The following is a 72,089-nucleotide window of genomic DNA, read 5'->3' as shown; positions in this document are numbered from 1 at the left end:
AAAAGAAAAAAAAGAAAAAAGAAAAAAGAATCATTGAGTTGATAATAAAAGAGAATCATTGTTGTGACCCTGGAACAGGAAGAAAAATGAACCCTACCATTAGGAAATTTTCAAAAAAAAAAACAAGAAGAAAAAGAAGAAAGAAGCAAGTTCAAACCTTGCCAACAGGTAGAACACATATTTGGTTCTGGTTAAAGGGGATCGCTAGAAGGGATCTCAGTTTAGCCTAACCACACAGATTTTGGTTCTAGATTGCTAGATGGGATCTCAGGTCACCCATGAAAATAAACCGTGTGAGTGTGTGGGTCGGTCGCCCCTGAAAATAGACCATGATGAACATGTATGGGTAGGTCGCCCGTGAAAATAGACCAATATGAGTGTAAGGGCAGGTCGCCCATTAAAATAGACCGTGTGAGCGTGTGGGCCGGTTGCCCCTAAAAATAGACCAAGATGAACATGTGTGGGCAGGTCGCCCGTGAAAATAGACCAATGTGAGTGTGAGGGCAGGTCACCCATGAAAATAGATCGTGGGTCGGTCACCCCTGAAAATAGACCAGGATGAACATGTGTGGGTAGGTCGCCCGTGAAAATAGACCAATGTGAATGTGTGGGCCGGTCGCCCTTGAAAATAGACCATGATGAACATATGAGGGTAGGTCGCTCGTGAAAATAGACCAATATGAGTGTGAGGGCAGGTCGCCAATGAAAATAGACCGTGTGAGTGTGTGGGCCGGTTGCCCCTGAAAATAGACCAGGATGAACATGTGTGGGCAGGTCGCCCGTGAAAATAGACCAATGTGAGTGTGAAGGCAGGTCGCCTATGAAAATAGATCGTGGGCCGGTCGCCCCTGAAAATAGACCAGGATGAACATGTGTGGGTAGGTCACCCGTGAAAATAGACCAATGTGAGTGTGTGGGCCGGTCACCCCTGAAAATAGACCATAATGAACATGTGAGGGTAGGTTGCCCGTGAAAATAGACCAATATGAGTGTGAGGGCAGGTCGCCAATGAAAATAGATTGTGTGAGTGTGTGGGCTGGGATGAACATGTGTGGGCAGGTCGCCTGTGAAAATAAACCAATGTGAATGTGAGGGCATGTCGCCCATGAAAATAGACCATGTGAGTGTGTGGGTCGGTCGCCCCTGAAAATAGACCAGGATGAACATGTGTAGGTAGGTCGCTCGTGAAAATAGACCAGTGTGAGTGAGAGGGCAAGTCGCCCATGAAAATAGACCGTGTGAACATGTGGGTCGGTCACCCCTGAAAATAGACCAGGATGAACATTTGTGGGTAGGTCGCCCGTGAAAATAGACCAATGTGAGTGTGAGGGCAGGTCGCCCATGAAAATAAGCCGTGTGAATGTGTGGGGCGATCGCCCCTGAAAATAGACCATGATGAAAATGTGTGGGTAGGTCACCCGTGAAAATAGACCATTGTGAGTGTGAGGGCAGGTCGCCCGTGAAAATAGACCATGTGAGTGTGTGGGCCGGTCGCCCCTGAAAATAGATTAGGATAAACATGTGTAAAATAGACCACTGAGTGTGTGTGGGTAGGTCGCCCATGAAAGTAGATAAATTTTCTTTAAAAGGGGTAGATCGCCCAAGATAATAAGATCATTTTCTTTTTCTTTTTCTTTTTCTTTTTCTTTACAAGCTTACTATGCAAAACATTGATGATGTTTTTGCTTCGTAAGCATTGTAAAAAGGGGGCATCTGTTGTTACCTATTTTTGGGTTCCCACAAAAAAAATAAGAAAATAACAAAAATATCAAAAAAATATTCAGAAGAAATCCAAAAAATAATAGGAGCGAGAAAAGGATGCTGGAATGTCGAAAAAATACCAAAATTGGTTGAGGAGATTCAAAAATGCAAAAGGTTGAAATTTGACAGTGAGAGCCTTGTTAATAAGAAAAATTCAATTTGAGGAAGAAAAGTTCAAAATCAGATGTTTATGGACTAAATTAAATTTTATCTAAGGTTTAATTGAATTTATGGAGGGTTTGATTGCAAGAACATTGATCTTTTAAGTCAATTTAGGTTTTATTGGAAGAAATTAAAGTTCTGGAGGTCCAATTATAATTTTAAAGAGTTGATTTGGTCAAATTAGAGGCTTAATTGCATAATTATTGAAGTTTGATGGCCAATGAGGGACTTAATTGAAACAATCCAAAACCAAGGACTAAACCGAAATAGGCGATAAAATCAAGGGATCCAATTAAAATTCATCCGGGGGGCTTGATTACAAAATTGTCAAAACAGCCAAGGGCCGAATCGAAAATATTCATTTGAATTGTGAAACGGCGCCGTTTCCTTAGACACTATTCATCACCATCTTCAAAGCAGCCGTTTCAGCAGACAGGAACCGCAAGAAGAAAATGCCGCAGATTGCTTGATTGCTTCAGTTATGGGACCATTACCGAACGTCTTTAATATAAAAGAAAAAACGCACGCAGTTTTGGCTATAAAAGCAGAGAAAAAAAGGAGAAAACGTGGGGGGGCAGAAACACTGGGGAGGGAACGAGACAGAGGAGAAAGAAAACAGAGAAGGTGAAACGTAAAGAGGAGAAAAGCAACGAGACAGAGAGCAGAACAGGGAGGAAGAACCCGAGGGGGGGAAGAGAAAAGAAACGAGAGAGGAGAGGTGACAGTGAGGAAACACAAGAGGGAGAACGACAGAAGGAAAATAGAGAGGAGAGGGAAAAAGGAGAGGAGAAACAGAGAAAAAAAAGAGAGGAATGGGACAGCAAAGGAAAAAAAACAGAGGAAACAACAGGAGGAGAGGAAGCAGTGTTGGTGGAACAGCCCTTCCACACTGTCATCTGCGTCTGCAACGGCGAAGCCGCCACTGTGAACCAACGAGAGCAGCACCACCACCACGAAGCCAGTGCAGAGAGGGGGGCGAGAACGACAGAGGAAAGAAAAAAAAAACAGAAAGAAGCATTGCCAGCCATCTTCTTCGTCACCAAGCACCAGCTTCGCCTCCAGCTGCACCAGGGAACAGGGAAGAAGAAAACGAGAGAGACGGCAAACAGAAACAGAAAAAAGGAAGAACCGGAAGAAAAAAACAAACGAAAAGGAGAAGATGGAGGTCCAAAGCATGTCGTTGCTTTCGTTGCTTCCAGGTAAACTTCTCCAACTTTGCAGATAATGCACAAATACTGTGCACTTGAAGATTAATTACACCGTGACTGTAGCAGGCGTGCGTGAATTGTTCACGCACGCTTGCGGGTAGAAACCAGCTGGGTCCAGCCCAGCCACATGGGCCGGGCTGGGCCCAGCCCGCGAAAAAAATTCCAAAAAAATCTTTTTTAAAATTTATGATTTTCTCGTATATTTTTTTACTGTATTTTGATTAATATCGGTTTGTATTTTTATACTGTAAAGATACAAATCTGGTATTAAAATACCTGGTTTTCGTCATGACATTTAAAAATATAAAAAAATAAAAAAAATATTTTATTTTCATGCATACGGCCTAGTCTTTCAAAAATAAAAATAAAAAATCATATCATATTTTCATACAACAAAGATTCAAAAATTTGTATTAGCATGCATTTTGGCTTTAATAAACAGTTTATTAAAGTCACGAGAACTAGACCAATATTTCAAAAATTTCAAAAAAAATTTATTTTGTTTTCTTTTAATATCTTGGGTTACGACCTTATACGTAAGACGTATTTCGGATATTAAATTTCTTTTGTTGACGTCAGCATTACCCGATAAGATAAGGATCTCTTTACCGTGAAGGACTTTTCTTAAACCATAGACAGACCAACAACTAGGAAACCCGACAAGACCTTAGATTTTATCAGACAATAAAACAATGCAGCTTACCTTAGGTAGGGCTTATTTGGAGTGCTAATACTTTCTCTTTACGCAACGAGTCCCCGTACCCGATCTCTGAGACCAGTTACGGTTCCTAGTGACCAAAATATTAGGCGGCGACTCCCATTTTTGCACTAATAAAAGACAAGAATTCCTTGTCTCTCCACATTTGCCACATAAGATAGATTTTGAGGGTGAATATTTTCGTCGCGACGCCGCAGACGTGGGACAATAATTATCACTACCAAAATTATTCAAACAAGTAATGCATATATACGCATCCATAGGTATTTCAGCTAGAAACCTTTGTCTTGAGGCCTATACTAACGCAGCATGCTAACTAGCTTGCTTCTCATCGCCCCTTTGGGTTCATGATCTCAGAGAACACAGCACCAGACATCATTTTCTCCGACTTGTTGCTTAGAAAACTTTGTCCGTCGCTGCTGCTTGTTGTTGCCATTTCCAAAATGCGGGAATTCACAACTAGTTCACTGCCAGTACTAAACAAATCACTGCTGTCATCGATTGAGGAGCCTTTCAGAGGAGTCTCCATGTTAACTTCTTTCTCAGTTTGAGCCACTTTGACATACTCTTCCGCGCTCTCTTGCAGTTGTAATGCAAACTCAAGGCCCCAAACCACATCGGTCATCGATGGCCTTTCGATTCCATTCTCGAGCAAGCATCTCACTGCAACATCAACAAAGTTTTTCAGACAATCTGGTGAGATCTTTCCATCCAGATATGGATCAATGATTTCATTAATCGTTCCGTTGCTGTGGCTTTGTCTAGCCAACTCTGCTAGACTTGCAGGCACTGCTGATCGGTTTATTGCTGGTCTAGCACACAATACCTCGAACAACACAACCCCAAATGAATAGACATCAGATTTTTCTGTCAATTGCTGGCGTTGACAATATTCGGGATCCAAGTACCCTACCCTACCTTTCACAACGGTGCTCACGTGGCCCTTCGATGTGCTCGTAGGGCCTGTTTTGGACAATCCGAAACCCGAAACTTTGGCCACCCATTTCTCATCCAGCAAGATATTTGTTGTCTTCACATCACGATGAATGACAGTGTGCTTGGCACCTGTGTGAAGGTAATGCAACCCACGGGCGGCACCGATGCAAATCTCTAGGCGTTGAGTCCATGAAAGTGGAGGATTATCAGTTCTGTAGAGATGATCACGAAGCGTCCCCCGAGCCATATAATCATACACCAGGATCATCTCATTATTATCATTACAGTAACCAATTAGAGAAACCAAATGGCGGAATCTAAGCTGGGAGAGCATCTCAATCTCTGTCCTGAACTCGGTTGCACCCTGCTGTGAACTTGGATTCAATCGCTTGATCGCAGCACGATTGACTCCACCATCCAATAATCCTTTGTACACGTTACCAAAGCCACCAACACCAATAATGAATGGATTGTCGAAGTTGTTTGTAGCTGCTATGATCTCAGCTAGCGAGAAATTGTGGCATAGATCAGAAGGTAGAGATTACCTCTGGGTCTCTATTGACTTTGTTGACGAGGAAACAAGAGGGCTTAACTTTGTAGCTCCATCACCGGAAACCCAGTACTTGAGTTTTTGGACTCTTCTCCAGAAAATCAAGAAAAATAGGAAAGAGAAGACAACAAAACCCGAAACAGTAGCACCTATAATGGTGACTATTCCTCTTCGACTATGCTTTGGCTTTGTTGATGTCGCGCTAGGAGGAGTATTACTAATGGGGCTATCCTGATATACACCAGGATTTGGTCCGGAAAGATTGTCTGATTTGCTCAATTTGAAGATTTCTACTCCATTCAACATTACATTAGAGAAACGAGATGACAGTGGACTAGGGTGCAATGCAATCAACAAATTCTGTACCTCCTCGATTCCTCTGGCGTGCATCATCACTTCGTAATCTTTGTTTATGGGAACCCCAATATTTCGATTAGCCCAAGAAATTATATCTGCGGAAAGCTCGGCAGTTTGATTAGCGATATATATTTAAAAGATTAGATCGTTCTGCCATATAATCGATATAAACTGACAGAAATGAAGCCTAACAAAATAGGTGAAAGTGGAGTGGACCGGAAACTCCCAAGTCATATTGTATTTCTCATTTACAGTAGAATCGTTCCCCATGGTCCTAGCAGTTGATAGAGCACGTCAGGTGCAGCATAGCGAGTGTGGTTATTATACTGAAGTTGAATAGTGTCATTATGCAGAAGACTGCTCGGTCTAACATCCGTCAAGTAATCCACGTCCCTTAACCAACTTCGAAACATGCCACTGTCTTTGGAGGGTTCGATGTCATTCGCAGCCACATTTATTCGGTACATAAGCTCTAAAGCAGTTTCTTTTTGAAGAGGAGAATTGAGGTCCTTGTCAACATCATGCAGACCTGGGTCACCAGAAGTCGTGTAATAAAGATTGGTGGGCATGGATACGATTTCAATCCCGTTGATGAAAGCATATGCATCGGCTACATGAGGACTTGGCGTGAACGTTATGCTCAAATTTTTCTGCTCACCTTCAACATTTAAGATGAATTCTCTGGCGTAACCTCGTTCACCAAGAGAGTCAGTGTAATGGATGCCACTGAAGTTGCTAAGAAAGGTATAGCGACCGGTTGTGACAGAAAAAGATGCTTTAGACCTGTTGAAACCAGTGTAGGAAGCAGGATAAAAATGGAGACGAACAAACTTAGGTCCTGTTGTTGTGACAGGAAAGGTGTAGGTGAATTGGGAGCGAGAGACGCGAGCAATATAATAAGGTACAGAGCTAGTGGAGGCTTCATTTGCTGTGGGATTTGTTGAGGAGCTGTCTCGATCTAGAAGGGCCACAATTGAGTTGTTGTCTGCAGTCCATTGCCTACCGTTTACAAAACGCTCGGAGGATGAACCACAATCAAGCGCTATGTTATCAAGAGGAACGTAATGCGGTGGTATATCCCCGGTTACAAGGATGGTGTGATGGAGGAACAGGAAGGAAAGGTGCAGAGGTGTGAATAAAGATAAGTTTGTGAGAGAGAGATATTTGCTGCTGCTGCTACTCATTTTGTTTTTGGCCAGAGGTGGAGAGATGAAGAAATCAAGAGGAGAAGCTAGCTCCTTTTTTAATTATATGCTGAGAGGTGTAAATTTAATTCATGCTGGTGTTGAATGATTCTAATTTTTTTTTAATCACTCATTTATTATTATTGTTTTCTTTATTTTTCTTTGTTCAATATAAATATAAACTCTCTCTTATCAATATATTTAATTACAAGTTAAAAAGTCAAGATGCATGCCATAACCAACACGGCAACATCTCACACATGAAAGCTCTTCTATATATATATATATATATATATATATATATATATATATATATATATATAAGACATATTTTATATTTAGAAATTATATGTATAATAGTTAATTATGTATTTATTAATTGTTAAATAATATTATATCATGTATTTTTTTAAAAAATATATATATGAACTACCTAATTTATATAAATATCCTAAATTATCCTATATGGATTTGGAGTTCATGATGGATTCTGAAATTAACAGGATTCTCTCTAGCTCTAGAAATGCCCTTGCCGATGTCGTAAATCATAATAAGGCAACGTTTGATTGCGGCCACGAAAAGCATTGCTGGACAGTAGCTACGGGGTGGCAGCTCGCGTGACAGTAGCGAAAATCAGCAGAGTGTGTGTGCGGCAGCACACAACAGCTAGCGCAGCAGTATGCTGACGAGAGTTGGGGCTTGGGCGAGGATTGTCCAAGGCTTGACGAAACAGTGCAGGGATGACACAATGAGACAGTGGGGAATTCGGTAGCACTGGTGAAATCAGCAGCGTCGAGGAATTCGACAGCGTCGACAAAATCGACAGCAGGGGCTGACGATAACTTGGACAGCGGACGGTCCAAGGCATGCGAGGCAGTTACGCTGGCAGCATGTGTGCTGGCAGTGGGCATTTGGCTTGTGGGAGAACATGCCAATGCAGTTGCGGCAGTTCTGGGAGCAGTTATCGGCAGTTGCAGTAGTTTCTTATGTGGGGAAGAAGTTGGCAGAACATGGGATAATGGGTGCTCCAGTTGTGCAGGAAGTTAGGGGTAGTTTATTCTTGTAACTTCCATTATCTTGTAAATAGATAGGCTGTAAATGTGAAGCATGCAAAACGAAAATGGGCATAGCACACAAGAAGGACTTTGTGTAATCCTTTAATTGAGTTAATGAAAGAGTTGGGACTTGTTCCTGTAATCTGCTGTGTTTTGTATTCTGTTCATATTCCTTTGTGTTATTCCGCTTGCTTGTGACATTGAAAGAGTGTGGGGATCTCTTGGGTTTGTGGGACAAACTAGTCGTAGGCAAAACACAAGTGAATAGGTGAGGGAAAGGCTGAGTCTAGCGGGACTAGACTGCCGCGCGAGGTCTGTTTTCGGTAGCGAAAAATTGACCTCGTGACAATGTACCATACCAGGACTGCTTAGCCCTAAAGAACGGTGGTCACCGATGCGGGATATACAATCGCGAGTGCCCTCGCTAATCGAGATCTCTCTCTAATATGTGGCTTTTTCTAGTTTGTTTGTTAAATTCCCTTCTTACTACTGTTATTATTATCTGTTGTATCGAGTGGGTATCGAATTGAATCAATAATACTCATGGTTGATTAAATTTTGCGTTAAACTTTAAATGCGTTATTTGTTGTTGAAAACTCACTACACAGATAAAAAGAAATAATTCTCATAGAGAAGAGTTAATCACAGACAAACCTTTGCACGACCATGGCAGGTGGCGTAGCCAAGATTTTTTAAATGATGAGGTAAATTAATAACAAATATTTGATATTATGTATTATTTAGATATGCATTATATAGAAAATTAATTTCAAATATATGTACTAACTCATATCAAACAAAATTAATTTAAGAATATTTTCAAAATGAAAAAATTTACGTTATAATTGTTTTTTTGGAATTTTTATATTTTAAAACCGCTTCATCATAATTTTATTATCAATCTTATCGAAGTTATTTTTCTTACTATATACAATCAAACTGTCATTCATTTATTTTTAGTTTAAAGTGAGTTCAATGCTTGTGTTTTCTAAATCTTCCAATGACTAATGAAGTTCTGACAACAATTCTATGCTGACATATAATAGAGAGTAGCTAAAATCATAGCTTAAAAGGATTGTTTTGATAAATTAATACTATTATTATTAATATTTTAATATAAAAGGAATTAAAAAAAAGATTAAGGGGGCAATTGCCCACTTATGACCTTATCTGGCTCCGCCACTGACCATGGCCACCTTTGAAACTAAGAAATCATATGGCTGCTGAACACCAACCCATATATATTCCATGGAATCTTGGGTGCAAAATTTTTATTTTCAAAACTAATTCTAGGAATTTCACATTTATGGCTGCTGAACTTTAAAAGGTATTTGGGAGTGTAGTAGTGGTTGCTTTTCAAAGTGATTTTCATTTCAAAACACATTAAAATAATGTTTTTTTTTATTTTTAAAAAATTATTTTTGATATCAACACAATCAAAATTATCTGAAAAATAAAAAACATGATAATCTAAAGTGAAAAAAATATAAAAAATTTAATTTTTTTCAAAAGCGCTTCCAAAATACAATGTCACACATAACCTTCCAAAATAATCAAGGAATTTAACGTGACCATTATAAATAATGCTTCTAGAAATTCTATGAAGTTGAACTTTCTCTCTAAACCCCCGTAAATAAAAATAAATAATAAAAAAAACATAGGATTAAAGTAATGAGGTCTCGATGAGTAATGGAGATTTGGTATGAAAGAAATGAATAGATAGTAGGAATGATAATAAATGTGTCATATGAGAGAGAGAATGATCTCCATAAATAAATTTAAAGGTATTGTTGAAGTCAAAATGAGAGTCATGATTTTTAGTTTAAAACTTGTAACGTTGGTGAAACTAGTGATGAGTTTCAATGGATAAAAGAATAAGAAAAACGAGAAGATATATAAACCCTGGTCAAAAAACTTATTTTGACAAATTAATGATAAATATGGTAATATTAAATTTATTGAGTATAAATTAAAGGGAAACATCATGAGAATCTAAGTAAATAAAGTAATGCATGAAATTCAAATTTTAGCGTAAAAGACACTGATTGTCTAGTTTTACGGTATCGATGATATATCTCAATCCGACCGTTGGATCAGGCTAAAAGTTTATAAGGAATCTCTAGAATTATTATTGTATCTTAGGTTAAAATTTCATGTCAATCTGAATTTAGGAAGGCGTTATAAGAGTACTCAAAATTCGGTAAATTGAAGAAGATGACACAAGGGGCATTATTAAGGGCATTTTGATAATTTTATATAAAACAATATTCTCCTCTCCTCCTTTAAAGACAGATCACATTCTCTGCAAAAGGAAAAAAAAAACAGGAGGGAGACCATTTGTTTTGTCCCATTTTCTTTATCTTCTCTCCATTTCTTCAAGCTAAATCAAAAGAGAGTGTTCTTATGAGGATTATATCCAAAAAAACAAATTAAATGACTAAACTTTGAGAGTTATAGAGCTTGAGAGAAACAAAGAGAAGAAGCTGGAAATTGAAAGAGGAGGACATGATTTTTATAGATTTTTTCAAGAATTCATTGAAACAAGTTAAAATAGCAAAGGTAAGGAACATACCCAGAGTAATTTCATTTTTCTCTCTTGTTCTTGTATGAGGAGAAGAAAACCTCCAAGTTTAAAAATCTAGGGTTCATGTAAATATTTTGGGGGAATAATTGTTCTTGTGAATTTTGAGGTTAATTGCATGATAATAGCTTGATTAACTGAAAAATAGAAGGAATAAATTGATTTGAAACTATGGGTTTTGGGATTGCAACATGGCAAGAACTTCGGCAGCCATATCTTTACTTTTCACTGTTGGATTAGATTGAGTTTTGGATATGTTATTATGGTCAATGTCACCTATATTCTGACCGGAGGGATTGTCAATATCAAACTTCATTTGAGAGTTGTCACTGGAGGAACATTTCTGGAAAATCATCCTTCAAGACAGCCTCGTTCGTCAGTCATTATATCATCTTTTCACCGCTGGATTGGTCTGGATCTTGGATATATTGTTCATTAGATGTTATATAAATTATGAACAGTTAATAGTGGAAACAAACATTCTTACTAGAAATTGTACTTCCCGAATAGTAGGTCTCTAATTTTCAGGTCAGTTCGGTATTATTCTGATATAGGGAGATTTAACCATTGGATGTATGTTAATTTTGGATATGTTATTCTAATGATGATGATGTATAATATCGCCGTTAGGATTTATTAAATTCTATATTTACAAAATAATGTTTTAAGTTTGGTTTGAGAAATATTGAATGAGAATCGGATATTTAGCATAAAAAGTATGTTTTGGGATTAAGGATAATGGCAATGGGTTTAATGATAATGGAAGTGTTTGTGTTAGTTTTTAGTCATGTTTTATGTGTTGATAAGTGATGGTATAGTTAAATTCTATAAAGAATAGTGATTGATTAATACTTTGGTTGTGTTGGAATGAGAAATCATGGTAAGAGATGTTGTAAATTGAATTATGATATAAGGAATTATTTTGAGTGTGCGTTGGAAAAAATTAGCATATGTAGTCATTACTGAAATTTAAGTTAAATTACAATGTTTGGTAATAGATTAAATGTCTTGGGACATTAGAAAATTGGTGACGAGAATTCATGTCTTTGGACACCAGAAAAAAAAAACTGATAACGAAAAGTCAAGTTTTTTTTTTGGACATTGAAAATCATTAATGAAGAATGGAGTTAATTGGACATTTAATGTTAGTGTAAATAAATTCTAATGTAAATGAATTTAAATGACAAGCAAGAGAATAAAATACATTCATAGAAATTGTTTATGAAAGTGTTTTATTTTGTGAATTTATGAATAAATCAGGAAGATTCGAATATTGATTCAAGATGTTATAGAAGGAGCACAACAACAACAAGGGAACGTGAGCCGAGCTTCTACAGCAGGTAGGTGTTCTATACCTACATTTTTTATGTAACGTTAATTTTGTTAACTTGTTAAATTTTGGGTCTTTGCATCTATAGGTGAAACCTTAAAGAGAAAGGACAAAGTGAAATAAATGAAAAATTAAAATGAATTTGAGTACTTGATTGATTTAGGAATATGAATTACATTAATGGACTTCGTTGATGATCGTTCCTCAAACTTGATTAGCCGGTCCTGAATGCGGAGACTAATGATGTTAGTAAGGTTTACTAACATTGGCATGATCATTCCTAGAAATGAGGAATATTAAACTTGATTAACTATTCGGGTTAATGATATCGACTAGTGACGTCGATATCGGCAATCACATGAAACTTGATTAACTATTCCTAAAGTGAAAGCTAATGTTGTCAAGAATCTTGACATGAGGAATATTGAACTTGATTAACTATTCGGGTTAATGATATCGACTGGTGACGTCGATATCGACAATCATATGAAACTTGATTAACTATTCCTAAAGTGAAAGCTAATGATATCAAGAATCTTGACATCGACATTTCTGGAAATATTTCAAGGTATTATGGAAAGAAAATGTGATTGGCTATTTTAGGTTGGAAATAGTCAATGACATCAATCGGTGACATTAGTGTTGGTATTTACAACGAACTTGATTAGTCGGTCCTGATATGGACAACTAATGATCATTAGTGTCGGCATTCCCTTCCAAGTTTTGGGGGAGAGGTGCTATAATGGTATTCCCGATAAGGAATGATTAAAAGTGTTAATGAAATGGGGATTGACATCTTGAAAGGATTATTTATTTGACTTTAAAGTGGTGGATATTGATTGGAAATTTGTGGAATAAGATGGGCGGAGGAACTAGTTACCTGATAATGGGCTAGCGGCATAAGTTTTTCTAATGACCGGAATATAGAATTTAAGTTAAACTGACTTGTGTGGTGTTAAAATTGTTGGGATGATTGATTTGTCAAACTATAAATGGAATGTTGGATGAAACCTAATTGTTAAACAAAAGTGGAAAATTATGTTTAAGTTATGGATTATTGAAAAAAAATAAAAAATAATAAATACATTGATGAAGATCTAATTCTTGTGAAGGATAGAAGCAAAGTTCGTATTGCTTGGAACGTAAGAATAGAAGTTCATTGACCATGGTAGGTGTTTCACTCTTTAACTATATAAAGTTATTGTAGTTATTCTTTTGTTTTCTTATATGTGATTTGGGTTGTCTTTCTTATGTGCGTTTGATAATTATTAGAACTAAACTGTGTTATGGATGTAAGAGAATTATAAGATCACATGGTTAAGAATGAAAGAATTATTCGATGAATGAAATTAATTAATAAAAAAGATAATGAGTATGATTTAGTTGTCTAAATGGTCAAAAACTAAGGAGATATAAACATTTGATTTTGACTTAGTTTTCAAAGTGGTGGAAAGCTAAGATGAATAGTATTTTACTTAGTCATTCATAGAGACATGGCTAAGGTGGTATGGACAAATGACTTAGTCATCCGTAAAAACGGAAACTAAGGTATGGTTATAGAACTTAGTCATCTATGTATGAAATGGCTAAGGTGGTAATGAATTTCATCAGGAATTGAGGAAGACCTGGATTATTTATGTGATTACTTTGTTTCCATTAAGATGGGGACCAAGCTAGCAAAATGAGTAAACTTTACAAGCAAACTGTAAAACTTGATAATCAAGAAGTCATCTCAAGTAACCAAAGTTGAAGGATATGTCTACAGAAAATTTATTCGAATTTATGGTGAAAAATAAAAGAAAATTCCTAATTTTCAACGAATATTACATAAATTAAATTGAGGGTGTTACAAATCACATGGTAGAAATTATTACGAATTAAATGCGCTCGAGAAGTGAAACAAGACTCAAAATGAAAATGTTGAGTGATTCCAGGAATGCTGAATAGAGAAGTAATAATTGAAGGTTAAATGAGAATTTCAAAGAACTATAATTGCGTATCGTTGAATATATGTTTAATTACATGTACATGTATTGTGTGATTTTTCTTCTATGCTATATTTTATTCTTACTATATTTATTCTATACATGATGAAATTTCAGGTCCTTCACATTCACGCCAAGAGTAGTGTTTTAGGTCCTCTAGACTCTTTTTGTATGATTAAAGAAGAAAATGAACATTGATGTATTTTTATCTTTAAAGAATTAAATGACTTGATATGTAATAGTACTCTTTTTATATGACGTGGTAGGATATAAATTGTACTATTTTGTATTTGTAATCTTAATATTTGTTTACTTCCATTTATTATGAATTATGTGTTAATGAAAAAGAAGTGAACATGTGAAATGTTATGCATGTACCATGAATGATGTGTTGTTGAGGTTCTACATGATTATGATATGATTGAGAAATAAGTATAATTATACAGGATGATTGTTGATGACTTGGGACCTCCAGGTATAAGGGAAACTTTGCCAAAATTTTAGCGGAAATTTTAGCAAGTCTCCGATAAGTTAGGCGGGAGAAAAAAAAATAATACCCATTTTTAAAAAAATTAAGGTTCAAAGTTCTTTTATGAATGTATTAAATTACGGGGTGTTACAATATTTTTAAAAAATAAATTTGCTATATAATTGTATTATCAATTTTATAGCATGATATAAAATATGTCATCTAAAAAAATTTATTTACAAACATAAAAATAAAATCTTTATCATTTTTTTTAACTAAGTAAACCTAAAAAAAATTAAATAAATATTTGAACCCAAAAAGTTTTAGGTATCGGTAAAGGAGTATATAAACCATGAAAACTTATTATTATCTCTGTAATTAACTTAGGTAATTAAATTTGATAGGATAGAATATGTGGAGACTCTCGAGTTTAAATATTTTGAATTTTTGCTAGGTGGTGGTAATTTTAGACAAAAGAGAACAAATAAAAAATAAAATAAAAAAGCTACTAATTGGGGAAGAGTCTTGCGAGTTAGTTGAGAAAAATAGAAAATTTCTTGCGATTTTGTGTTATTTTGATGAAAAAGTCTTAGTAAATTCAAGAGAAGTGGGGATTCTAGTAAGTTATATAATTTTCTTTATTTCATGTGGTTTAAAGAAATTATGAATGTAAGAGTTTGGGCAAGTTAATCAAATTCTTGTGAAAAGGCATGTTAGTGTGTAGACTCGAGGGAGGGTGTTTGAAGGGGATTTTTGGTAGGGTATGTAAACTTTATGTATTTATGGTATGTAAACATGAATGGGATGTATATATGGTTTGATTTCTTGTAACATTGAATGTTTATGCATAATTGAAAATGTCTCAGAGATTATAAGTAAAATAGAACTCTTATAGGAGTGATTGTTGGTGTGTTGCGTAATATGTTTGGAAATGTATGTGTGTGCGGGGGGCTGTTTTGATAGCTAAAAGTGTGTGAAGTAGGTTACTGTAATATCTCTAAATATGTACGTGTAGGGCCTTTTTTTTAGCCCAAAAGTAGGCAAATATTGGCTTCTTGGCAGCCCAAAAGTAGATAAATATTAGTCTTGTCATCGTGAAAATTAGGATTGTGTATAGGTGAAGGCTGTTATGGCTGAAAGAATTTAGGTGTTTGTTAAAGTTATAGAGCTAAAGGTGTGACTGTCAGAGTGTGTGTTAATGATGTTATAGAGATTTAACATGTTCCAGTAATAAATTGGGGAAAATATGAAAAAATTATGAGTTTTACTATAATGGGTCAAATTCTAGTTTCAAGGAATTCAGGAAGATTTAAGAAGTTAATTGCGGATAATTAAATTGGATTGATATTTTGTCTAAATTATGAGTTTTACCTCTTCAAAAGATGATGACCACGACTTGAAAAAACTAACCAATCAATATTTGAATGACCTTCGGCAATTCCGTCAAAAATTATTGACTTGTCATGTTTCGAATGGAATTGTTGATAGAATTTTTGTTATTTTTTTTTCTATTCCATCATAAAATATAAATAAAGAATATTTCATTGCAATTTCTATTGGTAATTGCTAACAAAGAATTTCTATCATTATTTATATTAGAAAATACCAACAAAATATTTTTTATTGATGTTTTCATTGCTATTTATTGATTTCTCTGTGGTGGTTAGTGTAAGAACAGAGTAATTTTGTGAGAATAATTCGTACTTACTCTTCTCAGCGTGAGGAGGCCATATATATACACAGTTATATCTTCCAGGAAAGGAAACAACATATTCTAAGGAAAGCTAAATATTCCTAAACTAAATATTCCTATACAAGATTGTCGGTCACTACCAGATTTCTAGGAATAATTGCAGATACTAGAATCAGTCTATAATATATTACACCTCACATACAGCTCATGCAGACACTCCCCCTCAAGTTGGAGCATAGATATCTATCATGCTCAACTTGTTGGTTATACCATGAAACACTCTTCCTGCAACTGCTTTTGTGAGTATATCGGCTAATTGACTTTCAGAATGGACAAATGAAAACTGTATGATCTTGTGATCGAGATTCTCCTTGATGAAATGTCGATCAACTTCAACGTGTTTGGTGCGATCGTGTTGTACAGGATTTTGTGCAATCTCAATGGCTGCTTTGTTGTCACAATGAAGAGTCATAGCCTGTTTATATTCAATTCCCAAATCCTTTAATACACCTCTGATCCATAACAGTTCACATATACCATTAGCCATACCATGAAACTCAGCTTCTGCACTCGATCTTGCCACAACTTTCTGTTTCTTGCTCCTCCAGGTTACAAGGTTACCTTCAACAAAAGTAAAGTACCCCGATGTGGATCTTCTATCAGTTTGATCCCCTGCCCAATCAGAGTCTGTGTAACCTTCGATATTTAAACCATCATTTTTTTAGAACAACAGTCCTTTTCCTGGAGCATTCTTCAAGTATCTTAAGATCCGATATACAGCATTCATATGTTCCTCACTTGGCGCATGCATGAACTGGCTTACCACACTCACGGCATAAGCTAAATCTGGTCTGGTGTGTGACAAATATATTAATCTTCCAACTAACCTTTGATAACGACCTCTGTCTGTTGGAGTTTGATCTGGAAAAATTCCAAGCTTGTGATTCATCTCTATAGGCGTTTCTGCTGGTTTGCAGGCAAGCATTCCAGTTTCAGTTAAAAGATCTAACACATATTTTCGTTGTGAAAGGAAGATTCCACGTTTCGATCTAGCAACCTCAATTCCCAAAAAATATTTGAGTTGTCCGAGATCTTTCATCTCAAATTTAGTAGCCAAATACTCCTGTAATGCTTTCATTTCACATGAGTCATCTCCTGTCACAACCATATCATCAACATACACAATTAAAGTTGTTACCTTCCCTTCTTTGTGTTTGATAAACAAAGTGTGGTCTGAATTGCTTTGTTTATATCCAAATGCCTTCATTGTAGAAGAGAACCTCCCAAACCAAGCTCTTGGTGACTGTTTTAGCCCGTATAGTGACTTCCTTAATCTACAGACTTTAGTTCTACGTGAGGAACTATAATTAACTCCAGGTGGCAAGTCCATGTAGACTTCTTCCTCTAAATCTCCATTGAGGAACACATTTTTTACGTCAAATTGTTGTAGAGGCCAATCTCGATTAGCTGCTATGGATATAAGGATGCGAATTGTGTTGATCTTGGCTACTGGTGCAAAAGTTTCTTGATAATCCAAACCAAACTTCTGTGTATATTCTTTTGCAACTAATCTTGCTTTATACCTATCGATACTGCCATCTGCTTTAAGTTTCACCGTGAACACCCATTTGCATCCAATTGTTCTCTTTCCTTCTGGTAACGGGGCAAGTTCCCAAATGGCATTTTTCTGTAGGGCCTCCATTTCCTCATTCATTGCCTTTGTCCATTTTGGATCAGCTAATGCATCCTGCACATTACTAGGAATAGACACAGTGGATAGTTGATTAACAGTAAATGCATACGATCTAGACAATCTATGGGAAGACACATGGTTGCTAATTGGGTATTTGATCTTGGCTTTCGGATCAGGTTCATATTGTTTCTTAGGAACTCCCTTGTTTGATCTTTGTGAATACTTGGGAGCAATACATCTAACAGAATCATGTATTTCATTAGACTCATCAATATTGGGATTTGAAGTTACCTGAGGAAGAACATTTTGGGTTGATTCTTCAGGTGATGGTGTAGACGTAGGCAACTCTGAAGGTATTGATGATTCTGCCATATCGGGTGCATCTGCGGGCATTTCCAGTTGCTCCAACACATCATTATCATTTACAGGGATACTCTCAAAAACTTGCTGACCACCTTTCTCAAGCCATGTGTTTACTTCTTCTAACTCTATAAATTCATTTCCTCCTCCACCTCTTTGTAAACCATTCTCTTCAGTATAAGTCTCCCCCTGAAGAGAAGGGCCAGAAAAATTCCCAGAGTAGTAAGGTTCGATTTCACGAAACGAGGCATCCAAAGTGACATGGAGTTTTTGGGTTTGAGGATCATAGCACCTATATCCTTTTTAAAATTCAGAATATCCAACAAACACACATCGTTTGGCACATGGATCAAGCTTAGTGCGCAGGTTCTTTGGAATGTGAACATAGACAGTACAGCCAAAGACCCGTGGTTCAAGATTTGGAAAGTGAGGAACGGAAAAAAAAGAGTGCATTTTTTGCTGAGGGGTTTGAAAGTCTATAACGCTAGAAGGGGTGCGATTAATGAGATAAGCAGCAGATTTCACAGCCTCTCCCCAATAAAACCGAGGCATATTCATGCCAAAAAGAAAGGCACGAACCACTTCCAGCAATTGTCGATTTTTTCTCTCTGCCAATCCATTTTGTTGCGGAGTATAGGTGCAAGAGGTCTGATGACGAATACCAAGATGCTTCAGAAATTTGTCAAAAAAAGCATTAACATACTCTGCACCATTGTCAGACTGTAGAACACGTATCTGTGTTTGGTATTGGGTGCTAACCATATTATGAAATTCCTGAAATGCTTGATAAACATCACTCTTGTTGGTAAGCAAGGACACCCAAGTCATTCTAGTGCATTCATCAATAAATGTGACAAAGTAACGGGCTTTAGAAATAGAGGGTATTTTTGTAGGACCCCAGACATCAGAGTGAATAACTGCAAACGGGATAGAACTTTTATTCAAACTTGGTAAATATGGAATACGATGGCTCTTGGCCAAGTCACAAGTGTCACACTGGAACTTTGAATCAGTCATAGTGGAAAAAAAATGTGGTTTTAGTTTCCTCAGATAACCAAAAGAGAGGTGTCCTAGTCTCCGGTGCCACAATCATATGGTTTCTTGTGCTATTTCTTTGCTACTGGTTTGATTTGCCTGACTGAATTTCATCCCTCTATTTTCTGTCAACTCCAGGTAGTAGAGGTTGCCTCGTCTAACACCATAACCAAGAATCTTCCGAGTCAGAATGTCCTGAAAAACACAAAACAAGGGCCAAAAAGTTACAGTGCAATTGAGGGTGGAGGTGATTTGGCCAACGGATAACAGATTATATTCTAGGGATGGAACCACAAGAACTGTATCTAAAGTGAGAGTGTTGGATAAGATGACAGATCCTTCTCCACTAATGGGAGAGGTACTACCATTTGCGGTGGAGATAACAGATTTAGGAGAAGAGAAAAAAGATTGTAATTGATTTGAGTCCTTAGTCATATGATCGGATGCACCTGTATCAATAATCCAAGTGCTATTCTTAGAAGTTGTAGAGAGTACAGAAGCCTTACTAACATCTCCTGGCTGAGCAACATTTGCTGTGGGTGGTGACTGATCTACCTGAGTGGAGGTCACCATAGCTTTGCCTACAATCTTCTTTCGAGGTTTCTTTGTGAAGTCCCATCATTCAGGATAGCCAATAATTTCATAGCATCATTGTTTAGAATGACCTGTTTCACCACAATGAGAACACACAAATCCGCTAGATTTACCAGTTGGTTGATTGTTACGAGTCTTTGAAGAGCCCAAAGATGGTCCTTGTCTAGTTTGATTAGCCAACATAGCCGAGCTTTCAGAGATGTGACGAGAGCCTCCCATTGTTTGTTTCTGTTGGTGTTCTCTCCTAACATACGCATATGTACTTTCTAAATCAAGTTTTGGGTCTTTTCGTAAGATTTCTCCACGGACCTGATCAAATTCTGAATCAAGTCCACTTAGAAAAATATGAACTCGAAGTCGAGCCATTGCAGAGTGCAGTTGGACCACCCCTTCAACCGTTCCTTCTTGAGAGATAGTCCTGTGATCAATTTCTTGGAAAATGGCAACAAGTTCATTATAGTAGGTTGATAATGGTCGTCCATTTTGCATGGTATGAAAAGACCTTTGATTTAATTCGAAAATGCAGGTTTCATCGGATCCATCGTAGAAGGTTTTTGATACAGCCTCCCATATGTCCTTGGCTGTGGGGAGACGAATAAAACACTGCATCAACAATGGACTCATTGAGTCAATAAGCCAGCTTTTGACTTTGTGATTTTCAATAATCCACGTTCCAAGATTTGGGTCTCCTGGTGTTGGTTTCTTCGTTTCTCCAGTGAGATAACCAGCTTTGTTCCGAGCTCCGATACGCATCTCCATTAGTTGAGACCATAATGAGGAGTTGGTCTCATCCAATGTAATACCAGCAGGAAACGCAGAGTTGTCCTGATGGACAATGATCTGTGGTGCTAGTGTTGGGATGGATTCGATTGATTCGTCTGTAGTGATGGCCATTAGACATATAACAGATTTACGTTGATGATATTCAAACTTCAGAAAGAAGAGAAAAAAAAAGAAAAAAAACAGTATCAAATTTGTTGCTCTGATACCATTTAAGAACAGAGTAATTTTGTGAGAATAATTCGTACTTACTCTTCTCAGCGTGAGGAGGCCATATATATACACAGTTATATCTTCCAGGAAAGGAAACAACCTATTCTAAGGAAAGCTAAATATTCCTAAACTAAATATTCCTATACAAGATTGTCGGTCACTACCAGATTTCTAGGAATAATTGCAGATACTAGAATCAGTCTATAATATATTACACCTCACATACAGCTCATGCAGACACTCCCCCTCAAGTTGGAGCATAGATATCTATCATGCTCAACTTGTTGGTTATACCATGAAACACTCTTCCTGCAACTGCTTTTGTGAGTATATCGGCTAATTGACTTTCAGAATGGACAAATGAAAACTGTATGATCTTGTGATCGAGATTCTCCTTGATGAAATGTCGATCAACTTCAACGTGTTTGGTGCGATCGTGTTGTACAGGATTTTGTGCAATCTCAATGGCTGCTTTGTTGTCACAATGAAGAGTCATAGCCTGTTTATATTCAATTCCCAAATCCTTTAATACACCTCTGATTCATAACAGTTCACATATACCATTAGCCATACCACGAAACTCAGCTTCTGCACTCGATCTTGCCACAACTTTCTGTTTCTTGCTCCTCCAGGTTACAAGGTTACCTTCAACAAAAGTAAAGTACCCCGATGTGGATCTTCTATCAGTTTGATCCCCTGCCCAATCAGAGTCTGTGTAACCTTCGATATTTAAACCATCATTTTTTTAGAACAACAGTCCTTTTCCTGGAGCATTCTTCAAGTATCTTAAGATCCGATATACAGCATTCATATGTTCCTCACTTGGCGCATGCATGAACTGGCTTACCACACTCACGGCATAAGCTAAATCTGGCCTGGTGTGTGACAAATATATTAAACTTCCAACTAACCTTTGATAACGACCTCTGTCTGTTGGAGTTTGATCTGGAAAAATTCCAAGCTTGTGATTCATCTCTATAGGCGTTTCTGCTGGTTTGCAGGCAAGCATTCCAGTTTCAGTTAAAAGATCTAACACATATTTTAAAGTAGTTGTAATCAACATCTTATAACATGCATTTGTTTTTTTGAAAATAAATCAATTTTAGTCATTATTTTTATTTATTTCTATTTGTTTTTCCTTTTAATGCTTTTTGAACTTTATTTTTTTCAATTTATTCCCTAAAAATTTTATTTCATTTAATTTTTATATCCAATTTTGGTCCTCATTATATGATTGCTATTTTTTGTATTTTCTTAATTTATTTTAATTTTCAATTTAGTCCCTTATTGTTTTCTTTTATTTAATTTTTATGTCAGATTTAATTCTCTTTTTTTTTATTACTATTTGTTTTTTTCTCTAATTTTGGATGATTAGGGATTTTGCTTGGTATTTTTTTAGAGTTTCCCTTTTATGGTTTAATCCCGGTCCCATGACTCAAGTCCTAGTTTTAAGTATTAATCCGATTTAATTTTGATATTTTTTATGCCCTTTTCTTAAAATTAATTATTTTTCAATTTTATCATTTAAATTTAGGTTATTGGGCCTTAAGTTTCATGGTTATTTCCACTTTTTTTCTTCTTCTTTATTTTGTATGAAGTTATCTTGGTCTCTTATTCTAGGTCACAGGTTTGCTGGGTGAACACAGGTTCATTCGAGTTTTTTTCTTAGTTATTTATTTTATATTATCCTTTGACATTAAGTTATTGAGTCTTGTGTTTCGTAATATTTTATGCATTTCTTTATGTGGGTTTCTCTCGATCTCATATCATAAGTCTAATAATTTTTTATGGTTTTTTTTATTTTATAATTTGAAATTATATTATTGGACCTTGAGCTTTATATTTTTTTTTATTTTTCTTTCTATGGGGTTATCCTAGGTCGCAGATTTATCAAGTTAACTCAGATTGACTTCGGTTTTTTTTATATTCCTTTTATTTTACTTAGGTCTTTTTTTTCTTGGTGCTTTTTATTTAAAATTAATTTTTTTATCCCAATCACATTTTGCGGGTTGCGAGTTAGTCAAGTGAACCTCGGCTGACTCAATTTGTTTGTTTTTAAAATGATTTTTTATTTCAATTTAATTCTTTGACATTAGATTGTTGGGCTGTGATCTTAGTGATTTTTCTACTTTTCTTTATATATGGTTGACCCGAGTCACGGTTTGTCAAGTTAACCCGGGTAGATTTAATTGTTTTCTTGGCATTTTATTTATTGATTTAACTTCGGTTCTTTTTTAAGTTTTTTTTTAAATTATTTTTTTTATTATGATCTCATATTGAGGGTAGCGGGTATTTGGGTGAACCCAGGTTGACTTGTGTTTTTTCTTCGACGTTTCTATTTTTTAATTTTATTTTTTTAATTTCATCTTTTGACATTAGATTAGTACTGGGCCTTGAGTTTTATTATTTTTTTTCACTTTCTTCTCTATAGCATTATCCTAAACTTTTATCATGAATCATGGGTTAGTCAAGTTAACCTAACTTCACTTAGGTTATCATCGCCTGAATTTTTTTTTCATCTATGACTTAGCGTGGGTCACCGTACTAGTAAAATAAAAGAGAGAAATGAGTACCAAATTATTTTATTTGTCATGCACGCATATATATATATCTATTTTGGAGTCCAAAAGTAAGTTTGATATATTCATGATTAATAAAAGTATAAAATTAGATTAATTTAAATATTATTATTTTAGTTATATAAATATTACATAAATTTTGATGTCATTCATCCACTTAAAAAAAAAGCTAAATCTTGGAAATATTAGAAATCTTTTTTTTTTTGGACAGTACAAATTTTTGTTGTTGCTAGAAGTGGTAAAAGAGAGATATCGAGAGAGAGATATCGAGAGGAGAGGAGATTAATTAGATACTTTTAATATGAAGAGAGTGATTCAAAGTTTGAATCAAGCCTTTAAAATCAAAATGTTTCTTCCACTTGCAACAGATGATAATTAGTTCACAAATTGATGTATTTATTGAAAACATATGGTAAAAATACTATTTTTTATTTTTATATCTTCAAATTTAATTTATCATGTTATAATTCTAGATTTTGAATTTCAGGAATCAAAATGCAATGTTCTTGATGTGCTTTTTTATTGAGACGATGTGCAAATGAAGATTTATTTTTTTGGCTTGAAGTGTTTTATGATAATGTTATTTATTGTTTTTTCTTTAAGCCCTTTGAAGGCAATTGTTTGTAATTTGGATTTTAACTTATTGATGTGTGACTGTGTGTTATTTAAACTTTTCTGAAAAAAATTAGAAAGGTAAAAAATATATTGAACACAAGATTGACAATAACAATTTAATACAAATGAATATTTAGTGGCAAAAAAATTAAATATACTTTGGAATGTTCTAAGAAAATTAGACATTATTAATATCAATTAAAAGCCCATCAGAAATCCATTAAAAGTCCATTACAAAGCCAAAAAAAAGCTTGAAAAAAGTAGGTTTTTTCGGTTTTGGACATCAAAAACCGAACCAAAACCGGTTGGTTTGGACCGGTTTCGGTTCGGTTTCAGTTTTTTTTCTGGTTTGGTTGTTTTTTATAGGTAAAAATCGAACCGAACCGAAAATGATCACTCCTAATTCAAATGATTAATGTAGTTATTTGTAGTAATTAAAGGTTCTGAGCATTTGGGTGAATATAATATACAATTAAATTAGAATTTTATATAACTAGATAGAGATTTGACCTAGATATACTATGTGAATAGTCTAACATATGCTTTTATAAACCAGTGAGACACGTCTACATTTAAAAAGATATATTGTCGCGTCAAATTGGGTTAATACATTAAAATTGCATCTCTTATCAGACAGTTGGATCTCCCGGAATTAGGAACCAATCCTGGATGCTTCTGTTTGGGTCAATTTTGTTATTTTTCCTAGGTTTTTTTGGATTTATTATTTAATTTGGTTTTTTATTTTAATTTTCTTTGGGCTTTTGGATTTTTAGTTTTTTCCTAGTAGATGAAGGGTTTTATTTAATCTATTTATAAGTCTTGTAAACATCTAAAAAACAGACTTTATTAGTTTTATTTTCAGATAAATAAATTATAAATCCATGCTTCATATCTTGATTCTTTTTTCATGCTTACATTTATTCTTACAGTTCTTGCCTGCGTCAACCATGCTTCGAGTTGGCTAATTATTATTTTTATTTCATATTAAGTATAAACAGGCAGGTAGTGAAAGGGAAATTAAGAATTATGCAGAATTGAACAAAAAATAAAAGGTCAATTTTTAAAATAAGATGTTGTTGGCAAATATTAAAGGCAAATACATGGTTGTCGGCAAAGTTCCAAGCCTTTGGGCCCAGTTTCATGTGAACACGTTATTGGAAATGGAAGAAGTGACCTTTGAAAGGTCCTCCGTATTGGGTAGCAGTGACCTTTGAAGGCTCAATTAATTATATTTTGAATATTTTTTTAATAATTATAAATTTAAATCTTTTAGGATTATTAAAGAGTTTGTATAATTATTAATTTAACATTAGTTAAAATAAACACAATCTGACTCAACATACACATTAATAATAATAATAAAAAAAAAAAAGACTTCCAAGTCGTTGGCGTTATGCAATCAATAATTCAACATTAAAAAATTCCGCACTTTCCAAGAAAATCAACTTTTAAGACATCATAATCAGACTTCTGTATATTTCCGTTGAATTTTTTTAAAAAAAAAACAAATTATGAAAATATATTGGTAACGTTCTAGAAATGAGACGTCAGATTTTTCGTCCTCAACATGTGGACGTTTCTTTATTGATTTTAATAAATTTAGATATAACTAGTAAATTCACGTTGTTTTATCTTATTAATTTATACAATCATTTTAATTCTTATTTAATATTTGTTCTTATTTTCTCTACAATATCACTTGATAATTTTTAATTCAATCAATATTTTTACTCTTTAATATTATTTTTTATAATTCATAACATGATAGTATTATAAGCTGAAATCTTCAAGTATCAATCTCATGAGTAACAATAATAAGAAGAATTGTTTTTATAATTAGTAATTAATTATAACACTACTAGAATTTTTAGATTTAATGACAAAATTTTTATGTTGATATTTATATTCATAATCTATTGACACAAAGTTTCTCAACACAAATAGAAATAATTTGTTAGAAAAACTCTCGTCGTTGATTAATTTGTGGTCTGTCAGTAATAATTTTAGTGATGGATTTATTGATGGAAAAAACATACCAAAAAAAAAATTAACCTATTTTATTCTATCAACATTTCCATCGATGAATATAATATATCACCGACAGAAAAACCATATATCATTCCATTAGTGATTTTTGTTTTTCCATCAGTATTTTTTTCGGTGAATTTAATATATAACCATCAAACAAACTACACTTATAAATTTAAATCTTTTAGGATCATTTATTTACAAATTTTCATCACAATCTTCTATGTTGATTTCATCGCTATCATCATCTTCATCGATTTATATATGTTTACTATTCTCAAAACATTATTTTACTCCTCAACATCAATATGAATCAAAGTATTATTGGCAATATTAAAATTTGAGTTTTCTTCTAAGTCATTTGACAAAGTAGCTCAATATGAATCAATTAAATCATCAAGTTGAAAGACATTATCTCTCATAGTTAATTCATCATTGTTATCTTAAATAACCTTGATCAATAATTTTTGAAAAAAAAAGGTGTATGTATCATAAATTTGTTGGCATTGCTTGGTGAAACAAAAACATTATCGATGTTGTGAAGTCTAATCTTTGTATTAATTTGATCAATTATAAATTTGATCAATTATTTGTGTATAAATAATAATTTGTCATAAATTAATTGCTGAATATATTTTGTATTTTCTTTTCCCGTGCATTTACAATTAACGATGAAAGTCCTCTTTTAGAAAAATAATTTTGTTTGAAGTTCTTAACGTTAGTAATAATATCTAAGATTTTTATTAATTGACTTTATTATTTTTTCACAGGTGAAATATTCTTTATAGATTATTTTAAAGTTAAGAGAAAATAGACCAACTTCTTGTATTTTATTTGAATCTGAGAATGCATGTCAAAAAAGGATTTTGAAAATAAAATCTTGTTTTTATATGTACAATAAAATTTGGTTTTAACATATTAATTAAATATATTATGATAGGGAGTCAGGAACAATTTTTTTTGGGAAAAAAAGTCAGCTTTTTTATTTTGTAGAGTTGATTGCATAGGAGAATATTCTCAGACTCTCAGTCTATTGATTTCCTTTCATCCAAGTGAGCCGAATTTTGAATCAGATAGCTTGAGCATATACTTGTTAAAAACAAATCAAATTGAGAAACTTCTTAATTACTAAGCATGCACTTGTTCATATTGTTAGCTTGAAAGAGTGGCCAAATAACATGAAAAATTGGTTCCAATTAACGCTGAATCTGCAGAGTACTGCAATAAAATCATTCTATCAGACACACTAATTATCACTACCAAAATTATTCAAACAAGTAATGCATATATATGCAACGATAGGTATTTCAGCTAGAAACCTTGGTCTTGAGGCCTATACTAATGCAGCATGCTAAGTAGCTTGTTTCTCATCGCCCCTTTGGGTTCATGATCTCAGAGAACACAGCACCAGACATCATTTTCTCGGACTCGTTGCTTAGAAAACTTTGTTCGTCGCTGCTGCTTGTTGTTGCCATCTCCAAAATGCGGGAATTCACAACTAGTTCACTGCCAGTACTAAGCAAATCACTGCTGTCATCGATTGAGGAGCCTTTCAGAGGAGTCTCCATGTTAACTTCTTTCTCAGTTTGAGCCACTTTGACATACTCTTCCACTCTCTCATGCAGTTGTAATGCAAACTCAAGGCCCCAAACCACATCGGTCATCGATGGCCTTTCGATTCCATTCTCGAGCAAGCATCTCACTGCAACATCAACAAAGTTTTTCAGACAATCTGGTGAGATCTTTCCATCCAGATACGGATCAATGATTTCATTAATCGTTCCGTTGCTGTGGTTTTGTCTAGCCAACTCTGCTAGACTTGCTGGCACTGCTGATCGGTTTATTGCTGGTCTAGCACACAATACCTCGAACAACACAACCCCAAATGAATAGACATCAGATTTTTCTGTCAATTGCTGGCGTTGACAATATTCGGGATCCAAGTACCCTACCCTACCTTTCACAACGGTGCTCACGTGGCCCTTCGATGTGCTCGTAGGGCCTGTTTTGGACAATCCGAAATCCGAAACTTTGGCCACCCATTTCTCATCCAGCAAGATATTTGTTGTCTTCACATCACGATGAATGACAGTGTGCTTGGCACCTGTGTGAAGGTAATGCAACCCACGGGCAGCACCGATGCAAATCTCTAGGCGTTGAGTCCATGAAAGTGGAGGATTATCAGCTCTGTAGAGATGATCACGAAGCGTCCCCCGAGCCATATAATCATACACCAGGATCATCTCATTATTCTCATTACAGTAACCAATTAGAGAAACCAAATGGCGGAACCTAAGCTGGGAGACCATCTCGATCTCTGTCTTGAACTCGGTTGCACCCTGCTGTGAACTTGGATTCAATCGCTTGATCGCAGCACGATTGACTCCACCATCAAATAATCCTTTGTACACGTTACCAAAGCCACCAACACCAATAATGAAAGAATCGTCGAAGTTGTTTGTAGCTGCTATGATCTCAACTAGCGAGAAACGGTAGCATAGATCAGAAGGTAGAGATGGCCTATGGGTCTTTGTTGACTTTCTTGAAGAGGAAACAAGAGGGCTTAAGTTTGAAGCTGCATCACCAGAAACCAAGTCCTAGAATTTTTGGACTCTTCTCCGGAAAATCAAGAGAAATAGGACAGAGACGACAACAATGCCCGAAACAGCAGCACCAATAATGGCGACTGTTCTTCTAAGACTATGCTTTGGCTTTGTTGAGGTCGCGCTAGGAGGAGTATCACTAATGGGGCTGTCCTGATATGCGTCAGGATTTGGTCCGGCAAGATTGTCTGATTTGCTTAATTTTAAGATTTCAGCGCCATTCAACATTGCATCAAAGGCATTAGTAGACTGAATAGGGTGCATTGCAATCGACAAATTCTGTATCTCTTCATTTCCTCTGGCATCCATCATCACTACGTAATCTCTGTATATGGGAACCCCATTTCCATCAGCCCAAGAAATTATATCTGCGTAACGCTCTGCCGTTTGATTAGCGATATATATTTTAAAGACTAGATCGCCTTTTTGCAATATAATCGGTATAAACTGACAGAAATGAAGCCTAACAAGATAGGTGAATCTGGAGTGGACCGGAAACTCCCAAGTCATATTGTATTTCTCATTTACAGTAGAATCGTTCCCCATGGTCCTAGCAGTTCGATAGAGTACGTCAGGTGCAGCATAGCGAGTGTGGTTATTATACTTAAATTGAATAGTGTCATTATATTGAAAAACGCTTGGTCGAGCATCTGTCAAGTAATCGCCATCGCTGAACCAACTTCGAAACATGCCATTGTCGTTGGGCGGTGTGATCTCTCCCCCACCCACATTTACTCGGTACATGATCTCTAAAGCAGTTTTGTTTTGAAGGGGAAGATAGACCTCCTTGTCAACATCATACAGCCCTGGGTCATCTCCTGCAGTGTAATAAAGATTGGTGGGCATGGATACGATTTCAATCCCGTTGATGAAAGCATATGCATCAGCTACATGATGGCTTGGCGTGAACGTTATGCTCAGATTTTTCTGCTCACCTTCAACATTTAAGATGAATTCTCTGGCGTAACCTCGTTCACCATGTGGGTCAGTGTAATGGAAGCCACTGAAGTTGCTAAGAAAGGTATAGCGACCGGTTGTGACAGAAAAAGATGATTTAGACCTGTTGAAACCAGTGTAGGAAGCTGGATTGAAATAGAGGCGAACAAACTTAGGTCCTGTTGTTTTGACAGGAAATGTGTAGGTGAATTTGGAGAGAGAGACGCGAGCAGTATAATAAGGTACAGAGCTAGTGGAGGCTCCATTTTCTGTGGGATTTGTGGAGGGGCCGTCTTGATCTAGAAGGGCCACTGTTGAGTTGATGTCTGCAGTCCATTGCCTACCGTATACAAAACTCTGGGAGGATGAACCACAATCAAGCGCTATGCTATCGAGAGGGACGTAAGGTGGTGGTAAATCCCCGGTTACAAGGATGGTGAGATGGAGGAACAGGAAGGAGAGGTACAGAGGAGTGAAGAGAGATAAGTTCGTGAGAGAGAGAGATTTGCTGCTGCCGCTGCTACTCATTTTGTTTTTGGCCAGAGGAGGAGAGATGAAGAAATCAAGAGGAGAAGCTCCTTTTAATTATATGCTGAGAGGAGTTCAAGTCATGCTATAGTTGACTGATTCTAATTTTTATTCTCTTTTTGATTTCTTATGTAAAATCGTTTTGAAGTATTAGTAATTATAAAAGTCTCATTGAGTAGTATCAATGTAGCATTTGGCAAGGGGACAATATATGGAAGACCTTCGAAAGGTCTTTGATAGCACGAGTGGGGCATGAAGGACTTCCAAGTCGTTGGCTGTATTCTATCAACTTTATCTTTAGATTTTTTCCATTTGATTAGATTGAATAAAAATCTGATATATGTTTTTTTTTGTTTTTTTAGGAATATATAATCTTTAAAGATGCTCCTCAATTGAAGCAATTTGGTATTCCTTTATATTAAAAGCAATCTTGGATAATTTTATGATCAAAAGAATCTGTATGTATAGTCATCTCAAAGGTATTGATCTAGAAAATGACCTAAATAATCAAGATATAATCCAATGTATAATAGAACTAAACCTAAAATAAACTAATAATAGAACAAAATAAAGAGAAATAGATTAACAACTAAATATTTGAAAAAAAGAGTAAATAATGATAAAGTTTAACGAGGTATATCTAATAATAAAAACATCGTTTAGAACTAGTAAAATACCTAACTCTGTAGAGAACGACTAATCAATGGTTACGACAACTTACCAATTCTGTGAAATATATTTTGACAAATTTTTTTTTTTTATAGAGGTGAGAAAAAAATCAAAAAACTAATTAAATCGAGAAAATAAAAAAATAATTGAAAAAACTAAATTGTAAAAAAAAACCGATTAAACCAATTAGAATAGTTAAAAAAACTAACCGGTTCGGTTCGGTTTGGTTTAATAAGCCTGAAAACGAAAAACCAAACCAAACAGAAATTAATAACCGAGTCAAACCGGAAAAACTCAAGACAAACCAAAACCAAACCCATTAGAAATTACAAAAAAAAAAACCCCAAAAAACAATATAGTTTTTGGTATTTAATATAAAATAACTGAACCGAACTGAAACTGAACCAAAATCGAATCGAACCGAAACCAATCGGTTGGGTTTTGATTTTTGTTCTTAAATAACCAAAACGAACCGAAACCGATCGGTTTGAACCGGTTTCAATTCGGTTTCATTTAAAAAAAATTATTTGGTTATTTTTTTAGATAAAAAATGAACCAAATCAAAAATAATTACCGAAAATAGAGAAGTTGATTCGAAAAATATAAAAAAGGAAAAAGAAATAATAGGGAATAGGGATGTTGCCGTCGAGCGGCAAAAAACAAAAGAAAAATTTGTTCAATTTGTGTTTTTAAAAATTAATTTTTTTAATGTTTTCGGATTGTTTTAATGTATTAATCTTAAAAATAATTGATTTATTAATAACACTAAATAAAAAATATTGTATAAAATATCAGTGTTATGTTTTTTTACCAGTGAATGAAAATATTGATCTATTAATAATACTAAATAAACATCAAGAGAAATACTTATTTTCATTCATCATAATTAGTATTCTCTATCTATCTAACTAAAAATAAACACCAAATACTAAAAATTCTTTTATTTGTCATAAAGTTCATAGTAAGTTTGTGCTGTCATAAAGTTCATGATGGATAAAAATAAAATAAAAATTAGGTTAATTAAGAGATTGTAATTAGAGATTGGAAACCTTTTTCCTCATGATCAGCACGAACTTTTGAGTGATTCAAACCATGCTTTGAGTTGATTAATTATCCTCTCTTTTTTTCACATCTTATGAAGTATAAACAGGCAGTGAAAGGGAAATCAAGAATTATACTGTGGTCAACTGTGTGACTTGTTCCGTCTCCGTCCCGGGTTCGACCTTTTATGTGCACGTCTGTCACCCCCGTGGTGCCTAACCTGCCCCTGGACTTGCAGGATGTCCAGTGGGCCGTGGAGAATAGTCGTGGTGCGCGCAAACTGGCCCGGACACCCCACGTAAATCAAAAAAAACAAAAGAATTATACTGGATTGAACAAAAAATATATATATAAAGGGTCAATTTTTAAAAATAGGATGCCCACTCCACCATATACAAGTCGCTGGCAAAGTTTCATGTAAATATCCAATGCACGTTATGAGGCAGCAAACAGAGGGGACCAATTGGCCATGGAAGAAGACCTTTGAAAGGTCCTCTGTATTGTGTATTCGTGATCTGGGCATCAAAAACAGCTGATATTTAGACATTTTCTTTCGCCGTGAGTAAGATATTTTCTTTTAACAAAAGAATTTATATGTAAGATTTTTTCAACATATTTTTTGTATTAAAAAAATCTAAGTGAAAATTAAAAATTTATGTGTGTGTGTGTGTATATATATATAATTCGAGAATTATATGTGTTAATAAGTGAAAAACAAAATCATAAACAATAACTAAAAATAAAATTGAAAAAATCAAGAGACAAACGTAGATCAAAATATTTAATTTTATAAGATGATATGATTGTGTTTGCTAAATTTATTGATTAAAATAAGTTTTTTATTCAATCAAATGATAATAGAAATAAACACACACATTAAATTGATTGAATAAAATAAAAGAAAAATAATAATATGCAAGGCTGCACATATTAGAAATATTATTTGAAAATAATTTTTTTTATTTTCAAAAATAAAATTCATCTATACAAAATATTAAGAAAAATTATAGAGAAATTCCTAAAAAAATAAAAAAATAATTAAAAAATAATTATAATGTCAAAGAGACTCTTTAAACAACATAAAAAAAGAGCTATTGATCTAAATATAAAAAAAATATAAAAAAAAATTAATTTTAAAAAATAGAAACTCAAAAAACAAAAGCAAAAGCAAAGGTCAAACGCTACTAGACTTAGCAAGCCAGGTCAGCCTGCTTGGCCTATTTTGTTAGGGCCCATGAGCACTAACCTTCTTCTTTCTTTTGCAAATTGTTTATGAAAAAAAAAGATGATGTGTCGCATGTGGGCTATATATTTTTCTCTCTTATAAAAATGTTGTACATGCATGCTTTTTCGATGTATTTTTTACATAAAAAAATTTAAAGTTTAAATTAAAAAGCTCATACATACATGTAATCAAATAAATTAACAACCATATGAATTAATAATAGAAAAAAAGGTATTGATGATAACTAAAATTAAAATTAGAAGATTCAGATGTATTAATAAATAAAATATTTGTCTGGTTGTATTTTTTGAATTTATTTATTAAAATTAATATTTTATTCAATCAAATGATATTAAAAATAAACACACATATTAAATTGATTAAATAAAATAAAAGTGGAAAAAAATATTATGTAAGGTTATACATATTATGTTATCTGAAAATAAATATTTTTATTTTTAAAATAAAATTCTTGTATACAAAAAGATAAAAGAAAAAATTGTTGATGAATTAGAATGAGTTTTTCAAAAATTAAATACAAACAACACCATATAAAAATAATCTCTATCCAAAACAAAATCAACAAAAAAAAACCACAAATGAGGGATATTAATTAAAACATAAATTTAAAAAATATTTAAAAAAAGACACATAAAAATACCAATAGAAAAAAGCAATATCATAAAAAAAAATTGTTTTGTTGTTGTAGCTTAATTTGTTAAATTCATGACCCGAACAATAAATTTAACTCAATCAGGTTCAATAATTTTTCCCCTTAAATATATATTCAACTTTTAACATAAAAATATTAAACCCGTGACTCAGACCGTAAACTCAACCGGACTTAATATTTGTTTCCATTAAATTTTTTAAAAAATAAACCCTATAGTTAGACCATGAACTCAACTGAATTCAATAAATTCTTTTCCCTTAAGTTTATATTCAATATTTTTAAAAAAATTAAAAACACACAACATGATAAAAAAAACAATTTATATCCAAAAAAATAAAAAAATCACAAATAAGTGATATTAATTGAAACATAAATTTAAATTATTTAAAAAAATATATATCAAAAAAAATATCAAAAAAAATATTCAATTATTATAGTTTAATTTATTCATGTCCGATTTATAAACTCAATTGAATTCAATATTTTTTCTTTTAAATTTATATTTAACTTTTAAAAGAAAAATTAAACACGTGATCCGGATCTACAACTGAAACAGGTAAAGTATAGTGCTGTTGATCCACGCTAGCATGAAATTGATCTCTTGTGATGTCAATCATTGCCACATTCCTCACCTTTCTTAGCTGCTTGCTTTTATATTTGATCAGATAGACAGCATTAAGAAGAGCTAGCTAAAAATTAGAGAGATACGATGAAGAGCCTTTCCTTGTCTGCTCTAACAGTGTCGTCGTTGTTGTTGATGGTGATGCTGCTCAACACAAAAAGTTGCGGTGCTAGTATTTCACTGCCGGAAATGGACGGTGACGTCCCCTTGTACTCCATAGCTGATTCCAACTTAGATTTGGAGTTCATGATGGATTCTGAAATTAACAGGATTCTCCGTGGCTCTCGCCGTGTTGGAGGTGGTGCTCTCAATCCTCATAAACCAGCGTTTGGTTGCGGCCGAGGTAATCGATACTGCGTGCCTAAGGGTTCTAATAAACCGAATTGCTGGTCGCAGTACAAACGCGACTGCTAGCAGTTATTCCATGCCCATGATATGTACCTATTTAATTTTTAGGGAGTTTGTTAATTCCCTTTCTGCTACTGTCATTATTATCTATTGGAATCGAGTGGGTGTCGAATTGAATCATATAATACTCATGGTAGATTATATTTTGCGTTGAACTTCAAATTACGATACTTGTGGTTGAGAATTCAATATATAGATATAAAGAAAAGTGTTGTCATAGAGAAGAGATAATCACACACAAACCCTTGCAGAGGCTAGGATACAGGGGGCCATGGCCACCCCTGAAGCTTGAAAAATATGTTATACTCAATGTTTCTCTCATCTAAAACAATTTTCATTGCTCGATCACTAATACCAACTTACTGTAAGTTTCTCTACAATGGGTAAAGGAAAAGGATCAAACCCATCATTTCCGTTCTTCAGAATGATTTCATACTTCTCGTTTATTAATTATTTTCGTGGTGAAAATGGGATATGGATAGCATGGTTGCCTTGGCTTTCTGGGTTACACAACCAATTTGGCAGATGAACAAGTACTCCAAGCGATATTCCATGGTTTGTTGCCAGCATGAATTCTTGGGTCCAAAATTGTTATTTTTGAAACTGAATCTAAGGAAGCTTTACATGCTGCTAATGGTTCAAGCAGTACTTGTCATCCATGGTATGCAATTATCATGAATATTATTCGGTCTCTTATGCAGCAGAGTTGGGGGTGTAGGCTGTCACATACTTTGAGAGAGGGGAATGCTTGCGCTGATTTCCTTGCCAAGAGTGGTGCGCAGCAGTCTAATGATTGAGCTGGGTTATGCCTCGTTTACCTTGTGATCATTCGAGCACTGTACTGTTTCTTGAGACCCTCGTGTTCGTTTCTTCTTCCCCTCAACCGCTCTCTCTCTTTGTTTTTTGTGTTCCATAATGCTTTTCTTTTCCTCCTTTTTCCATCACTATCTCCAAGTATTGAGGTTTTTGTTGCATCACTGTCTCTGTGTTTCATCATCTTTTTCCCTTCCTTTTTCCATCATTATCTCTTTGAATGTGGGTGTGGTGTTGTTAAGACCCCACCATGCATGTGTGTGCTTTGTTTTGTCTTTTCTGTTTCATATAACATAATTTAAAATTTATCCTTGAGTTTAGAATATCATTATGCATTCTTCAGTATAAAACTAATATTTATATTTTATTTCCCTTTAATATTCTTTTTTGTTTAATATAATTAATTGTTAATAAATGTTTACATGGAGGGAGCTTCATTCAAGTTAGTATTAACCTGATATATCATGTTACTTTAATTTTAGCCCTTCTAGAATTTTCAGAAAACAGTTAGTATTAACTTTTTTCATTATAGTTTCTTTAATTATTTATATTGTTTCCACTCAAAAGAAAAAAAAAACTCTACATTATGCATATTTTATATTTTTTCTATTTTTAATAAAAATATTTTTTCCTTGAAAATACATAAAAGTTTAATGTCAATTTTTTAAAGAATTTAATAAATTTATACAATATTTATGATACATTTTATAAATTAAAATATTAAATTAAATTAAGTAATGAAATCATAAAAAAATCTCACGACAAAAAAAAAAAACAAATAGGCCTTGGAGTTGAGCCCAGGCACGCAAGGGCCAATGTCCATGCACGCCCAGCTCTTTCTCCAGGCCCAGTAGCCTTTTAGAAAACGAAGATATATAGATGGGCGACCATTTTTTAATCCTATTTTTAATTCACCCAAAAACACTTATAAATGCTCCTTTAATTCTCCTAAATACAAATCTAACCTCAAAGCCATTTTTAAACAAAAAATATACACAAAATCCGATGTGAATTTTTTTTAGATCTGGGAATTTAAATCCATGACATGATAGAATTTATGATCTTAACTTCTTCGGCTAAGCAAATTCAATGGTCACAGATTCATACAAAATTAACGGTTGAGATTGGAAAGTGTATGTCATTTTTTGAAATGTTCTCGAGGATAGATTTACAACAAAATTATATGTTTGGGTCCTTTGAATGCTTAATGGCACTTACCAACGAGCCCCCAGTCCATCTCATTCTCCTGATTCAGGTTCCATAATAGTAATAATTTAACGTATTTTTTATTTAAAAATATATTAAATTTAAATTTTTTTATTTTTTAAAAAATTATTTTTGATATTAACATCTTAAAATAATATAAAAATATAAAAAAATAATTATCTAGGTGGTGACCCAGTAATAAAAGCTTGAGACTAAAGGGTTTGCTTCCTCTGTGTATCTCAGGTTTGAATGATGGTCACTGGAAGCTTACATGGTCGTTTATTTTAGGATCCGTGGGATTAGTCGAGGTGCGCACAAACTGACTCGGATACCCACGATAATAAATAAATAAATAAATAAATAATTTAAAAAAAAATTAAAATTTATTAAAACATGATATATTCCAAGTTTTCAATTACAGTACTCCAGAGAGGGGGGAGAGAGAGAGCTGTAATTCCCCGGAGAAAAAAAGGGTACGAACGAACTGTCCTTGCGTTTGTCCTTGTACATCAGAAGGACAGAATAGCGCATTTGGACAAATACAAGAGGCAATATATTATGCTCTGTGCACACAAGACAACAAAAGGATATATATATATATATATATATATATATATTATATTATATGATTATTATAATATAATATATATAATAAATAAAATATTATATTAATTTATTATATTATATTATATTATATTATATGATTAAAAAATCAATTTATAATTATTATAATAGTAAATAAAATAAAATAAAAATAAAAATAATAAAAAAATAATAGACTTATTATAAAAAAAAAGTCTAAGCATATGAACACATGTCAAAAACATTTTTTTTTATTTGAGCATAGCCTTTTTTTTTAAAAAAAAAAAAACAAAATACAGAGTACTCAAACCAAGTTGTTGTCCGTATGTTTGTAGAAAAATTAATGGAAAAAAATTCAGAAGAAAAAAATGTCAGATGGTTTGTTTAGCAGTTGCTTGATATGATATTTGTTTTCTATTTTTATAAGTAAATTTGAAAATATAAACATAAAAATTGTTTTTTTCATTATATGTTTTGAAAAACATAAAAACAAAAACAGCAACCAATTATTAAAAAAAATTAAAATTGAATTGAATTTCCAAAGTCGAATCCGTGGTGGTTGATTTTGCTTCTTTTTTATTTCAACAAAAAAATCGAAACAAACAAATAAAAAAAGAAAATATAAACTACAAATTATACCAAACGCCCATATTCAGCCGCCTATTTCTTTCATTAAAGCCATCTATTTCGTGCTCTTGACTCTTTATATATTGTAATTTGATAAAAAAAAAATTATTTCTCTAATGGACCTTGAAACAAGTGTTATTTAAGAGGTAGCTTTTGGCTGTCAATTGCGAGAGAACAAAAAAGTTATAAAGAGAGGAATAATTGCTTCAATTGTGTAATTCAATATTCAAAGAAATATGTATAATCAAAAAAAGAAAAAGGAAGTTAATCTAAAGTCTGGACATGTATTTTTTTGGCATGTTTAGGAGTGCGATTGTGATTATTGTTTTAAGTATTTTTTATGCTGAAATGCATTAAAATAATTTTTTTATTTTTTTAATTATTTTTTAAATCAGCGCATCAAAATGATCCAAAATATACCAAAAAAATTATTTTTTAGCAAAAATTTTGTTTTTAATTTTTTTAAAAAACACTAGTTGGCCCGTATTTCTAAATAAACTCTTTATCTTTAAGCTAACCTCAATAACATGAAATTTGTGACACCGTAAAATATTTCTAGAATATTTTTATTTAAAAATTAATTTAATTTATTTTTAACTTAAAAGAGAAGTCATGATGTTGATTGAAAATAATTTGAACTAATAAGAAATTCACTATGAAATTGAATCAAAATTTTGACTTAATTAAAAGAAAAAAGAAGAAGTTATGGACTCTAACTTGTACCACCTCCCTTCTTCAATAAAATTGATTAAGTCATGTTTTGTCACACAATTTTTTATTTTTTATTTTTTTTAATAAATTATTTATGAAAAATAATATTTTAAATTATAATTCAAAATCAAAAGTAACTTTCCATATATTCAAATCCTGTGATTAGATTTTTATATTCCATTAGTTATATTCGTAAAAATATTCTAAATCTCAATGGATTTTTATATTAAGAACGCATCAATTTGGGTGGGGGACCACAATAGCATTTCCTTTTTTTAAAAAAAAAAAAAACAGGTAAAAATAGACACATGCAATGGAAGTAAAGCACGTGGACCTTTTGGTTAGCCGTTAGGGTCAGAGGATTCTATTATAATGGTTGGTTGAATTAAAATAATATTTTTAAAAAATAAATTAATATTAATTCATTAAAACAACTTAAAAATATATATTAAAAAATTAAAAAAAAAATTTACGAAAACATTTCCCGACCACGAAAACAATAATGAATGGTGGTTAGTACTTAGTAGTTTAAATAATAATGAATGGTGGTTAGTACGTAGTAGTTTAAATAAATAACAATCAGCAGCAACGTCAACAATAACTATAACGATAATCTTCTCTCCTCCGATATACATTCTGAGGAGGTGGTTGTTGTTCATGGGCAAGAAACAGTACCTGGATTGGACCTCAAGATCCATTTCATCCTCAGGAAGTGAAAGAGTCTCTCTTTTGACCTCCAAAGATGTAATTTGATTTTCATTGTATTTCTTCTATGCCACAGGGTATTTCTTGAATCACTTGAGATTTTACGATTGTTATATGTATGTGCTCTTACGTTTTTTATTGCCTTTATTGCTTGCTACATGCATGGGGAAGTTTTCTTCTTTTCTTTCTCTTTTTTCTTTGAGAAAAAAACATAAAAATTTTGGTTCTTTCTTAAAATCTTTTAATTTGGCGTGGTTTTCCAGTTATTTTTTTATTTTTAATTATTCATCAAGCTTCTCCTTTTTCTGAGGTTTTTGAAATGCTTGTAATTTGAAATGTTACAGTTCTGTTTCGTCTTGACTGCTTTTTTTGTTGGGTCTTGAAACTTTCAGTTTCATCGAGGAGGGTGGTGTCGGTTCTGATCATGATCATGGGTTTTTTGATAATTTGGTCTTTGTATGGATTCCTAAATTTTTTCCATTAATCATTCATGTGGGATATGAGAAAGGATAAATGGGATTTGGAATTGACGTCTTCTGTTCTAGCCAAGTGCTTTGGAAATTAAATATTGGCACATTAACATGAAAGATGCAGTTGATTCACTTTGATTTTATGTAGGCAAAGAGGAAATCAAATGAAGGCGAGTCACCTGATGGTCCTGCAACTGACCTTGAGCTTGGAGGCGGAACAGAGGTGGTGGTTTTTCATGTTATGTCCTTGAAAATTTATGTTCTCCATCTTCTTGAAGTTTTTATTAATGTTAAAAATTTGGAAAATTCAGGCCGCAAATGTTGGATTTTCTCGGGTTTTTGCGCTGGTGAGTGGAAGTTATTTCTGATTATTTCTTGGGAAGAATTGAAATGATACGTGTTAATCTACTTTCAATCTCTTATTTTACAGGCAAAACCTGATGCAGGGAAGTTGATTGTTGGCACCATTGCACTGTTGATAGCGTCCACATCCAGTCTTCTTATCGTAATCTACTTCTCTTCCATTAGTTCTGTTCATGTAGTTGTAGCAGTATCTTGAGCTTTACAAATCTTCTAAACAATCAAGTACCTTCTCTTTTCTTCTCATTTTGCTAAGATTCTCAACTCTTTAATGACTAAGCATGAGTATTGTCTAAGGTAGTGGCATGTACAAGCAAAACATTGCAAGCTCTAAGAAGTTGAAAGAGAACTATCCTTTTGATTTTAAAATGAACCACTATTTCAAAGTGAACTTTGACTTGTCTCTAGGCTCGTGTCCTGTTAAGATGTTTGTGCCTTTTAACATATTATGAGTTACGTTGCAGCCAAAATATGGTGGAATGATCATAGACATTGTGTCAAGAGATATAAAGACTCCTGAACAGCAATCGGAAGCTCTGGATGCCGTCAAGAACACCATATTATATATTGTGTTGATTGTTGTAGTTGGGTACGACAAAGCTTAACTTCCACATCATTTTATTATGTTTGATATGCTTTGTTATCCCTTTAGAAATTTATTTGTTTCCACTTTTCATTCGTTTTCTCATTGTAGTTTTGGTTGCTTCCACAATGAAATAGGATTTGTGTTGATATGATCTTATTACGACACTGATTGGTAGTTAAATTAGTATTTTATATGACTTGTTCATTTTCTTTTCCTTTCCTTTTTTTTTTCCTTCTAGAGAATGGCTTGTTCTTTGTTATGTACCACTTAAAAATATTTTCTTTTCTTCAAAATAAAGAATTTGGTGATTGCAACAACTGTTCTTAAACATTAAGATGCGTGGTTTGTTTCTAAGGTTTTCTACAGAATTCGTCAGCATGAAAGCTATTCAAAAGATGTAATTGTCTCAGATTTAAAGCCTCAACAGTTTGGTCTGCCTGTTTGCTTCCTATTCAATGTTTGCCATGAGGCCATTAATTTGAAGCACGGATCCGTGGTTCTGAGGTGTTCTTTTGGAAGAATCAATGATACTATACTCTAATTAATTACACATGATGTGAGTTGTTTTAAGATGCTTGGACATTGAAGCTGAACTGTGTGCCCAACAAAATGCTCCTTCAGAGAGAGAGAGAGAGAGGGAAAAAAAAAACCCCCACCCTGCATGCCTAAGTTATCACAACAGCATTTGGAAGAGAAAATAAGAACCCATGCACATATGTTACTGTTACCAGAGAAAATAAGAGCAAATGCACACAAGTTAGTGTATATCCTGGGAATTACAATCATGTATTATTAAGTAAATTAGTATTTTCTAAATTGTATGACATGCAGCAAGTTATTCCTTAGAAAAGACAGATCCGTGGTAAATGTGTAAAACCAATAGGTCATTGATCAGCTTATAGTTTCCACCCATAGCGAGGTGCAATACTAGTTGTAACATTTTAGGCAGTAGGCAACTATGTTGTTAGCCTAGAAGTTTGTAAATGAAGCTAAAGTCTAAAATTTCCATGAATAAATGTAATTTAACTTGTCACTCCCGCTACCTAGAAGTTTCTGCTTCGGTCAAGATTAATTCCTTGACGTGCCAATCAAGATTGTTTCATTTGGTTTTAGTAATTCTGAACACTGTGCATTATTTTTAGTGCTTAATTTGTATTTAATTTCAAGGGAAATGTTAACTAAGACTGCCTAAGATTTCCTAAATATAGCAAAAAGTTAAAAGTGACACCATAGATCTCATCAGAAATTCATGCTAGTTTGTTACCTGTGACAATTTTATTTTCCTTTCCAGTTCATGTTGGCCTCTTCTCTTCTTGTTTTGGCTGCACTCAAAATTTCGCTTTACTATTGCTCTCTACAATGTTGAATCCTTTACCCTCTACAAAAATAGCACTGTGATTTTACAGCTTTAATTTAATTCATCATAGACACGTACTTTACCTAATCACAACATAAAAAAATGCTTCATCCAGATGCCTATTTTTGATGAGTTAGATTTCTTAAGGAGTTTACCAACCATATTTTTCCATTTCACTTGTTTTAGTTCTCTGTGCACTGCACTTCGGGCATGGTTATTTTCCTCAGCTAGTGAAAGGGTTGTAGCTCGTTTAAGAAAGGACTTATTCAGCCACCTTATCAATCAGGTGAGTCCCTTAGTTATTGAATCCACAAAACTACAAATGTCTGTAGCAACATTTTTTATTACACTAGTTCATGCAACACCGTTTTGTTAAATTCTCACTTGCTCAAAGTTTGAGTTTGTAGGGAGAGGTATTTTTTTATGTTGTATTACTCCATACATGTCCCCTCTTTTATGGGAAATATATGTAATGTGTGACCTCTCTTCTGTGGGTCCGTTGAAAAGTGTTTTTATATATGCTTTTATAGTTGATGATCACTGATGCATGAACATAGGGTCTTTTGAACCAATAGGTTTTTATACCATGTTAACATCCACTCAGTTAAAGAGCTTAAGCTTATAGACAGATATATAGTAATCTTAATTTTTTATTATATTTTAAAAACTATGAATTATTTGTTGAAGTATCACAGAGATGGCTGGTTATGCAGTACGAAGCTATGGAAATCATTTGCTGATACTGATTTTCAAGATTTATCTTTTTATATTCTCCTCATTATCATCCAGCCACTCAGAAACTCCTTACTTTTGACGTGGTTTTACCTCAACAGGAAATAGCCTTCTATGATGTCACTCGAACAGGGGAACTGCTCAGCCGACTGTCAGAGGACACCCAGATCATAAAAAATGCCGCAACAACCAATCTTTCTGAGGCATTCCGTAATCTAACAACTGCCTTGATTGGCGTTTGCTTCATGTTTTCATCATCATGGAAGTTAACATGTAGGTATTTCTTTATGTTGAAGGGTTTATAATACTGCTGTTTTATCACCGTGGTATTCTGCTTATTGTATCTTTTTTCCTGGTTAGTGTTGGCTTTGGCCATAGTGCCAGTTATTTCAGTTGCAGTAAAGAAATTTGGGCGCTATCTTCGTGAACTTTCACATGCAACTCAAGCTGCAGCTGCTGTGGCCGCCTCCATAGCTGAGGTTTGTAGGAAAGAGAAATGCTTATTTTACTTATTGTTATCCTATCTCTTATTTATTTTCTCTTATGCAAAACCACATTCTCAGAATTAGTTAAAGCATTTAATATGAAGACCATAAAGAAAATAACGACAAACTTGGCATTTGGTGTGGTTAGGAAGGTTCTAAATCCCTTTTGTTTTCATTTTGATCCATGAAAAAAAAGGATTTCTTTTTTCCATGCCTCAACTGCAGAATCTAGTCATGTAAGCGTCATCAGGGATATGTATGACTAAACAGAAAATTTGTTGCTGATAGAATGCATAGACTGCCTGGCAGAACCAGTTTGCAAATTTGGTGAAGGATTTTTGTGTTAAAATAACAAAGTGTTTTTTTTCTGGTAATGGAATTTCCTTTATTCCCCTCCACCCATTTATTAATGAAATAAATGCCGTGAGTCTTCTAAGAATGCTTGCAAATTCAGTTCATGAGGCTATTCTGTAATAAAATCAAGTATGAAGAAATTCCCTGTAGTCTTCTTTTTCCATAGTTTGATATATATGGAGTGAAATGCAACTACAGTTGCAAGAAACTCTCAAGTTTTTTTCTTCTCTTTTCCTGAGTAAAATTGATTTTTAGGAGTCTTTTGGGGCCATTCGAACAGTTAGATCTTTCGCTCAAGAAGAATTCACAATTTCACATTATTCGAAAAAAGTTGATGAGACGCTGATGCTAGGACTCAGACAAGCAGTGAGTCTCTCTCTCTCTCTCTCTCTCTCTCTCTGCATGGATAGAAACTTTTTCTGAGCTTCTGAGTATTTTTTTTTATCTTTTCTACTACAGAGGATAGTTGGCCTATTTTTTGGAGGACTAAATGCAGCATCTACATTATCTGTAATTGTAGTGGTAGTTTATGGAGCATACTTGACGATAACAGGCGTCATGACCACAGGCTCTCTTACATCCTTCATTCTTTACAGCCTCACAGGTACCCTTCACTGTTCAACTGCCTGCACTGAATACTAACGCAGATCAACCACAAATTTTTGTTTCAATTAGAAACATGTTTGAAACCTTCAAGGAAAATATTTGAGAAAGTTAAATTCTGATGTTTGACCAAAAATCACAAACCACTTGCTAGAGAAACTTGTCACAATATGTGCCTTACAATCGTCTTCACAGAATGAGGAGAACTGAGTGTTAATCTAGGTAGAAAACATTGGTATGGTGCTATAAATTCTTTCTAAATCCTTAATTTTATGCAACTATCCATTATCATTCTGCCTGTGATGGTTACATCACCTGATGCTTTATGTTAAACCAATGTTCTATGTGCAAGCTTCCATTTTTCTTTACTCAGAAAGGTGTTTTTGCTTCCTTGAAAGCTTCACTTTTTTCATAAATACTCATTTTTTGCCTATCCTTCTGCCTGCAGTTGGCTCTTCTGTATCTTCTTTGTCTGGACTATATACAACTGCAATGAAAGCTGCTGGGGCAAGCAGGAGAGTGTTTCAGCTCCTGGATCGTATCTCAAGCATGCCAAAATCTGGAGACAAGTGCCCTAGGAGGTTAGTTAACCCCCCCACACACACGCAAAAAAAAAAGTAAAAAAAAGAAAACACTATCTTAAAATCTGTTTTACTATTGACTTTCTCTAAGAACCGATTTTGCAGAGACATAAAAAATTTATTTCATGAGGGGTCCCGAATTAGATTTGTTTTCTTTTTGTTGGAAAGTATTCCAACCTAATAATATCTGTATTCTTTTGTCCATCAAGATTCTATCCTCTGTTGAAACTTTATGGCTTTTTGAGCAGTGATCTGGATGGAGATGTAGAATTAAATGATGTCTGGTTTGCTTATCCTTCTCGTCCAAGTCACATGGTACTTAAGGTAATAGCTTTTCTTAATCACACAGTTAGAGGTATTTAGCTATGATAATTTTCTAGACAAAAATCAACTTATCTTGCTCAAAATTTCTTTTATTTTTCATCCTCGCTTTGCTAGAATCAACTGCATTGACCCCCCCTCCTCCTGGACTGGCCATGCAGACTAAGACCTTGGGCTCTGCTAGTTCCCTGGTAGAACATGAAAGACCAAGAGTAATATAAAATGAAATGTAGGGCATAAGACTTCAGTTTGGCTCTGTTTCATTACCTAGCCAAGAAAGCTGAAGAACTAAATAGATTTACATGTAGGTAATCTGACTGACTGACAAATGACAACCACTTTGACTGTAGTATCTCAAAAGCACCACAAAGCTGAAGAACTCTTTCATTTTTGAACTTAAATGACCTCATGTTCTTATTATCGGTCAAACTGCAGGGTATAACATTGAAGCTGAGTCCAGGCTCAAAAGTTGCCCTTGTTGGTCCAAGTGGCGGAGGCAAGGTAACATTAATATCATTCCTCAATTTTTTAAAGTTTCTTTCCACTTTTTTCTTTCATGGCAAGCATATAGCTCTTGGCATCATCTTGCCTTAAGAATGGGCACGTCAATGGAAACCAACTCTCATTACATGCTATAGTCTTTTTGTCATCTATTTGTTTGTTTATTTTCTTTGTTTTCTTTTGCAGACCACAATAGCAAACTTAATTGAAAGGTTCTATGACCCTCTCAAGGGACAGATTTTGTTAAATGGGGTTCCATTAGCGGAAATATCACACAAGTATCTTCACGGAAAGGTATTCTCTTTATATGTCATGGTCATTTCTGTTCATAGACTATCATAGCAGGCCACGCAAGCATAAAAGATTTGACAATGGACTTGGTTATGTTGTTGAACCTGTACAAATCTTTTATGGGGTGCAGGAAAGCTGATTTTATCTCCCTAACGAAAGCTTTTCTTGCATCATCACCATTTCCTCTTTGATCTTCTTTTATTCTGGTAAAATAAGATTTTAATCAGCATCTCAGCTCACAATTGTGGTCATTGGCATTTGGAGCATCATTATTATGAACTGAATCATGACTAGATCTACGAGCATCCCAATCAATGTAACAAAGTGCTCTACTCTCTCTCACGGACACTCTCACACGGTTCAGTCATACAGACTTGATCATAGGTTTCCTGGTCAAAAATTTGATTGAGTTGAATATCCTCAGATTTCTTAATAACCAAGCTTTTTATTTTTTTTCTGTGATGAAGGTCAGCATAGTGAGCCAGGAGCCAGTTCTCTTCAACTGTTCTATTGAAGAGAATATTGCCTATGGATACAATGGAAAAGCTAGTTTTGCTGATATAGAAAATGTAGCTGTAAGTATTTAGTCATCCTTTCATTTTTATCCAAAAGCCATCTATAGAAGTTTTTGTTTGCAGCATACATACATATTTTCTTATGAAGTGATGACACTGCAGAAAATGGCCAATGCCCATGACTTCATAGATGCATTTCCTGAAAAGTATCAAACAGTTGTAGGCGAACGTGGGTTGAGGCTGTCGGGAGGCCAGAAGCAAAGAGTAGCGATTGCCAGAGCGCTATTGATGAATCCAAGAGTTCTGTTACTGGATGAAGCCACTAGTGCTCTGGATGCTGAAAGTGAATACCTTGTTCAGGTGAGATTGATTGGCAAATAAATAAAGATTAATATAACAGCAAATAAATAAATGGGCAGGAATTTTGAATTTGATGCCCATTTCAATGACAATTCTGTATCTTTTTGCACATGGTTAACCGACAATAAATTCTTGTGTTGGATAGGATGCCATGGACTCTCTGATGCAGGGCAGGACCGTTCTCGTCATTGCACACAGGCTGTCAACAGTCAAAAGCGCAGATACTGTTGCTGTCATTTCTGACGGTCAGATAGCAGAAAGCGGCACCCATGAAGAACTTCTCAACAAGGATGGTATTTACAATGCGCTAGTCAGGAGGCAACTACAAGGACCCAGCATCGCACTCTAGTTTTTGGTAGGCAACAGAGTGCTTTGAACGAATGTCGCACATCTGGAAGCTTGCCGTTTTGTCCTGCATTTTCCATCCATGGAGTTCTCTTGTTAATTCCATGCCCCTTTTATTGTGCATTGTTTTTATGGAAGAAAATAAATCTTGGCAACTTTATCAATATAACTCACATAAGCAGCTTGTCCGGAGGTGTAAAGGCAGAACAAGTGTCAAGAGGCGAGTAGTTCTGATTTCTAGATCACGGTTGGAGCCTTCAGCTGTAGAATCCAGAGCCTCAATATTAATCCTAACATAAAAAGAAATTTCCCCCAATTATGCTATTTGCTTTTTATTAACATGCACTAGCCATTCTTGAAGACATGCATTATTGCACTTATTGCTATTGGAACCTAGGGCTCAAAAGTCCTTGGCTAGGGGCGCAGAAAAAGCAGAGCTATTACTCAAGCATTCATGATAGTGAAACAAAAGTTGTCACAAAAAAGAAAGTAGACATTGAATTTGTACATGATAAATCCAATCCATCCTCGCATGGTAAATGTTGGAACAACTAAAAGAGCTCATCTCTCAAAAAATTTCCAAATACACTATCAATTTTCAACTGAAGTGAATGGCAACCAAAAGTAGTGTATTCCAGCCCACAACAAATTCAGATCCATCTCCAGTTAGAGATTGACCTTTTAACTAAATGACCCCTAACGAATCATCATTCCCTGCACTGCCTGTGAACTATCTTCAGTGATCTTGTTAGCTTGGATGGTGTTGATGACACTCTCAATATTACCCTGGAAAACATGCAACTTCAATGTTAAAGTCCAATCACAATGAAACTAGCATAAAAGGTAGGGAAATGTTTGACTTTAATAAAATTTCCTTCGCTTTCCCAGGACCACCCAGCATTGGACTTTCTATTTTGCTGGGAAACAGTATACCAGCTCTTCCTTTGAAAACATTTCAATATAAAATTTTGATCCTCAGAAACAATACAAAACGCATATTCCAGATGGTAAATGCAAGAACTAAACAATATTGATTCTAGGAATTCTCACCCTCCATGTACCAAGCTTTGTCCTTAGCGCCTGCCACTGTCGCAGCCCAAATACACGCTCGGTACAAGAACTGCACATCGCATTGATATTAGATTCTAAAGTAACTCACTTTTGCAAGTCATTGTGAAGTTTTAAGCACTGGAGTCCTGATATAATGAAAAGGGCACAAAGACATGTTTCTCTGTGTTTGTGTGTGTAGAGGGAGAGAAAGAGTACCTCACAAGCACAACTTGATTCAACTGGTCCATTTTACAGTCAATTAACTTGGTAGTTAATGCCTTGACTACCCATAATTCCACCTCATCATTATCAATCTGCAAGGATGCTCCAAACAATCTGATTAAAATAAAGACAATGACAAGCCTAGTAAAAGCAGAATGGTGAGCCAATTTACCCGAAGAGTATCTTTGATGAGGGCATATGGAATTCGACCAGATTCATGTGATGCAAGATCCACCAAAGACATCAACCGCATCTTCGCTATACAATCTTCATGAACAAGACCTATAACAAAGAACAAACATGAATAAACAAAATACTCTTAATGTTTGACATATGAAACTTTGAAGAAATATCAGCTCATCTAACAGCCAGTGACTTGGATTAACAAGTCCAATAGTTATACCATAGCTTTTCAGTAGAGCAGAATTCGCAGCTTGAAACTCCAAATAAGCATCCAGTCTTTGAGTCAGGAAGATCTTTAGTAGCTGATATACCAATGCATATTTAGCATCCTTTTCCAATTGCCCTACAGCAGGCATATCTAGAAGATCACACTGCAGCATATAATTGAACAAATTAATATCTCAACTCCAAATTAGATAAAAGCCAGGAAAAAAGAATCTTACACAAACTGAAAAAATGAATTGATGCAAAAAAAAACAAGCCATTACTAGGGGAAACAAACAACACTTGTAGAAATCTGAAGTAAGCTGACCACAGGGGTAGTAAAGACAAAAAAAAAAGCCTAGATATGGAAATCTGAAGTACAACCAGCATTTTTATTCTATTTCAAATTCAGAGTCAAGAATTCCACAATCCCTTTATATTACAATTGCATTAACATAGTCGAAGATATTTTCTATCATTTCAGAACAAGAAAGTTTAACCATTTTAAGAACATAACAGAAATTACAATAGCTGAATAACCAAAATAGCCAGTGCCCAGACACGGTTAAAAAAGGATTGAACTGTTATGTAAGCTCCCAAAAAAGACTAGGATGATTTGCCTTTTATGGCTGTAATTAATGTAGTCTCTTCAGATTGAGCACATCAGGACAGCCCACGAGATGCATTTTCATGCTTGAAGATAGCACCCAAATAGATCATCAAAATTCAGTAATACCTGAAACATGTCTGGTGCCTTGACAAATTCAATAATTGTACGTGCAGCTTCCTCCTTGGCTTCACCCATTTTATATGTGTCCTCGTCGGAGAAAGTTGCTAAATACTTGGTCAAGAATTTGAAAGAATCCTTTGCAGAGCTGGAAGAACAATAGAAAAGTAACACATTTTCTGAATACAACGAAGAAAAATGCACGATGGAACTTGAATAGATGAAAAGGTAAGTTCACTTTCATTTGTTAAATCTCTTCCTGTCATACCTCTTACTATCTTTTAGTGCATTAGCAACACTGAGAAAAAGCTCTCTCTGATCTTGGACTTCAAGATTCCATTCTTTCAAGAAGCTATCAATCTTTTTGAAAGAAGGAATGACATGTTCAGTGACTTTTCCACTCACGGCCAAATTTAGGGCCTTCATGAAAACATAGAACCGGCAGTATGCATTATCCAGTAGGTTATACAGATTGAACAAGCTGGTAAAAGAGGTAGGTATAAGATAGTGACTTCAAAAAATTATAAACTGTAATGAATATCATCATGCCATATTACATCTTTAGGCGCAATGCAGGCTTGTCACTTGGTTGTTGAATAATTTTTGCGCATATAAGTTTTTCCATCTCAAGTTCTTCATCTGGACTTCTAGACTTGGTGACGAGATTGCAAATGACAGTGAAGATACACTCAAGATCTAGGGAAGAAGACAAAAATGGACACAATGGCTCATGTTAGAACTATGATACGATCTCTAAGAATAAAAATGCAAGTTACAACATCTCTACCCATTTCATTATTGCTGTCTAAATAAAACACCCAGCTCGTATTTTGTTAGCATAAGCACTTTTGACGATCAAATAAACATCCCTAACGACCTCCTTTAGATCCCAAGATAAAAAAAAATCTAATGAAAACCCTCCTCTGCTCCCCTACCATAACATGAACAGCATGCTGATACTAATAAAAACTGCAATCTCGTTGCATCTAATTCATATATTACACATTCACTAAACATTTTGGCGTTAGCTAACACCTTTTTTATCAACACAAACTAAATTTTCGATGTGAAAAAGAGAGTACCTTTCTCAGAGACCTTGGAGTTTGAGAAAACAATGTCAGCAGAAGTTAACATTAAAGAAGTCAAATCCAACCACCTATTCATCACCATACATTCCTGCGCTTCCACACACAGCCTACTCACTTGTTGCTCCATAACCTACCATACCAACCAATCCGACCGCGAAACGCAATTAAATATACATATTCAACAATTTTAAATAAATCAGCCAAAATAATATTTCCCATTAGGAATTAAAAAAAAAAAGCGAATTAAAAAATGATTATACAGGGAGAGAATTTAAATAAAAGATAATATTTTAAAAATAAGATTTATAGATTAAGAAGACGTATAATAAAAGAAAAATTGATACCTCGGGACCGGCGTCGGACCAGGCGAGTTCGGAGGTGAAACGGACGACGGAGAGGGCTGGATCCTCTTCGGAGGTGGGGACGACGGTTGTCATTGTGGTTCTGCAGATTAACCTCTTCTCTCCTTCAACGTCTTTTTTGGTTGCCGAGAGAGGGAGTGAAAAACCCTAACTTCAAAAATAAAGAACTTGTTTGGATGGGGGCAGTGGTGTATATGTAATTTCCTTTTTATTTTGTTTATTTTGCCTTATATCTTAGGCTCTTAGCAATGTGGTTAAATTATATTTTTAAAAAAATTAATTGCTTTTTAATTTTAAATTATATTTTTTTATATTTTTAAATTATTTTAATAGGTTAATATTAAAAATAAATTAAAAAAAAATATTATTTTAAAAATATTTTAAAATAAAAAATAATAAAAAATAATCTCTATCACACTCTCAACCAAATTTTTCTAAATTATCAAATTATATATAAAAAAATTATTTAATTAATTAAATTGTTTAGTTAGTTATTACCACAACAGTCAATAAGAGTTAAGAGAGCGATATGGGCAAGTATGGAAGATTAAGTAATAATTAGGTTCAAACTTGAGAGTTTTATATCGTCGAGTTTTTCTAATTTTTTTTCTTTTTTTAAAAAAGAAATACTAGTAAATTCTTAGAGAAAAATTCATTTTCAATAATATAAAAGATCAAACAATTATGAATTATAATTAAAGCAAGAAATTAAGGTAATTTATATCCACGAGTTTTCACCAGGTACAATAAGGTTTTTTAATTGGAAACATGAGTTTAAGTATAATTAAAGCAAGAAATTAAGGTAATTTATATAATTCTTTGGATAAAAATGGGTTCCGTCACAAGTATTGATATCTATCTGAATGAATGATGATATCAGCTTAATTTGTATAATTACACAGCTCATTATAAGAAAAAAAATTATACACACACACACACAAACAGCTCTGTAAAGCTTTTTTTTTTTTTTCTCAACAGTTATCTATAGTTTGCAAATGAAATTTATTCACCCATCAAGAATTCTGGCTTGTACATTGTGGTGGCTTGTACATTGTGGTTGATATAAAATGAGTTCCTGAACTCCAAACCTTTGTGGTGGATATATATAAAATCAATCTAAATATTTTTTTATACTGAACCCAAAAAACTTTTCTACAAAAAAAAATATCTAGAAAACATGGGTTTGAACGTTGTAGTTCGAGCTCAGCTCCCAAAGAGTATAGGCTTGGGTAAGAAACCAAAGCTCACGCACCAGGAACATGGGCCCAGGCAAGTGCATTGGGAGTCTGCGCGAACACTCAATGCACCCTCGTGGGCGTGCTGCCTAATACCCTCGTGGGCTATCATGCTTGAGACCAGCGTGTTTGGGTTCAAGTAGCATACTTAAATCTATTTTTACCTTTAAAGGTACTTAAACCCAACACTTGTCACATAATTTTTCTCGAATCTCGTACAGGTTCCTTAATATTTTATATTGATCCAATACTTATTATTTTAGTTAGAATATAAGTCAAAATATCACGAGGATAAAATTACACTTCAGCCCCTCATCTCCATAAAATAACAAGATTAATGAATTATGAATATATCATGAATCTCTTAAGTCAAAGGTTTACAATCTTTTTATTCTCAATATTTTCAGCACATATATTTTCAAAGTCTATCTCTCTAAAATATCATTTCTCTTTCTTTTTCTATAAAGTTTTTGACTTTATTACACTTCAGCCCCTCATCTCCATAAAATAACAAGATTCATGAGTTATAAATATATCATGAATCTCTTGAGTCAAAGGTTTACAATCTTTTTATTCTCAATATTTTCAACACATATATTTTCAAAGTCTATCTCTCTAAAATATCATTTCTCTTTCTTTTTCTATAAAGTTTTTGACTTTACCACTAAAGAATCCCCATTCCCCACATTTATTAAAAAAGACCTTTTACAGATACCAGCTAACGGTCATTTAGCTTACTAGACATTATCTGCTACTACCATAGTTACCGATCACCTGTGTTATTACATATCACTTGTTACCACTTATCAATATCTGGATTTTTCATATTAAATTACTAGATACCTTAACTATGAAAAATAAATCAAATTGATTAAACTAAAATAAATCAAATTGATTAAACTAAGAGATCAACCAATTATTCAATACATCAATTTTTATTCCTAAAGTTATGGTAAATTTGAACTGGTATGAGTTCATTACGCTAATCAGAATAGTGGCTTAAGAAGTTTAATAAGAAACATAATAGCCAGCACTCGTCACTTCTAGCAATGTTGCCTGGCAGAGACAATGGAGACATTGAAATTGTGTAATTACTTGATAAACCATTAATGAACTGACGTTTAATTTGAACCAGATGAGAGTTACATCCTTTTGCAGAATTACGGAACAGTTCTTCATGAGCATGGATTATTAAGTAGTTGCTAGATTCTAAATCTTTTCACAGCTTATGCTTCTTCAATTTGAACAAGGGCTTAGAACACAGAGGAGTTTCCATACAGAAGCAAATAACTGGAGGTACCATGCATTCATGCATAAATTACCGAAAGAAGAATGCAATACCTTCTTGCGTTTGATAATACATCCATAGCTTAGTGTACTGTTCCATCACAATTACTACCATCATGGCAACACATTACGTTGCACAATGATTAAGTCCATAGTTTTTGGATAGAGATATTAAGTATCCTAAACGACAATTATATGTGCTGAACAATAGACAGCAGATAGAGCAAGTCAGTTCCCACTACCGCCAAACAGGTAGCCCAAGGAAGATCCACCACCAGGGGCAGCATGAACCTTGGTGGATGGTCGATCCTGCACATATATAGCAAAGCCATTCACAAATCATTACCTCAATGATAAGATTACAAGATGCAGCAAGGAACATTCAAAAATAGAATTACGTCGCCAATCAACTCAGCCATCTCTCATCTATAATCTACTGAAGAAATAATATATGGCATATTAGCAGAAACACCCTCAAAGTTCTATCAAGGAAAAGTATGTCGGGAACGTGTACATTTGTTTCCTTTGACATGGAAAAATAAGCCTGATGAGTCCCTGGAAAGCCTAGGTTCCATCCCATGAGTGGAATGGAACACCCTCAAAGAGTTGGCATGCCATATATGTAGAGACAAGCCTTAATGTTTTCTTTTTTTCGTTGCATTTTAGTTTTAGTCACCAAAATAGAAGAAATCACATGATGTGATTAAACTCATTAACCAGCCTTTAGAGTATGAACTTAATGAGGACAATACCGTGATAAAGTTGCCACAGTTCTGTCCATCTGCCCGGTAGTAATTGTTCGTAAGATTTCCATGAATTCCAGCTGGAGTCTGCTTATCAATTGGCGGGGAAGCAGAAGCAGGCTTTGGAGAAGGGCTAATGCTCGCAGAGTTTCCCACATTCTTGGCAACAGGAGAGTTGTTAGCAGGCTCCCCATTACCAAATAGGTAGCCCAAAGAACTCTGTCCACCACCAGCACTGACTCCACGACCCATTTCTTCCTATTATTTGCCTTTCTAATACAGAAGCTGGAACCTGTACATAAGATCAATGATGAGATCTAAAACTTCAAAAGTACCGCAAACACTGACTTCACATACAGTAAATTAGTCACCAACATTGCTAGAGTAGATTTTTTGAACCTAAGAACATGGTGACTTGAGCGTTAAACTAATTGGTTGAGCACCTGGCCATATATATGATGCCCATAAAGAAAAATGATCTAAATGGTGCTTTGGCAGCAGTGTCTGTGGTAAACACAAAGCAACATAACTAAAGGTCCAAGACTATTTTCTTCCTTAGTTTCTCTTCAGGTGACAAATATATATCATCAAGAACACAAAAGTTACATGCACATGAACCTTTTCAAAGTTAATGACAAGAATATAGTTTATGCCATACAAGTGAAAAACTCCTAGTCTTCCCACAGATTGCAAACACCTCTGGGGAAGTCTTTCCTTAAAACTGGAAATAATTACACATTTGTTTCTAGAAATTGGTCATACGAGGCTATTTTAATTACAAGCTCCAACTTTTCTTTAGCTAATTTCAGCAGTGAAAATCATCAAATCCCATTTCAGTTTCTGCATTGGATAATAAAACATCCAAAATACAACTAACATTTGACAAAAACCACAATGTCCCGTTTCAATCCCATGAAACTCCATAGAAAAGCACAAGATGTTCAACTGAATTCCAGAGTTTGAAGATCTCCTAATCAGCTTTGAGATACACACATTTGCAAATAAGACAATAAAAATATGTCAGCAGGTGTTATATTTTTGCACAATGTTAAATCCTCTCCTTTTAACCCCTATAATTTTATGGCCTACAAGAAAAACATGTTCAGATCCAACATGTTGCTTGTTCAAAACATACAAAACAAAGATTATGGCAAGGAAATGAAACAAGAACGCTAAAAAGTGTTAAGAAAAAGAAATAAATTAGTTTTACAAATAAAGAAAATGGCAAACACACCAAAGAGTAACAATGTGCTGTATGCAAGAAATGGATCTGAACGTAAAGTTAGTGTACATTGCTCTTATGGAATTGCATACCTTTTCCTTTTCAAGGACAAAACCTGAAGCAAAGCAAGAGGGAAAAAAAGGGCTGGGAAACTAGCAAAAGCAAACAAGGTGGTTGGTTATATACAAGATGAGAGAGAGGGAGGCGAAAATTTGGTCGGATTATAAATTAAAATAACAAAACAATAATAAAATAAGAGATCTCTTAATATAGCTCATCCTTCTGTTAACAGAAAAATATTTTATTGGATTTTTTCATCAATATAATAAATGTTTTATTGAATAATTAATAACTCTTTCTTTGATATTTAATTTCCTTTAGAATTAAGGATTTATCAGTTAAATCATGACACAGAAATTTAATGATTTCTTTTCTAATAATCTTTTCAATCTTTAATTGATGGATAGTTGTTATTAAAAAATATTTGGTGTACAGAAACATCATAGCACATAGTATTGATAAAGAAATTCAATATAAAAGTATAAGAATTAATTATACAGCTTGTTTTTTTTTTTTTGGTGAAAAGACATTTTTTTATATCATATAAAAAATTATTTTAATTAAAAAATTTAAATTATTAGATAAAATAATAAAATATAATTTTCTAAAAATTATAATTCAGAGTCATGGAACTCTATTTTGATGTGTTTTTAGAATGAATTATTAAAAAATAACAAGCAAGTGCAAAACACATACAAATTTTAATTGAATCTCTTAATTATTATCGACAATACATAAAAGAAAGGATATCATTGTTAATTGAATAAAATTCAAAGATTGGAAACTTAATTGGAATTAAAATAGTTTTTTAGCATTCACATTGTCTAAAATACAACCACAACGAGGATTAGAAAGCCTGTGTTACTGGAAGGAAAACAAAATTTGGATACCTTCGTTTTGACGAGGTCAATTTGAGCAAGTGTGAGCTGGCTTTTGTCATTATATTTTAAAAATATTTTTAAAATTTTTTAATTTTTTAATTTTAAATTAACATTATTTTAATATTTTTAGATAATTTTAATTAGCTGATATAAATAATTATTTTTAAAAAATAAAAAATATATTATTTTAATATATTTTCAAGATAAAACACTTTAAAAATTAAATGTTACTACACTCTTAAATACTTTCTTAATCAACAATTATTTGTTTTGAAGTATTTTTTATTTTATATATTTATATTTTAATCAAAAAATTATTTTTTACTATACATTAATATTTTTAGATAATTTTAATATGTTGATATAAATAATTATTTTTAAAAAATAAAAAATATATTATTTTAATATATTTTTAAGATAAAACACTTTAAAAATTAAATGTTACTACACTCTTAAATACTTTCTTAATCGAAAAATATTTGTTTTGAAGTATTTTTTATTTTATATTATTATTATTTTAATATATTTATGTTAAAAGTAAATAAAAATTATTTTAATATATTTTTAAATAAAAATATACATAAATAAATAAATTTTACCGCTGGCTATTAATGGCCCACGGGACTCACGAGGGATTCCTTTATTAAGCAACAGGCAAGTAATAAATGATTAGAGTACTCTGATGTGGGCACGCATTACACTAGATTCACAAAATGGGTACTAGATTTTCATGCCACGTGGTAGACACATCGTCATTCATTGAAAATGGTGGGGTACATTCAGCCACTTGGCGAGGACTGGAGGGGTCACATCTTCTAGTTTTGAACTTTTGATATGTTTTGGAATGTGGTTTGTTTGTTTTTTTTTTAATTTTTATTTAAAATAAATTTTTATATATATTTAGATTTATTTAATATGTTAATATTAAAAATAATTTTTTTAAAATAAAATAATTTTATTTTAATATATTTTTAAATAAAAAATATTTTAAATTGTTACCATAATCTCAAACTTAGCCATTAATATTATAATTTAAATTGTTAATTTTATATTTGTTATAAAAGTTTAATTGAATCTGAATGTGAGGAGATATATTAATGTTGAAAAGTAAGAAAATACGATAATTTTTTTTCCTTCAAGAATACATATAAATTATTGGATTATTAAAATTTATAAATAGATCTTATTTTAAGATTATGCTCAAATGTCTTATATTTTTTGTTATAGTTTTTTTTTCAATTTTTTAATGTTTAAATTTTCTCGAGTTCATAGTATAAAACACATAATATGAGTTTAAACTTTAACAACATAAATATAAAGGTTGCCACTCATTAAAGTTTTTATTGTCAATTTAGTCAATTATATACTTGAATTATCATGTTTTGAATAAATATTTATTTTTATTTCATTTGTTTAGTCAACGAATCAAAATCTAACTTTTGAAAAAAAAAAAAACTTTTTTCAAATACTTGTTATTTAATATTTTAAGTCACAATTTTTTACATATGGTAATAAAAGCTAAGTAAATTATATACTTGAATTATCATCTTCTTCTTCTTATTATTATTATTAAAAAAAATCCATGAACTTAATTTGAAAGATAAAATTGAAAATTATAAAAATTTTAACAAAGAACAAAGAAAAACAATAAAAAATCAAAAGAAGAGTGATCAAATTGAAGTCATTATTATCATTGAAAAAAAAAATTATAAACTTGATTTGAAGTATAAAATTAAAAACTAAAAAAAACTTTGACAAAAAGACAGGAAAAAAAGAGAGATTAAAAGTAGAAAGACTGAATAAAAATACATTATATATATAAATTAAAAACCAAGGGTTAAATTGAAAATAAATAAAATTTTAACAAAAAAATGATAAAAATACATAAATCAAAACTAAAAGGACTAAATATGAAATACCAATAACAATGAGGACCGTAGTATATTTATCATTGTAGGAGAGAAATAAAGGAAGAAAAAAAAGATAAGATAAGATCATAGGCCACATTTGGAGAACATAAGCCATTTATAATGAAAGAGAAGATGACAAGAAATAAAATGAAACAACAAAAACTCATTTTTTTACTATCAGAAGTTACCGCACGTGCTAGCATCTTTTTAAATTAAAAATATTATTTTAATAATAAATTACATTATTACCCTTAACCAAACTAACAATTAATAAAAACAATCAAGGCTAAAATACCCTAATACCCCCTGCCCGCAACAAAATTAAATTTCTTGAATCCAATGATACATGTGTTACCATGTATAAAAAAAAAAGCAAAAATATCTAAGTATATCTACTCGAGATTACTTTTTTTTTTATCTTGAGAATATTTTGGTTATTTTACTATTTATTAAAAAATTAATTATATAAAAATATCCTCAAACAAATCAATAATAACTAATGTGTCATATAAAAATATTAAAATAACTCTAGTTAAAAAGCAAGTATTTTTTTGTTGGGAAAGATAAAATAATCATTACACGGCTAATAAGAAAATATAAAAAGAGCTACAGAGATTTTACCTTTAATTTTAGTATTTTTTTGTTAAATGGATGAATGAGAGATATATTTTAAGAAGTTAGTTTAAAAGGACAAATACACATCACAGCTTTAATAAATTATAATTTTTTACCTTGATGTTTTTTATCGGGGCTTGTAAACCCAACCCAAAAACTTGATTTGAAGCTCTATAATGCCCTTGTATTAGCAAAGTTGTCAGGGATTTTTTTTTCAAAGCCAAAAAACACCTCGAATGCTTAATTTTCTGCTTTTTTAAGTGATTTAATAAGTGTAGATCACGTCCAGGTTGTTCATGTTTGATGATTCTAACTTTCTGCATTCTTCATAAACTCATGAGTCAGTCGTTAAATTACAGAGAAAAAATAACAAATAAGTGATAAAATTCAATAAAAACCCCACACTATAAATGATGTAATTGAAAACAAAAAACACAGTTAAGAGACTACTTCTTTTAAAAAATATATTTAAAATAATACATTAACCTAATTCAACCGACTCCATGCATGCAGATTTGATTTGTTGTTTTGATAAGGACCCAATATGTTTTTATATAATGAAATGAGTTTCTCTTTTAAGTAGGTTCATAATACTAGAAATCAAAAGGGTTGTACATGGATTGACCCGAAGAGCAGTCTTTATCTGTTGCTTTATGCAGTGAAATAACTGGTTTGATTGTTTGAGAAAATATTTACGAGCAGAATGAAGATGATGAGAGTACGTAGCCAGCAAAAGATTACCAAATCCATGATGATGGCTTCCTCTTGCATGGTAATCAACTTTGCCTGTTCTTCGCCCATCACTGCGAAAGAAAGCGATTAGGGAGTTATACGCGGTGGTCTTGCTGGACATTGGAATCAGAAAATACCATTAATACAATTGTGAGAGATCCTCTTGGCTACAATTGAAGACGTATGCTAGTGAATTTATTTACAACTATTGTATTTGCCAAACTACCTAGGAACATACAAGTTCATATGCTCTCTTACAAGTTCTTAAGGTTATTTAGGAGGATTCATGTTTGTTCTTGAATTACCCTACATCTGACAAGAATGGATTCCAGCAGAATTGCCCTACATCTTGATCAAAGTCGACGCAGAAGGAAAGAACTACAAGACAAGAAGGGGGTATCACTCAGAACTTCAATGTCTTATACCAGTATAGACTTCTACCAGAAGCTAACACTATCCAACAGATGAGAACTGTATTTGGTTTCCAGTTTAGACTCAAGATTGAGCCCTTTGCAAGTAAACGGCACCGACATGGACTGTGATGCGGGACAACAAACAAAAGAATTAAAACCAGGAAAAGAAAGAAGCTTTTAGAAAAGAAGGTGAGAAGAGAAAGCAAAGAAAGAGGATTGGAGATATGCAAAATCTGTAAATTTTTCATTAATCATCAACACTGCCTAGCATTTAGAAAAGTAGGATATAAATACTAAAACCCTAACTAGAACATGCATTTGGGCTTATGACCCACCAAATAAAATACCCAAAAATAATTAAATCAAACCCAACAAATAAAACCAAATTAATAAATCTTAACAAAAAGTTCATATAAATTAAGCCTAAAAACATAAGTTAAAGCCCAATCTCTCAATTGTTTGGGCTATCCTCCATCGTCTATGATCATTCGCATGCATAAATAATATTTCGGGTTTGATGTCCCCATCAATTCTCCCGGGGTTGGAAGAACTCGACCCCGTCGAGTATAGGCCAAGGCGACTCCGATAATGCTCTCAAAGATAAAGATTAAGTTGTTGTGATGTCTCTCTGATAATCCAAGCATAGTTTGAATCTGGTCGTCAAGCCCATATACTCGGATTTGCTGAAGTTCACCATCCCTGGTAAAAACAACTTGTGCATTCAAAGTAGCATTAATATGTTCCTTTTGTGCCAAAGATATGGATGATGAGGTAGGGGTATCAAAAGAAGCATCATGGATAGGTTGTATTTTATAAATACTGAGGTCTTTCATCTTAAAAGTAGAGTTACTATCAAAGTTTAATTAATAACAATTTAATGATATAATTATTTGATTTAATCATTTGCAACACTTTGAATGATCTAGCACTACTTACTTGCAATTTATGATCGGTTTCCAAAAGACACCGTTCAGGTCTAATCTGTATCATGAAATAATCTCCAACATTAAGTGCATCATGATACTTAAGTAAATCAGCTCGAAATTTGTATTGTTCATTACTTGTTTGAATTTGTTTCATGATCTCTATATGCAAATTATGAACTCTACATGGTAACGACTCAGCTGACTTAGACATCCTATCGTGAGGAGATATGGGAAGGTGTTCTATAGGCTTCTCAGGTTTGTAACTATGAACACTAAATGATTGAGGGTGTGGAATGAGACAAACATTGTTTGAAACCTATGTAGATATGGTATGGACACAATCAAGTAAACTAGGATTATCTCCATCTTCCTTATCACGTACATGAGGTAAGGGGTTAAGAAGTTCAACATGTGGCTCTAAACTTATGATGTGTTGGACACCAAGCATGTGGGGTGAGGAATCAGGTAATTTAGGAGGACTACTATTATAAGACTCTTCTAAGACCATACTTATCTCTATAGGCGATTCCACTGAAGAGTTCCCTAAAACTTCCTTTACCATTAAAATAGACATATCAGACTCCTTAACCTCATTCCCAAGCTCATGTGGACTCATTGTGTTGGGTCCCTCTTCTTGCACATCCTCGTCATCTAGGTCACTAAAATCCTCAAGATTAGACTCATACACTTCAACACTACAATATTCTTCTTTACTTATATCCTTATGTTTTTGGATGACTAAGGGTTTAGAGGTGCAATCTAAAGAGATATGACCAAAACCTAAACAATTAGTACACTTAACCTTTGAACTCACCTTAAACACTTCATTGACAACTCGTTTGCCCTTATCTTTCTTACAAAGTTGGGCGCTACTAGGATTAGGTCTGTGGAGTGGAGCACCTAACAAAGAATCACTACTTCTGAATTGGGACCTAGTAAGGATACTATAATAGCCATGACGATTCATCCACTGATTTTTCATGACCAACTTGTAATCTTGAACTAAGGTATAAGCTTGGTTAAAGGTAGATACACCTTGAAATTCAACTTCTTTTATAAGATCATCATTTAAGCCTTTATAAAATCCACGTAAAGTCATGGCTTCATTCTCTTTTATGGCACATCTAATCATGTAATCGTCAAACTACGTTAAATACTCATTGATAGACTTATTCTCTTGTCTTAGATTGTTCCATTGGTCTAAGAGTTTATTCCTATAAAACTGGGGTAGGTACTTCTCCTGAAGTTTTTGTTTCATTTTGATCTAATCAGTTATAGGAGGTTTACCTCTCATCTCTAAACAATCCTCAACATCTCTCTAATAAATTTTGGCTTCATCAATGAGTTTCATCTTAACAAATCTAACTTTCTTATTATCAGACAAGTTATACCACTCAAAGAATCTATCCATATCACGAATCCACATATCAAATATCCGAGGGTCATGATGACCATCAAAAGTGGGGGCTTCTATTTTGTTAGGACTCCAGACTCACTCATCAAAGTCATCGTGTTTAGAGTAACCTAAATGATAGTCATATTGGTGGCGCTCAGAGTGAACTTGTCCATAATGATTATTCTTGTGATAATTATTGGTCTTTGAGTGCCTTATTCGAAAACTCTCTTGGGGCTCAATTCTTCTAAACATGTTAACCATCTAAGTTTGCAGTTCCCTTTAAATAGTTGTAAGAGTATCACTAAAGGTTGAGTCTACAGTAAGTGTAAACTTAAGCTTGGACACTAGATGGTCATGACACAAATGCATGCAACTCTAACTTAGAAATGAAATTGACATCACAAATGGTTCTTGCAAGCGAAGTCACAATACAAAAATAAAGCTAATTTAATTTTTTTTTATCTTTTTTTTTCTTAAATGTGGAGATTAATCATGAACAAATTACACTAATAAAATTGTAAGCATGTAATACTAGATTCTTAAGTGTAAATGATTAATCAAACACGATGTCATAAGCAAGAATTCATAATTATCAAATAGAATAAGATATTAGCTATCACTGATGAAAGAGGTTGATGAACAAAAATTAACAATTAAAAATGCTAGGTGAGAATTTTTTTTTATGCTTTTTTTTCTCTTTTTTTTTTGGCACAAAAGAAACATTAATAATAATTTCGAAAACCAAGTGCAATACCAAAGAGGTAAAATCAACAAACCGAAAAGTAGAGTTATTTACCGACCAAGATTTAGTTGTGGAATTGATCACGGATGGACCTCAGATTATGTGGAAGCTAACATGGCAATAGGTGATGACATGGTGATACTGCTGACATGGCGGCCAATGGCGCAACTGATTGAACTGATGTGGCTCCAGACTGCTGACGTGGTGGATGACGTGGATCCAGAGGACTGGCGTGTCGGATGACGTGGCACAGTTAATTAATTTCGCCTCTAATGTCTTTTGTGCTTCAATCCTCTTTGCTGAGTTTCCTTCTTGCTATTTGTGGCGACGAGGTGTGACTGTTGATCTGTTGATACTGCTGTTTAGGCGTCGTTAGGGCTGAAAGACGAGTTGTTGTGGTTGCGGCTGGTGCTGCTACTAGAGGGTGCGATTTAGTGGTGGCTACGACAGATGGTTTGTAATGCTGTTTCGGGTTGCTAAAGACAACTCTACTGTGGCGGTGCTGTGGGACTATGGGACTATGGAGACAGCAACTCGGTGTAGCTTTGTGGGCTTCTTGTGGCGCGGAGTGGTGGTGGTGGCTGGATGTCCAATCTGCCGATGGCAGGGAAAGGATGAAACTGGTAGGTGTGCCGCCGCTGACAAAGATCTACTGCTATTGGTGTGAGCGACCTGTTGTGGCTGCGGGTAGTTGACGGTGTGTACCTATGGATTGATGTGGTGGTATTGGTTGTGATCGACGTTGAAGGCAGACTGATCAACGTTTCCATATTGCTGCATTTTGAGGATGAATAGTGAACAATGAACAATGCTCAGTTTTTTTTCGTAATCAGAACAATAGATGTTTTTTTTTGAACTATGAACAATTTTTTTTTAGATCAAACCGGATCTAGGGTTTAGCATAAACATTGTGGATGGTTTAATTGTAAAAACAATTAAAAGCAATGCTCTGATACCAAATTTGATGCAGGACAACAAACAAAAGAATTAAAACCAGGAAAAGAAAGAAGCTTTTAGAGAAGAAGGTGAGAAGAGAAAGCAAAGAAAGAGAAGAAAGGGGATTGAAGATATGTAAAATCTGTAAATTTTTCATTAATCATCAAAACTGTCTAACATTTAGAAAAGTATGATATAAATACTAAAACCCTAACTAGAACATGTGTTTGGGCTTATGGCCCATTAAATAAAATACCCAACAATAATTAAATCAAACCCAACAAATAAAACTAAATTAATAAACCTTAACAAAAAGTTCATATAAATTAAGCTCAAAAATATAAGTTAAAGCTCAATCTCTTAATTATTTGAATTATCTTACATTTTGGGTTCAAAAATAAAAGTGCATAAATAATATTTTGGTTCCATGCACCCTTCATACTGTCTAGCAGATGTGCTGATGCACCATGTTCGTAGAAAGAAACCTAAGAAGTTAGCCTAGGAGGGTAGACTTGCAGTAGCTTCAAAACACCTAGGAGTTTTGGGGAAGACAACCCCCCCCCCCCCTTGAAAGCTCATTAACGAGTTTAAAAACTTTCAATGCTATTGTGAAACAAACAAAACGCCTTCATTGCTTGTTCATTGACATCATGGAACAGTGGAAAAAAGGTTTGCTCGAGTAACAAGCAAGCTGGAGAAACTTTGGCGCTGAACGCTTTGTGTCACAACCCCTAGACTGAACAATCTATCTCCACGGCTTGAAAAAAGAAAAAAAGGATCTGGGCCACAAGTTTGCTTTTTATTGATATTAATGGTAGAAGGAGAGAGAGAGACTATACATATAAACAATAGTTTCGTAGCCGAATATGAAAGCGATGTAAGAACAGAACTTTGTCTCTATAAAAAGGAGAGACATATAATAGACAGCAAGTGAATCAGAATTATTACACTCCATTTTCCCCACATCATTTGCACCATGTTCTTTTAAAAACAATGCTTCAGGCCCTCAAATTGACATCAGCAGACCTGTTAAATTTTGATCTCATTTCTAATTGCTCTTTTCCATTCATATATATGCTGCCATCACTCACCATTCTATCTTGGATTTTTCACCCAATTCTCTTGTATTCTCCTTTTCCAAACAAGCTTTAACTCAAGCTACCCGTCTAGTGAGATTATGAACAAACCCAAGCTACTTGTCTGAAGGTGTTAACATAAGCAATTTAGCAAGTCTAATGACGGACGAGAGCAAAGTAAATCATTTCTGTAACACCCCTCCCCCCAAAAAAAAGAAAAAGAAGAAAAAGAAAAAAGAAAAGAAAAGTGGCAGAAGATGCTAGAAATTTTGTGCGAATAGATGACAATAACTAATGCTATTTGCATGTACATAACCACCCAGAATCCTTTCTTCTAATCAGTGGCAGAGAAGACCGATGAGAGTAGCAATCCTGTACTACTCCATGAAGCTCTATGTAAGAGGATTTTGAGAGAGGGTGTTAAATAATAACCAAAAACTTTCAAGTTGATGGGATCTTCGATATCTCTACCAATAACTTGTGCAGGGCTTGTGGCTTTGAGAAAAAAGGCGAGTGATCAGCACCTTTTAAACGAAATACTTTTTCTGGGGGACTTGAGTTTATCATGCTTTCCTGTAATGTGATAGGTATGGCATTATCTTCAGGAGTCTCTATATAAAACCTCCTCACAGTTCCATACTTCAAGTCAGAAAGACTAAGCTTCTCCAAAACCGGTGCAAAGGGAATTGGTCTAATTGAAACAGATGCCAATGCTACATCCTGAACCAGGAGGCACAAAACAGAAACAGCAGCAGTGAGCAAAAGAAAAGTGATTCAACATACGCACATGCAGATTCAGTGTAAAAGTTTGAAGAGAACCAAACCAGTGTTTCTCCAAATTTAAATCTTAATCTAAGCCACACAATTTCTCCAATGAGACTTTTTAAGATCTCCAAAGAGCAGTATGCTCACCACAAAAATGCTAGCCATGGCCCAGACAAAAGCATAGTAAACATTATTTTTTTTTCATCAATGGGGTGTCCTACAACGCTTGATTGCCAAAACAAAATGGCCAAAGTGGACATTGCAATTAAAGTAGAATCTAGTGCGGGTGCTTGAAATCCACCTTTATTAGTTTCAGCAGGAAGCATCATTTTTGAATACCTATGTAACCAAGTGCACATAATGTTTGAGCTACATTAGATCCAACAAGGTTCACATAGAGACATTATAACTATGAAGTGCCAAATTAAGACCCAACAAGATGGTAATGGCAAGCATCTAAAGATGATAATAGTATTTGATACTAGAAACTTCAAGGCAATTTCTTTCATTGTGATGTGCGAACTTTGCATTCCCAAATGAGAATATGTGTAGAAAGTCTAATAGACCAAGCCAAAGCTAACAAGAAGCTCAAATCCAAATTTAGAAGGAAACTAAGTGATTCTAACAAGAACTCCATACTCAATCTCATAGATAGATATAGAATTCTATGGTGAGGTCTAGCCAGCAATTTAATGTGTTACAAGTGCAAACATACCTTGCCAGGACTTTGATTGAACAACAAATCTCTCAATATTGACTTGTCCAGATTAATGGCAGTTGGAGGATTATTATTCCCATTTGCATACACAAATATTTGTGCCTGCTGCATTAAATCACTCGAACCTGCCTGAAATAATTTTCTAATTTAGTAAGAAGGAATATGTACCAAAATCTAGCAATAACATGAATAAAACCATTTCTAGAAACCGAGATTGTCAGAGTTACACCTAGTAAAATGCCTTCAGGAATGCACTGACAAACTAAGCTATATCACTAACATGTCAAACTTGCACAACACTCTGTCCAAAGATTAATGGGGAAAAAAAGGTTTATAATGCCGGAATGGCGGTAATTGTCAAACCAATACATAAAACTTGTTCCAAGTTGGAATTACTAGGGATGAAATAACGGGCTCACCAACTTCTGGGAGAACATATCAAGAGTACTTTGTCCATTAGTCAACATTGCCGCAGCAACAAAAATAGCCTTTGAAACTTTATGAGGAAACAACTCCATTGCATATGATATACAAGCACCACCAAAGTCATGGCCCACCAATATTGTCTGCACAATTCAAAACAATAATATTATATCTCATGAAAAACTGTTCTGCTAGCGTATGTGTAGTTCAAACACAACCAGCAAATAGCTTAAAACTAAAACCTGAAGGCTTGAGGTCAAAAGGAGCATTTACTTATCCAGGCTAAAATGCAACAACGAGTCTGGGGCAATCTTTGCCATCTTTTTTGAAGAATAAAAGTGTATCTTGAGTTGATGGACACTTTCCATTTTGTAAATAATAAATGTCAGACCTATATGGCTTGGTATTCCAAATGAAATCACAAATACCAATAATTGTAATGTTTTCTTTCATGTTAATTCAATAGCAGGTAAAAGCTGCTAGAGAATCATATGACACTCGACACCTGAAACTAAGACATGCGGCACCTAAGGTTCCTGAAGAAAGCGAAACTCCATACAGATCTCACTGGTAGAAACATACGTAATTGTTAAGCAACAAAAGGTCACATTTCACAGGCAAGTGAAGAATGCCGCCCCTAGCTTATAAAACATAATTTACGAGTCTGAAGAAAACAGCTAAAGCACATGATATCATTGATCAGGTTTATATTTTTCAGTAACTTGGAAGTGTAGATTTCTCAATCTCAACTGCAGCACAAAGAGTAGCAAACAATAAAAGAAACAGATGAGTGACAGAGAACCTTCTCCCCATCAGCCAGCTTGTCAAGAAAATCAGTAAGAGGCTTCACATATTGAGAAAGACTGGTGATGCCATTTGTATCAAAAGAATGAATGCCAGAACCAGTTAAGTCCACGGCAGTAACTTTGAAACCACCCTCTTCTAGAAGTGCTATAGTTTTATACCAACACCAGGCACCAAAGCCACCTCCATGGACAAGGACAAAGTGGTTGGTCTCAAGATCATCAAGCTTAATATCCTGTTCAAATGAGAAAATGTTAGGAAAAGAAAAAAATAATGAGAGCGATTTTAAGGGGATGGAGAAAACAATCTATCTTCTGATTCAATATATACTTTCGCCACTATTTATTAGATCACATTGTATTATAGTAGTTTCTAGGGGGAACATAATAAATTAAGACAATTTTGGATTTTGCTCATAGTTTTACCATGTAGTACCTATACCCATTCACCAATGTTTTAGTGAATATAAGAGTAATACTAGCTGTTCCAACAGAACAGGCAAGAAATGCATCTAACTAATAAATTGCGTTAATTACAGAAAAAGGAAAGAGTTTATCTGCAAGCTTAAGATTAATTCATATAAATCTGGACAAGCTTAAAATCCATCATTCAGTGGGGCCACTAAAGTAATATGAGATAACAACTTCAGAGTCCATCGCAGGTAATAGCAGTAATGGAAAAGGTAACTTGCAAAAAGTGAATAGCTCATCCAGCTACAACTCAGTTGAGATTAATTCGTTAACAGTCATCATGAAAATGGATTATCACATATAGTGTGCGTCTCAAATTACAGAAGGAAATGAGAACAGTGTGAGATGGTCAGCAATAAATGAAAAATGAAAATAGATATCTACTCTCTATAAATCTCCTTCAATTGCTTCCATGATGTACATTTAAGGATTTCATGGCATTTACAAGCACTGCCAAAAGACAGGACAGTAATGGCTTGGGCTTTGGCATCTAGAACATATATTGCTTAATAATTACTCAACCTAATCAAGTCATTTCCCCAAAAACTTTATGATATCAATGAAAACAAATCTGTCACCAAGAGAACCGAATCCCATTAACAATACACTTTTCTTCTTGATTGTGTTATACGTAACTACAGAGCAAGAAAGAAATACAACCACAAATGACAAAAATTAGTAAATTTACCACCTTCATCATCCCCAAAACAAAAGCCAAATACTTAAAACACAACTAACCACACAATTAATCAACTTATAAGCCAATTTAGCCTAAAAACACGACCTTTTCACATGTAGTTAGACATTACAACATGAAATTCAAACATGATTAGCAACTTGACACTAAACAAACAATACATGAAAAAAAATCATTAAGCACCATACAACTCGCATATATCATAAAAAATCATAGCTCCCACAAACACAAGATTCTCAATTCCCATAATTGACAACGTAATCCAACAAAAACCACAGAATTCACTAAAACCAATAAAAACCCAATAAAACAAACCTGGTTAACAAGCTGATGAGGCTGCAATAACGGGTCGGTAAGTGACCGGGCTCGAGAACTAGAGCTCCGAGGCAACTGGCTCTTCTTTGACCCAGAACCGTTCGGGTGTCTTAAAGAAACGGAGCGATCAAAAGGAAATGACCCGGAAGCGGAACCGTTTTGTTGCTGGTGCTGCCTAAACAGAATTGCTGCAGCTAAAGCCTGTTCGTGAATCAATTCATCATGGTTGTCTTTACGGGTTGATCGGATCCGGGTCCACCTGTTGCTTGAATTGGGTGCGGTTTGCGGGTTACCCTGTAAACGTTTTGTGGGTTTCTTGTTTTTTACAGGAGTTTTGGGAGAGAAACAAGTGCATAGGTTGCCCATTACACGTTCACGTAGTTAAAGAACGCAAAGAAATGGAAGGAAAAAAAAACAAAAAGAAAGAAAGAAACTTGCCAGTTATGTGAATGAAAAGATGTTAATAAGTGGGTTTTAATGCTTAGGCAGAGAGAGTGTGTCGTGATGGCGGCGGGCGGGGGGGCGGCGGTGGAAAAAGGGGAGAGTTTTAGAGAAGGTTTTATAGAAGTTGGTGACATAGTTGTATTCATGTCAGCTTCATGTCGTTGTGAGTTTATTCTATGCAACTGTCTGTATCTATGTTTCTACGACGTGTGTGTGTGTGTGTGTCGGAGTATTTATTTTTGGAATAGTATTGTACTTTTTTTGTTTAACAATAAGATTTTTTTGGATTCTTTTTCAAACTTCCACCTTGGATTATAAAAAATAACGCTTCTTGTATTCACTCTTTGCATAGATTACAACTATGCATTTCTATTTTTATTTAAAAAAAAAAAAAATCATTTTCCTGGCACTCTCTCATAGACTCCAACTTTGTTCTCTTTCGATTAATATATATATATATATATATATATATATATATATATATATATATATCATTTACGTCAGTATCAAGTATTTTGCAATACCCTACCATGCTGGCTTTTACGTATAAATCTTTAAAAGATATTACTGTATGTATGTATGCCCTAAACGAAATACTGTAGTTCCGTAGTTGAAGTTTGAAGTTTCAGAGGTTTAAGGTTCAAAGCCGACAAAAAGATATTAACGATTAAGAAAGTAATATAATAAAAAGAATTATGCAAGAATTTATGTAATATTTATCCCATATATATCAGATATTTCCACTTGCTCTCAAACTAAAGTGAAAAAACAAACTTGACCACGTTAAAGAAAATTCTTTCGATACAATTAAGGAAACTTCCTTGCAGAGCAGCTTGTTCATCAAATTTGTCTGTGTCATTAAATCTGGTATGGTACATGCTTGCTTATACTCCTCGGATATTACCATAATTGCAGCATGATGGAGCTCTTTTGGCACTTCATTTTCCTAGCCTACAGTAAGGATTTGCATCAGCAGGTAGCTGCCTAAAAGGCTACCATGGAGCTCTTCAATCACAGCTGCTTTTGCTCGCTCCTCCACTTTTCCTTTTCTTTGCGTGTTTGGATCTTTAAATCTTTATATATATATATATATATAGTTCCTTAATAATTAGAAGAAGATTGATAACAATACCACAACCATTTCCCAAACTTTTCACTTGTACCAAAGTTAGACATCCTTGCCACTTGTTTGGCTTGGTCCCCCATGACACTTTCAACTTTGGAAGGTGTGGATCTGTGATGGCTTTCATCTATATTTTGACACATTGCTATTTGAGAAAGTTGAATAAACAGTAAGTGATAATAATTTAATTATTCATAAATTAATTCTATGTAAAATATATCCTTACTCATCTAACATAAATCTTAAAATTGATAATTTTCTCTTAATTTATCATGATAAAATTTCAGGCTTACAAGCATGAGCTCTATCATATTGAGCACCACCAGTCTTCAACATCATAAATATAACAATTTCTTTTTTAAATTAAAAATATACTTTCATCTTTGATAACCATCTAATAAATTCCCTCTTAAAAAGATTTTCATCAAAGAAAGAAATTTTATCAAAATTAGGAATGTATCTAAGAAAAAGATTACTGCAAATGAAGTTCCTAAAGCATTGTCTGTTGTAAACACCACTCTCTCTATAGACATGTTATCTAGATAAGTTTCTGAACACATTCCTCTACTCATCATGATCCCTGCTTACACCTTCCTCTAATCGCTTAGTTACGTCTGTTTTTGAATGCTTCAACCAATCAAATGTCAATGATAAAGTTCCCTGCACTACATTTAGAACCCTTACAATTAGGGATACTACTTAATTAAAAAGTAAAACCCCACATATATATATATATATATATATATATATATATATATATATATATATATATATCTGTGTGTTTGCGCATCAATAATTTTCACTAAGTAATATATATATTTACTCTATGTTTTTATGTGCAATCAAACCCTTGTGATCTAAATGCATTAATGATCCTCCCTGCTTACACCCTTGTTGAAGTGTGTGAAACATATACCAATAGTTTTTTTTATTAAAAAATAAAAAATATAATGTGAAAATACTAAAATGCCTCTTATAATCCTTTTATTACATAATAGATTCATCTAATTTTACTGTCATAATCCACAATAATCTGTATAGAGCTGGAATAAAATCTTCATGTCATTTAGCTTTCTTTACAATTGCTTAAAGCCTTCATGGCAAATAAATAAAGAAAAAACTAAAACGGAAGATAGATTTGAACAGTAACACAATATTAAAGTTATTAGCTTATGTGCATTATGGACAACCAAAATAAAATCATTATTTTGCCCTTCTAAAAAA

General features: G+C 33.8%; 6 protein-coding genes and 1 pseudogene across 8 annotated transcripts; 1 reads left to right on the top strand and 6 right to left on the bottom strand.

The window, feature by feature from the left end:
• Positions 1–4,075: 4,075 nt before the first annotated feature.
• Positions 4,076–6,896, bottom strand: LOC133670546 (receptor-like protein kinase FERONIA; annotated as a pseudogene).
• Positions 6,897–27,060: 20,164 nt separating this feature from the next.
• On the bottom strand, positions 27,061–30,087 carry LOC133671694 (receptor-like protein kinase FERONIA). The gene has a single exon (XM_062092527.1). The coding sequence runs from the start codon at positions 29,951–29,953 to the stop codon at positions 28,484–28,486; it is 1,470 nt and encodes a 489-aa protein (XP_061948511.1). The 5' UTR covers positions 29,954–30,087; the 3' UTR covers positions 27,061–28,483.
• Positions 27,254–28,195, bottom strand: LOC133670803 (receptor-like protein kinase FERONIA). Its single transcript, XM_062091409.1, has one exon. It carries the CDS (start codon positions 28,193–28,195, stop codon positions 27,254–27,256), a length of 942 nt encoding a protein of 313 aa, XP_061947393.1.
• Positions 30,088–39,088: 9,001 nt separating the features above from the next.
• Positions 39,089–47,412, top strand: LOC133671138 (ABC transporter B family member 25-like). Of its 2 annotated transcripts, none has more exons than XM_062091788.1 (17): positions 39,089–39,274; positions 39,854–39,928; positions 40,017–40,052; positions 40,136–40,210; positions 40,530–40,654; positions 42,195–42,294; positions 42,842–43,013; positions 43,101–43,219; positions 43,835–43,945; positions 44,039–44,183; positions 44,631–44,763; positions 45,012–45,087; positions 45,520–45,585; positions 45,772–45,879; positions 46,344–46,451; positions 46,554–46,751; positions 46,897–47,412. In XM_062091788.1, the coding sequence occupies exons 1-17, from the start codon at positions 39,188–39,190 to the stop codon at positions 47,098–47,100; spliced, it is 1,938 nt and encodes a 645-aa protein (XP_061947772.1). In that variant the 5' UTR covers positions 39,089–39,187; the 3' UTR covers positions 47,101–47,412. The 2 variants fall into 2 exon arrangements, with proteins under 2 accessions (XP_061947772.1, XP_061947773.1); XM_062091789.1 differs by having other exon boundaries at positions 39,181–39,312.
• A 156-nt stretch (positions 47,413–47,568) lies between these two features.
• Positions 47,569–51,123, bottom strand: LOC133671139 (uncharacterized). Its single transcript, XM_062091790.1, has 10 exons — positions 50,915–51,123; positions 50,565–50,700; positions 50,040–50,178; positions 49,751–49,963; positions 49,492–49,630; positions 48,772–48,922; positions 48,541–48,650; positions 48,363–48,460; positions 48,147–48,216; positions 47,569–47,882 (listed from the first exon to the last, which is right to left on the bottom strand). The coding sequence occupies exons 1-10, from the start codon at positions 51,005–51,007 to the stop codon at positions 47,793–47,795; spliced, it is 1,239 nt and encodes a 412-aa protein (XP_061947774.1). The 5' UTR covers positions 51,008–51,123; the 3' UTR covers positions 47,569–47,792.
• Positions 51,124–53,442: 2,319 nt separating this feature from the next.
• On the bottom strand, positions 53,443–55,642 carry LOC133671081 (protein SPIRAL1-like 1). 2 transcript variants are annotated; one of them, XM_062091709.1, is made up of 3 exons: positions 55,512–55,642; positions 54,207–54,489; positions 53,443–53,763 (listed from the first exon to the last, which is right to left on the bottom strand). In XM_062091709.1, exons 2-3 carry the CDS (start codon positions 54,447–54,449, stop codon positions 53,683–53,685), a joined length of 324 nt encoding a protein of 107 aa, XP_061947693.1. In that variant the 5' UTR covers positions 54,450–54,489; positions 55,512–55,642; the 3' UTR covers positions 53,443–53,682. The 2 variants fall into 2 exon arrangements, with proteins under 2 accessions (XP_061947693.1, XP_061947694.1); XM_062091710.1 differs by having other exon boundaries at positions 55,432–55,518.
• A 9,168-nt stretch (positions 55,643–64,810) lies between these two features.
• On the bottom strand, positions 64,811–69,940 carry LOC133670725 (putative methylesterase 11, chloroplastic). The gene is made up of 5 exons (XM_062091307.1): positions 69,299–69,940; positions 67,815–68,051; positions 67,009–67,155; positions 66,587–66,718; positions 64,811–65,826 (listed from the first exon to the last, which is right to left on the bottom strand). The coding sequence occupies exons 1-5, from the start codon at positions 69,662–69,664 to the stop codon at positions 65,548–65,550; spliced, it is 1,161 nt and encodes a 386-aa protein (XP_061947291.1). The 5' UTR covers positions 69,665–69,940; the 3' UTR covers positions 64,811–65,547.
• Between the last annotated feature and the right edge of the window lie 2,149 nt (positions 69,941–72,089).

The sequence above is a fragment of the Populus nigra genome, chromosome 13 (assembly GCF_951802175.1).
Source record: "Populus nigra chromosome 13, ddPopNigr1.1, whole genome shotgun sequence".
Lineage (NCBI taxonomy): Eukaryota > Viridiplantae > Streptophyta > Magnoliopsida > Malpighiales > Salicaceae > Populus > Populus nigra.
The sequence above is the reverse complement of the archived record's forward strand: the minus strand, read 5'-3'. Positions and strand labels throughout refer to the sequence as shown.

Coding starts and splice junctions, on each gene's coding strand:
- LOC133670803 (XM_062091409.1), bottom strand. CDS start 28,195: ATGGTCTCCCAGCTTAGGTTCCGCCATTTGGTTTCTCTAATTGGTTAC.
- LOC133671694 (XM_062092527.1), bottom strand. CDS start 29,953: ATGAGTAGCAGCGGCAGCAGCAAATCTCTCTCTCTCACGAACTTATCT.
- LOC133671138 (XM_062091788.1), top strand. CDS start 39,188: ATGGGCAAGAAACAGTACCTGGATTGGACCTCAAGATCCATTTCATCC. Junction 40,655..42,194: donor GTGTTGATTGTTGTAGTTGG/GTACGACAAAGC, acceptor CACTTGTTTTAG/TTCTCTGTGCACTGCACTTC. Junction 42,295..42,841: donor TCAGCCACCTTATCAATCAG/GTGAGTCCCTTA, acceptor TTACCTCAACAG/GAAATAGCCTTCTATGATGT.
- LOC133671139 (XM_062091790.1), bottom strand. CDS start 51,007: ATGACAACCGTCGTCCCCACCTCCGAAGAGGATCCAGCCCTCTCCGTC. Junction 50,179..50,564: donor CTCCAAGGTCTCTGAGAAAG/GTACTCTCTTTT, acceptor CTTCTTCCCTAG/ATCTTGAGTGTATCTTCACT. Junction 48,217..48,362: donor AATCAAGTTGTGCTTGTGAG/GTACTCTTTCTC, acceptor TGCGATGTGCAG/TTCTTGTACCGAGCGTGTAT.
- LOC133671081 (XM_062091709.1), bottom strand. CDS start 54,449: ATGGGTCGTGGAGTCAGTGCTGGTGGTGGACAGAGTTCTTTGGGCTAC. Junction 53,764..54,206: donor ACTGTGGCAACTTTATCACG/GTATTGTCCTCA, acceptor ATATATGTGCAG/GATCGACCATCCACCAAGGT.
- LOC133670725 (XM_062091307.1), bottom strand. CDS start 69,664: ATGGGCAACCTATGCACTTGTTTCTCTCCCAAAACTCCTGTAAAAAAC. Junction 68,052..69,298: donor CTCATCAGCTTGTTAACCAG/GTTTGTTTTATT, acceptor TCATTTGAACAG/GATATTAAGCTTGATGATCT. Junction 66,719..67,008: donor ATATGTTCTCCCAGAAGTTG/GTGAGCCCGTTA, acceptor AAATTATTTCAG/GCAGGTTCGAGTGATTTAAT.